We start from the raw sequence: 72,089 nt of genomic DNA, 5'->3' as shown, positions 1-72,089 counted from the left end.
TTGACTTGTTATAAAGCTCACATTTCAGTGGAGCACAATAGGGATCCATGCAACCATTAACGGGAGTGTTTTCAGACACACAGTATTTCTACATATACTAGTAATAGTTTCTAATATCCGTTATAAATGTATGAAATCCAAACTACGAAAAGCATGTATGAATTTTGTAGGGAAAAGTAACAATAAATGTAACAAACTAAGTTGTTATTTTCATCATATTGAAATGTAATTCATTAGATTTAGAATTTCCTTACCTCTGTAATGTATTGAGTGAAATGACTTTTTTTGCTAACGAAACCAGAATACTATTCATAGGACATTATTGCTGTAAAACCATGCTGCTGTCATCAAGCTGGTGTGTGTGTTTCTTTTTTTTAATAATCCTGTGTAAACAAAAATGAAAAATCCAGAGATCAGTGGGAAAGTTTCTTTTTCCCATGGCATGACTGGTCGTGACGAACCCCTGATCATTGTCGTGGGTTTCCATGACCAGGTTACACTACTCTTTCTTAGCTCCCCAATTTCCTCACGATGGCTGGGGGCCATGGGTTCCATACACAGGCTGAAATCTTGGGAAAATTTGTTATGCTTCCCCCAGGAGACCCAAACCTATGCATATCCCATAGTCGGAGCCAAATGCATGACACAATTCAGATTAAACTTTTTTCCATTTATGTGTACGATATATATTTTTATAATCACAGTTTGTTACGAATGGGACAGCCCTAACGGTTAAGCATTAGTAGCAGCCAACGTGAGCATATCACATTGGTCCACCCCAACCATATATATTTTTTTTTTCATTTTTCTCTTTGTGATACATGTACTATTTATACTCTTTTATTTTTTAGGATTTGAATATACTGCATGGCAGACAGACATGACCCTGGAACATATTGACACTGTGATGTCAGATTACAGGAACTTGCAAAGTATTTCAAGTGTCAAAAAGCAAATTTTACTGAAGACTTTCAATGAGTGTGCAGTTTTATAGTGGTCCCAGCAAGTTAACCATTTTAATGGCGGTTTCCCTGTGTTGAGTGCACATGGGAGTTGTTCAGCATCCTGAATAGTAGACAAGTGGTCAAATGTCGTGTATATATGACTTTCTATCTGCAATACACTAGGAAACTGGCAAATTTCAGAAAACAAGTCGAGCAGGTGATTGGATATGTTTGTTTGATTACAGAAAATATAGTATCCTGATATCAACAATACCTGCCCAATTTGTTAGTGCTAAACCAGGTGATGTAACACAAACAAAATTTTTCAAGTGTGTTGTGCTTTAACAATTTTTTGTTTGTCAATGAATAGCTACGAATGTTGTTTTGACAACAGTGGAATTGCTAAACCCATGCAATGAATTCAAACTAATCTATTCTCTAAATATACTATTGTGTATGGTGCAGTTTGGTTATTCACAGATCAACCCATATGCATAAATATTTCTAATAATTGTAATTTTTTTTCTCTGGAAAGTGTGTATGTCTCTCCATATGAAATATTTTTGGATACAAATAAAGTACTATTATAGAAAAGTAGGATTTATTAATTTATATAAAAATAACAATCCTGTGCGTAACAGCCCACGAAGGGCCTTGGCTTACGTATCGGCCTCCCTCCTATGCTTTCCTTCATCACCACTAAGTGTGGAGATCTTCAACCAGGATTGGAATAGTCGGGGGGGTCAGCGTGACGTATCCCCAACCGTTGTAGTAGGTCTTCGTGACCGGATTACGCTTACTCATTCGGAGCTCCCCAATTTCCTCATGATGGTGGATTGCCACCGGCCGAAAATTCCTGGAGACTGAACTTGGGATCGAACCCATACCGTCCCGCAGAAGGCACGGGCACAGAGGAGGACTTAATTTATATAGGTTCACAAAATTAATATAATTGCAGTAAATTACAGACTGTTTAGAGAAATATTGGATTGGTAAAAATATCTAATTTTACTTGAGAGTATAACTGCTCTAATGAAAGTTGAGGTTGGCAGTGTGATTGGTATCTCTGCACACTAATGTAAGTTATTTTTTTCTGTAAAATATATTTAAATATGCCCCCAGCATGGCAGTCAATGTCAAGGTTTAGTTGTGTGTGACCAAGAGCGGCTCTGCTGTAGTGCTTGTTAAAATATTGACCAAAGTGCTGCCTACAATGAAAAAAAAGGTACAGCAGGTTTAGCTTAATTGCTTGTCAGTTTTGATTTGGTGAATCCTGCAATAACTGAACCGGTTACACGAATGCTCCCTTCATCAGACATTTATTTTTGAATAAATGTAAATAAAACTAAAAATAACAGTCTGATTAAGGGAGCATATGATCTGCTGAAACGTCACAATGTAATGACTGTAGACTACAAGAGAAATAATTCTACAATGCAAGCAATGCGTACATACAAGAAAAATTATTTTCCAGAATATAGTAGTGGCACATTTTATGAAGAGATGGAAAAGTTTTCGGAGCCATGGAACTTCCTGTTTGAGGTAAAATGTATAACATAAAACAACATGGGTGATAATTGGTTTTCTTGGGATATCAACATGGGTGATTGTTGTGCTGTTTCTGTGGCATTGGGTTTTTGCTGAATACAGCATTCATTGTGTGACCAATTCACCTCATGCAATTAAATTTCAAGTACATATACTAAAGAACCTTCATTTCCTCTCAGTAGACCAAATGAATATGTTACGTTTAGTTGTTCACAACCAAATAAGAGCCCTTCAGCTTCTATGGTGCTTTCCACAACCATTAAGACTGAAGGGTGGCTGTGTAAACAACGCTAACTGATAAAGTATCAGGGGGAGGGAAATGGTGACAGAATTAACTTTTGCTAAACTGATAAAGTATCAGGGGGTGGGAAATGGTGACAGAATTAACTTTTGCTAGCCAAGTTAGGATGAAATTTCATTTCACATAGACGATGGTTCACCAAGTAAAATTTTAAGCAAAAAATACAGGCACGACCAGGACTCTATCAGAGCTACCAAAAGAAAGGTTCACCATGTATGTCAACCTCATCTATGATAAATGTCAGCACCTTAATTGTAAAGTACATTTCCTTCCTTTTGATGCACACAACAATCACCACCAGAGATCTTTCAGAAAAGCCATTCACGAATGTCTCGCTTCTCATGCCAGCAGCACAAAGACATCCAAGCAGATTTTCATCCGCACCCATAGGATGTCAGCCAAAGGGTTGCAGGAAGCTTTGAAATATATTTTGCTTGTGAATTATTGTATGTTTGAAAAGAAATTGAGAACACTTTCAAGCACAAATAGAAACATTTCGTATAATTGAAAGGAACAGTCCACATAATTTGTCCTTTCAAGTTCCAACAAATGAATGAAGGTAGCTTTGTTACAGAAACCATTGTCACCAGAAAATAAGAAGAAATGTACTTTTAAACCATTGTACCACTTCGAGAATTAATGTTTTCCTTTTTAATCAACCAATTTTGATGCTTTACGAAATATATAATTGATTATTGCATGCAGAAAACACAAATAACAGATATTTGAACCCAAATTATGGCCAGCACAAGTAGAAACCTGCCATCTCCGAATACTTTTGCTGCTTTTTATTAGTAAAAAATGCTTGTATGCACACTAAAATAATGAAAAACATGGAACTTTCTATAAGCTCCAAACCTAAGGCCCCCAACATAGTTGTGGAATGTCTTATTGGGTGCTATATTCACTGCCGGGAAGTCTTTGGGCTGTGCTCCTTCACAGTAAAGTAACACGTTAAGGTATCAAATGTACTTTACTTCACAAAAACATGTTTCCGAGAGCTAAAAACAACTGAAAATGTTCACAGCAAAACATTTCACAGGTACAGAGGGTTAAGGGTACCAAACATACTTCAAATGAAGGATGAAAATACCCAAACAAAATTTCTACTTTAGCAAACACTTTTATTGTACGTAATAAACTAAGTAGAAAAGATTTTTTTTTGAAAAATTTACTGTTTTAGTTATGCACGTTTCTGCACTTTAGTTTATTTTTGTGGGTAGACAGGTATCAATTGTATTTATTTTATTTTGTTTCAATGAATGTGATGGTCACATAAAAAACCTTATGTATCAATAGCACTGTTGAAAATTTGATTGAATGGTTGCAGCAACAAACTTAATTTTAAAACCAGTTTTCATTTTTAAAACATCATCAGCTAAAGTGAACATGTTAACAGCTCAAGAACATTTTTGTGATAAACAAAGCAACTGAATAAATTCACATCATTCCACTTGAAATCCCAGAACAAAACTGGAGCACATGCTGCATTAAGTAGATGCTCTAATTTTCTACATTACCGAAAACTATGTAAACTCACATTTATAACAGCCAGTCTCAGTGGCGGAGTGGTTAGCACAGCAAGCTACAATGCTAGGGTTGTCGGATTTGAATCCCAGTCAAGGCATTGGTGCTCTTTTTTGAAAATCCCTTCATCAATTTAATCTCATTACCATTCATCCTCACCTTTGCAATTAGCCAAAATTGACAGAAAAGCGAAGTAATATAAACCAAACCAATCAATCACATATATAACGAAAACGAGCACTATACTTTTTAATGGTAGTGTCACAGCACCCTTGCTGACCAGACAATATCTATGCATGTTTGATTTGGAATGCCTGGTCTTTTAGTACAGTACACATTTCAACATCCCCCAGAATCCTACATATGAACATTTTCTTCTCTGTAAATTTGTCTTTGTACCTGAAAGTAATAGGGATAATCTAGTTTCAACTTGATGAGACCATTGTCTTTAGTTCAGCAAGATGATTTCACAGAGCAAATCTCATTCACAGTAAAGTTTCTCAAACTATGGGCACTTTATTCCATATACTCCCTTCCCACAGCATCAGCAAATACTATTAACCATTCCATCTAGTATTGCGCCCATGCAAGGACATTTTTTGTTTAGGAATAACAGACATGTAGACATTAGTAGTAAGACCTTTGACTGTGTTCATACTCTCTCATGGGTTATACCTTAGTTACAAACTTCAGGAGAAAGGAAGAACTTGGTCTCAGTAGCTTAAAAAAATAGCGAAACAGATGGTGAAACTACCAGTTGTTTGATACAGTGTTCATCCCTGATTTGTACTGAAATCACTTTGAACTTCCTGCTTGACCACAAAATATAACTACATTTATTTTCCAAGTCTGAGCACAAATACAGGTAGTTTGAGTGCAACCTGGCATATTAAAGCACTTTTGATCACTAAATTTTGGCCAGGTGCCTAAATTGAATAACATAATTTTGAAGAAATACATCTCACTAGTCTTTTGTAGGTTTCGGAATGTTTACAAGAGACTGATATTCATCGGTGATTTCGGTATCACATGTCATGTCCAACCTTCTTTTCTTCTGCACGGAAGCAACGAAGTCCATGATACTTATTGAAATGGTTAGTAGTGTTTACATATGAGGAAGCAGCCATGCATTTTCTTTTTCAATGCATGATAAATTATCCCTTTATTGTACATCAGGATCAAGCATGAAGATGATTGCAGCAAGATGAGACCTCTCCAATACCAGCCATACACAAACACAAGCCATATGTTACTTCCCCATCCTCTTTCAATTGGAGTTCTGGGAATGCTTAATCTGAAACGCTGAAAGAAAAATGAAACGAATTAGAATGAAAAATATATACATAACTATCTGAAGTAATACACTAGACAACATGGTAATGATTCAGATTGTGTAATGAAATTTGCAAGTTGTACAGAAAGATAAGAAATACATTTAGAATACTGAAAGTAAATTTAGAGAAACTGGTAACAGTTTAGTATATCGGAGACACATTTCTTCAATTTTACAGAAGAAACTACTTACGGAAATGAGTTTTTCCAAGGTTTACAATGTTCGTCAAGGTATTTTCTTTCATCGTGGAATATATTTGAGCAAGAAATCGTGTATTTTTTAAGATAAATATCTCACCAACGCACAATTGCCATTGCTTTCATTTGCTTGCCCTACGACAACCGGATGCTGCGTACGTTTGATAACGTAAGCCCCTGTCAGTGTTTCCAATCCCTCTTTTTTTAAATATGCTTGCCTAACCTAACCAAACCTAACCTTATAGGAAATGGTTCGTGGGGCTATCCGTCAGCTACCCGTGCATAATGTACAATTTGCACAAGTGACAAACATGACAGTAGGTATTTTTGGTGAAGATGGTTGGAAACACTGTATACCCACTACGGTAGTCAACCTCAGCCCGCCATATTGTGTGTTACGAAAGCGAAGTAATGAATCAAAAGAAGTACTCTGTATGTGATTTTTTTCTTCTTCTTTTCGTGTAAAAAGCATAATGGCACCTTGAACTATGTTCCGCAATACACAATTGGTAAGTACGAACCATTCAAAACAAAATATTTGATTTAAATGTGTCTCCAATATACTAAACTCTTACCGAGAAACTAATTTGTACATTTTAAATATGAAGAATGCATTAATTCATGAGGAATTGTTGTGAAAAGTAGCTTGTGCAGGCTATTCTGCCACAAATCACTGATGTATGAAAAATGTTCTATATTTGTGTAGCACATCAAGGAACATGTGGAAATGTTAAAGTATCCAAACCCACTTAAAATGTAAAATTAGTAATACTGTATGTGTATGCACATAGGAGTATAATTATAACGCTAAGGGCACCAACCCTAACCTACTGATGTAAGCCTACAGAAACATGTTGAAAAATCGATCTGCACATAAAAACGAGTTAAATAATAATGAAACATGTTCAACATGTGCTTATAGTGATGTACGGAATTCGATTCAAGTAGAAAATAATGTGTATCATTATAACAATGGAATTGGAAAATTGGAAAAACACAGTAACAATATTGAAAATCATTCTTAAATACAGGTGGAGATTCAAAGTACGTAATACAAGCTTTCACAGTAGAATAACAAAATTAGGCTAAAAATGAAGAAAAGTGGCTTAAAATAGAAAAGAAGCAAAATACAGACACACATAAGCACAAGTTGTATTTTTTTGTGGTTACTTTCTGCTTGGAGTATTTTTGTGTCGAGCAATAATAGAAATGAGGTCTGTGAGTAACACAACATCCAGACCTGAATAACTTTTGTGTACCAAACTAAACTTTTTCACCACTAGGCACCGTTTTATTAGATTGTGCGTCTTCGCACAATTTCGCATGTTCGCAACAATTTAAATTAGTTTAGATCGAAGACATCCTTGCTTATGAATGGTGCATACGGTTTTAATAAACTCATAACTGTATTTCCATTCAACAAATACAGTAATTATTTTTATATTAAAAATAGAATGGATACTTGCCTTTACGCAGCAACAGAACTTCACTTATTCTTCATATCTTTGTCAACCGTGGAAGAGTTTTACTGCTATTTCCAGATGGCACAGCACGGTCATTAATTGTATGCGATGTCACCCACATTTTACACTTAACACATCCGTGCATTAAGATCATATGTGAAAAAGAGTATCGATACATCTCATTCTGTATTTCATTGCAGACGAAACAAAATTGTCCGCGATCAGCTGTGCATGACCGAGATGGAAAAAGTCGCAACGCCATTGGCTGATGGTACAGTAGCCTCTCTTGCCAGCCAACATTTCACTCGCATGCAACTCGAGACCCCGAATCCGTTAGCTGCTCAACTCGTTTAGTTTCAATAATTCGCTTTTCGGCTGGCGACCGACTTGGCTACCGAACGAGAAAACTCACTCGTGAGCTAGGTGTTGACTTTCAATAATAAGCTCCCTGGAGAGGAGAGGGAGGGGGGGGGTCCTCTCTGTTCCTTTTCCCTACCCCTAGTTGAGTAAAGCTGGCTGAAACGTGCCGTGTACGATGAGAGGGGAAGGAGCATGCTCGCGAGTCGACTCTTTCCTTCGTTCAAAGAGTCGTGGCACACTTTAGCGACTCTTTGAACGAAGGAAAGAGTCGACTCGCGAGCTCGCGAGTGTTGTTTGCAGAGAGAGAGAGCGCGCAACCTCAGCCCATGACGGGCAGCGAAGAACAGCCAACAAATTTGTCCTGTAGTTTCAAGTTCGGCCAAACCATTAGCGCTAAAATTACAAGAAATTAAATGTTAGTAAAAAATATTAGGGGAGTCTTGTAAAGATTTTGGGAAGGTGTTAGGCACAGACCTCTTGATTACAATATTCCGATTAGCCTATTTTGAGTTGTTATTGTTTAAGTCCACTTTATGTGCAGATAGGATAGTCGGGACTGGACCTACAGTTTAAAGTGGGATCCGAACCTCCACTTTGTATTGAACACGGTACCCCTTGATTACCGGCGACGTTATAACTACGCCATCGGGGAGACCCGATTAGCCTATTGGAGCAGAAAAGTGGACTTTTATGACGCTTCGTGCACATGTAAACCTTTTAATTTACACGTTCAATTTTATTTATCCAAGAAAACAAATCTGTTAACATGAGAATGAACAGAAGAAATAAGCTACTAGTTATTTTCCCATTAAGGAACAAACAAATTTTAAAATACTATAATTTCTTATAAATTAGCATGCAGTAATTATATTTTACAATTTATTAATTCAGTTTTAATATTTTAACTGCATAACACGCTTTGTTGTATTTTATGCATCTTTTATACCTAATTACTTAGTATTGACAGCGAGGATGAATGAATTTTACGTACAGATAAGCTAATCGGGACTGGATCTACAGTTTAAAGTGGGATCCACCAGGTATCGTTACAAGGCAACGACGGAGGATGGATGGTGATTAGAGTAATTGACAAGAGGTTAAATACAGATTACCACTCATCTCTGGGCTGGGGTTCGAACCCGGAACTTTCGGTGTCAATAGGCTTACTTTGAGGAGGGCGACACCACTTATCTGTCACTCCAAGATTATTTCAAGCTGGCCAACATAGAAACCAAGAAACAAAGAACATGCACCATGGAGTATGTTTTATTTATGTTATTCAGCCATTCTTTCATTCCTTGTTAAATCCTGGTAAGGAAATCGCTTCCTGTCTCGGATTCGATCCTCTGTGGAGGCACCTTGCCCAGTGATTTAGACCCCCAGTTTAAAATGTAGCTTCAATCCCGATTAGACTATCTGAGCATAAAGTGAACTTTAAACATTGTCTGACAAAATCGTTTTCATATGACGTGAAATATTTCATTAACATTAACGTGTAAATATTTTACTAATGAAAACAGCAGTAAAGAATAAATATAGAAGTTTAATCATAAATCTCATCGTACATGATACTGCAAAAAAGCTTTTATTGAATGACTGCAGAATTAGGCACAACTACGTAAGATGGACATGGGTCATGTTCACGAGTGATATAAACAGCTGTTGGCCATCAGCGGTGAGCCTACGTGTTAAGGTGTTTTACTAGTAGAAAGCAACATTAAAAAAAAATACATACGTATAATTTGGCCCGCTTTATAGAAATTCGATCATACATTATGATATTGGCAGAAACTTATATTGAATGACTGTAGAACAACAAAAACATGGATATGGGATGGACATGGATAATGTTCAAGAGCGATATATATTTCTTAAACACAGCTGTTAGCCATCCGCGGAGAGCGAGCGGGTGGATCCTACTTTAAACTATAGATCCAGTCTGCTGGCGAGACTGCCGCCGCCGCGCCTTGTGTAAGAGAGCTCGCGACTCGCGAGCGAACGATGAGTGAGGAGAAGAGTCGCTAAGGCGAGCGAGTCGTTAAGGTGCTTAATGACTCTTCGTGCCGACTCGCGAGTCGTGAACGATGAGGGAGGAGAAGAGTCGCTAAGGTGCTTAATGACTCTTCGTGCCGACTCGCGAGTCGTGAACGAATGATGGGGAAAGAGTCGTGGGACTGTGCTGTGACTCTTCGTGCTGTTTCAAGAGTCGTGAACGAGCGATGCTCGTGGAAATGCAAGCATGTGTCGCAGCGCAGATCTGGAGTGCATTTTGTTGCGATATTAAAACCAGTGATCGAATGCAAAAAAGGAAGAATATGTAAATGCACGTTATTACTAATAAAAGGTTGATATAATTATATAGCATTTCTGTGTATGATATCGTACTGCATAATTTGCATTATCCGCAGCATGAAATGTAAACTGAAACAAGATACAAATATAGAAAATCTCACTCATGAGGCAGAGTAATGAAAACAAGTATGTGTATAAAAAAAAGTATAAATTTTGTTTGTGTGTGTGTGTGTTTACTGTTTACACATATATGTATATCCACACACATACAAAATCGTATTTGTATTTTTCTTATTTTATGCCGCTTTTCTTCAAATTTTAAGTAATCGCGACGATGAGGATGATGCGTGATGATATAGATGAAGGGACACTCGTAAAGAATATCCTTGCCCAGACCGGGACTAGATCCCGGGAACTTCTGTGGCAAGATCAAATGTCGAATACTTCAGAATCTTGGCCATCTAGTCGGCTACACGCACACACACATACACAAAAATGCAATACAATTTATTAATCTTGAAGGACGTACATTGTGTTCGTTTACTTAAATACAATCATCTGCTTCAACACCACCTACCCCCTCTTCAGGCATGTGTTTCGAGAAAAAGAAGCTTGGCGACTCTTTTGAACGACTCATTTGAACGACTCTTCTCAGTGAGCGAGCGCTCATGAGTCGACTCGCACAAATGAACGGCTTGAACCCATCACTACTTTCGAACACACATCGATTATATGTATTTCGACATAACTCGTTATGTGAAATTATTATTTTAAAACATTTATTTCCCCGGAGGATGAACAAATCAAAGAGCACGCCATCGTTTTTACGTTTATATTTAACTAAATGGACATTTCCACTCATTTTTTTTTACAACAATTTTAAAAACTACACCCTGGAAAAATGACCCCTGCAAGTTCTCGCGTTTCTCTGCGTCCAGTTTAAGGCAGAAAAGAGACTTCAAAAGTTGCGAGGCTAGCGTTGCGCTGAAAACACGCCGCCGCCATGTTACTACGTCACTCCTTAGGGAGAGCTCGTTTGTCGTCTGCTTCGAGCGTCCAGTTCCGGATGGGTAGCCCACGGTGAGCGAACACGTGCAGCAGTTTTACAAATCTGTACCGATTTAAATAATGGAAGAAGGAGCGATAGGAGAAAGGAAAGCTATGCTTTGTAATGATCATTCTTCTATGAAATATCCGTGCTGCTCACGTGCAAGATAAATGAAAGGGTTCAGCTGCGTGTGTGTTCTCAGGCCATGCGAAAAACATTGCTTATAAAATTGGTTGCTGAGCAGACACTCAAAAATATTTTTTAAACTTATATTTATCGATATTTACCGTAACCTATGTAGTGCAAAATAGGAATTTTCACATTCTTCACTTTATTTATAAACCTTATTTAACTTTCTTTTCCATAAAGCAATTTCAGTTTGTGTTCCATTTCTGTTGCGCAAATTATGATCAAATATTTTTTTGTGCAGATAAGAGAAAATACACTGAGAAGATTACATCAGTTGCACAGTACATATCTATACTTAGTTTATGTATAATTATTACAAGGAAATAATGTGTAAAACCATGGGCGTATTTAAGGGGGATTCAACGGGTCCAACCCCCCTCTTTTTTTGGTTCACTAAAATTACCAGTTTCCTTGTTCTATCCGCTTGTTCATAAAAAATTCCTTCGGACTTATTTCATTCTCTTAAATTAGAGACGTATAGGACGGGATACGGATGGGAAGGAAATTTCGTAATTCCACACACCAGATGGGACTGCAGACCAATATCTGCAATTTCCTGATAGTTTCGGAATTTCTGCGATAAGAAACTGCATTGAGACTATCAAATCAGTTATTTTTTCTCCCTCGAATCATACTAAAAAAATTTGGTTCTTCAAAACGTAGTGACATAAGATGAACAGAAAAGTATCAATACTTAGTGACTACAAACACACAACTTTGTCGGGTCCAACATCCCCTCCCCCCATGCTCCCAACAAGCTTCCGGCCAGCAGTGTCCTGGATTTTCACTTACTAAATAAATCAACCCTAATCATACCAAAAGTTGATCCATCCCTCCCCCCCCCGTGAAATATATATACGCCCATGTGTATAACAATATCCCATACTGAAATGGTACGATATAATTATTTTGAATTTTGTACTGCGAAAAAAGCCGCCTCATCTCGTTACCCCGAACCCATTAATTGGTTGGTTCACAACTTCACCACTAAGGATCCTATCGAGACGAGACATGGCAGCCTTGGTCTCGTTCTCGTTGAGAGTTGTAAATGTCTGTCTCGTGTTTAATTGTAAATGTCTCATTGACAGTCTCGTCTCAATTTATAAACATCCGTCTCGGTTTGGGAGGGCAATTCTCGTTCTCGTCTCAAGTCTAGAAAAATATAGAATTAACAACGTATGCAGAGGCTTATCATTATAAATACAAAAAAACTTTCTTAATATTTTTTTATTATTATTATTATTTTTGACTCCTCGTTTCGACGGTACAGCCCTCGAAAACTAAATATTATCCTGCTTATATATGCAAACCAAACTGCAGATTCAGAATTACCACGAATGAACTGGTGTTGTAATTATTATACACAAAATTCATGATTTATCTGCGGAAGTTGCATGTTCCAGGTTTGACTCTCGACCTGGGCATGTTTCCTTGTGAGTGACATTTCATTGAACTGGAAATTGTTACATGGAAGGATGTTTGCTCGAGACTTTGGGGACAGCTAGGGGGATGCTTATATTGTGAATGTTAGTGTTGCTCACGAGATGAGGCATAAAATGAGATGGGACAAGTGAATGTTTTCGAAATGAGATGGGACAGAAGAAAAAGTTCGTCTCTTATCATGGCAGGTTGGGTGATACTTAGATTGTGCAGTTGGTGGTAGTGTGTGTGTGTGTGTGGGGGGGGTGTACTCCTGCACCCCGACTTCGAATACGGCTTGTAGTTATTCATCTTCATTGTAACGATTAGCCAAAAGTGGGAAGAAATGTGATGTTAGAGATGATACATAATAAATTAACAATGCGTTCTCATCGTTGCGGTTAAACAAAGTGAACGGAAAAGCGACGTAAAAGTAGGCTAAATACAAAAATTTGCAATATATATATATTAACTGAAGAAAACTGTCATTTACTGCAGGAAATTTAAAAACTCACCGTACCTTTTTATACCGTATCACCTCTTATATTGCAGAAATTGGCGTGTAAACCCGTGTGTTCTAAAAGTATTATCTTAAAATTTGTGAAGAAAATATTATGACGAAAATAACTGTAATTCCAGAAAAGGCATTCCTATAACATTAAGTTCTTGCCAGTCAGAACTAACCTATGTATTCGCAATGAACAAGGCTGTTCACGTGTTCAGCCATTGACTGTTACAAGGTTTGCTTTGTCACCCTAATGGGAAAACCCTCTACCGAGTGGCTGAATTACAGTAAATACTACTATACTGCTAGGGCATAATTCATCTCCAAGAAATGGAGCACAGATTTTTGCACTGGAAGTTGTAAGATACTTGTTTTACACAGTAACAAGTGAATTTTCTGTCGCTTCCGCGGCTCATGCTACAATAAGTTGACGGAACGAGCAGAAGCCCCGCCTGCACGCATTTCTAAGTGATGACGTCAGAGGACCTCCTGTCTGTGGAGAGGACGTTTTCAAATCCGTGACGTAGTAGGTGAATTTCAGCGGTGTTTGAAGGCGTGTTTCTCGAGAACCGAAACAAATATCGCCGAGATAATTTGCACATCTCATGTTTGTGCCATTATCTGTAAAATGAATGGATTTAAAACGTTTTTCATGTCAAAGTGGAAATGTCCATTCATTCAGAATGTTCTTTGCTATAATTTTCCGGCAGCAGCCCGAGGCTCGTTTTGTCCTTAAAGAATTTCGTTCTTCATTTGGTTGCCCTAAGCTTTACATTGTAGCGCAATAGAAATTGAATTCGCATTAATCGTTCACATTAGGTAAGTGCGGGACAGAAAATTTCTGATCGGGACGGGGAAAATTCACCATTTCCCTAGTAAATCGGAAAAATTTCGGGACGAGAAATATTTTATTTTTCCCGACACTTCATAAAACTCGAATTTTACACGCTATTTCTAAGTCGAGTGATTGTTTTTAGAGGTGTGTGCGGGACAGCATTTTTTGGGTCAGGACGGGAATTCCGACATTCGGGACCGGAAGTCGGGAAATTTTCGGAACGGAAAATGTTCAGGCTCTGGAAATATCTAATTCTACAAGTCATTTTCACTTTAAGTGATTGCTTTTGCACATTTTTTTACGTTAAACAGAATTCAATTTTTCTTAGCTCACTGTAGGGTCTTATTGATCGAAAGGGGGAATTTTACTCCCTCTTTCTCGTTTGGCATAACGTCACTGGACACTGTACCAAACCTTGACTGCAATGTTGGGCCAACCTACAATATGGGCGTAATTGACAACCATGTCTGCCAACAATGTGAATCATTGGCCCAACGTAAGATATTCGTTGGCAAGAACTACCAACCACTTCCCAACCATGCCGACAATCACCCAACGTTGGCCCAACAATGTGTGCTACATGGGCTAAGAGTTTGTAAGATGCCTATTTCGTGCACATTAAATCTTTACATTGTGAACTAAGCTATTTCTCAAGTTTATTGATAAGTATAAAATCTGTGTTACTTACTCTGGAGTTGATCGTAGGGACAAAATTACGTGGAATTGCCCTAATCCATTTCTCTTTTTAGTAACATCTTGAGGAAATCTAAATACATTACTTTTGCTGTTCTCATCATAATTTCCTCTACACTGTGGTACTCAACACTTATAGACCATATTTCTTGTACGTTCACACTTCACTTAAACTACGTTGCATTTCTTAAAATTGCATTGCAATTACACATTCACTAAAAAGGTCCAACATTACTTCCACCAAATAAATCTAACATGGCGGCTGTCTCGCCTACAGATGATGACGTCGCTCACGTGACTAGAAGAAGCCCTTCGGCTTTCTCCAGTTTGAGAAGGTGGTGGCTGTACACTGTACTTTCGCTAAAATCAACATAAGGTTGATAGGGCCAGGAGAACGAGAAGAAGAAGAATGATAAGAAACAAGTGACAAACGTAAGCGAAACACATAGGTTATACTTGTTTGTTACTGCAAAGTTTATTGACGACTTTTGTGTGTTATTGCATTGTAATTAATGCCAAGACAGGTTTGTGCCAGCGGTAATTATCAGTACTTTACCGATGCTTGGAAAAAGTGATAGAGTTTTGTCATTTAGTATATTTATACGGAGTGACTATTTTCACCAGGTGGTGAATCTAGCTTTTGAGCTATTTTCACCAGATTTTAAACTGCATGTGCGTAATTTACACCTGGCCTGGCGTGCTACATGAATCAGTGTATTCTTTAGTAGTTGATGCGATCGTAACTAGGGGGAGGGTTAAGGCCCAAGACTTTAAAATTAGTTCTGATGTTTTTAATTTCACATATTAGTCAGGGAATGCCTGGGTAGATTTTCCAACAAGACCTATTGTTTTGAATTTTACATGTTAGACAAGGCGAATTGATGTTTGAAATCAACTTTAGGTAATATAAAAGAAAAAGTGGAGCGATTTTACAATACCGGGAATTTCTCCATTTTGTTTGAAATTCGGCATACTCGCTAATTTTGGCCCCCTAATCACGAATCTGCAGTTATAATTTGACGCTCACATGTGGAAATAGCAAAATAATCTAAATTGAGTTCTTATTTCTACACCCTCGATTTCCAAATTTCCCACCAATTCCGGGCTCCGCCCCTGGTGTGATTGACCTACCACCCCAACCGCTAACGCGGCACCGCCTCCACCCCGCTCTGGCTCCCTGGCTTTCTCTATAGAGTCCATGTTAAAGGCATGTTAGAAATTGGCCGGATTCACCTGCCCCCAAATAAGTGTAGTTTACTATCCTTCGGACACATTTATTTATTTTTACAGAAAAACTACTTACTGTAATAAGTTCCTGTAGCATTGTCGAACATCGTAAAGGTGTTTTGTGTGATGTGGGAATGTTTCATAGCTGAAATTCATGTTCTTCGTTGAAAATTAATTCTCCGACGGAGAATAGCGTTTGGCGCGTACACCATCACGCATCATCTTTTTTTTTTTCTTCATGTATCACTCGTCGTGATTGTGTTTTGTTCATGTTCATTGGGTATCCAGTGTTTCGAACTGTCTGCGTTTGCAACAAGAGTTAGAAGGATGGTGTGTCGCTAGCCCCACGAACCATTGGCGCGTGGTTAGGTTAGTTCGGTTAGGTTAGGCAAACAGTTAAAATTTGGTGTCATGTTAGTACAGTGGCGTGGCGTGGATTTTTAAAAGTGTTACCGGTTATCAGTAGGACATTTAAGGGAGACTTGGGCGCCTCCCCACCTCATGCCCCCCCCCCCCCCCAATGTCTTCCAAGTAGTTCATATAATATTAATCTGGTACGTATGCAATTCAATACTAGATTTTGGTAAAGTTATTAATCAGGAAAAAAAATGTTGACATAAGGACTAAAGTGAAATCGCAAACATTGGTTGTTGACAGAATAATACGTAATTTGATACTTACAGAAACATCGAAGGCTACTTATAGAGCAGATCAATCCGACTTTGAAAATAGTTATATGATGCTGGGATCCCGGGTTCGAAACCTAGTTTGGGCATGGCGTTTGTGATGTCTATTCATCAATTTAATAATATCATCACTCATTCCCATCTTCGCAAATTAGCCAAAAGTGGCACAAGCGAAGCAAAATCAATCAAATCAAAAAACTTCTATGATGTTGTCATAAAGAGAAGTTTTTCATTTGAATTTGAATTTTTGGGTGCGTCATGGTCATGGTCCACGTTATCCACATCTGAATTCGACACTTTTTTTTTTCACCCGAAAATAGAGTACATGGCTAACAAAAGAGTTTCGACAACTGCGCACATCCACATAACCACGGATAGTCGTTATACCACGAAACATTGAAATGTTGGTCATATCCAGCAGACGACTTGGTTTTTAAATCGTTCAAAATAGGCTTTGGCTTCCCTTTCGCCACAATTTCGATTTTTTTTTGCAAAATAACGAACCGAAAGATTGCTTCAAAATATATTCTATCACACGATTACACACACTGTTCAGATAGGATGAACCCGCCACCTCGGAACTCGGAGCAAGCTTCATTAATTAATTGACAATGCCCGAAAACAACATAAAGACGAAAGACACCAGTCACAAAACTCCCACTGCACAGTCCCTCCCACAAACCGTTGTTTACTTTTGTAACACATGAAGCACCCTCCTTGCCCCCTCCTCTCTCAGCATCGGCCCTTTCCCAGTATTTCCTTCCGAAACTGCAAGAAGTCCAGTTCTACTAATGTTGCCATCTTAGTTCTTTAGAAACCAGATTTGCCCAAATCGTGAAACTTTTCATTTCAAATAAGACGTATGTAGAGTAGATGTAGTCTTCATCTGTTTCCTAACTACTCCCACTCCCATGTTTCGCTAAATCCACTGAAATCTAATTTCTGACACCACTACTATTTCGTATATTTTACGTCCTTTGCTACCTTTAAGGCTTTCGCTTTATAGGATAATCGTGACGATGAGGATGCATGGTGAATTATTGAAATAAAATTATTATTTCTTTGTGTATGTAATTATTAATTTTTATAATTATGTAAGTAAAATAATAACAACGAACATTGAAATAACCATATATTGCTGAGGATTCGAACCTGCGACACCTGACACTTCAGAGCGTGCTAAGATAACAATCGGGAAATTATGCTTGTAAGTATTGTTTTCACCCAAAAACAGTTCTACCACCTCATAAACATTGCTTCAATCCGAAATTATTGCATTCCTGCGACAACGTATGTCAATCTCAATCAGTATTATCAACAATTATCACAAATTCCTGTAACCGAAATAATATTATATGTGTGAAATATAGAATTTTAGGTTGACATTTTTAGAAGGACAGCGGACCCCTTGACCATACCCATCCCTCTCCTCTCCTTCTCGCCCATGATGTCGAAGAAGGACAAAGAGGACTTTCATAATCGCTGATATTTAGTGTAAATACAAAATATCACTTGGTAGTTTGCTTTTGCCCCAGTGTGATTTGATTTTTTAAAATTTTGATTTGGCGATTTAAGTCCACTTCATGAACAGTAATGCTAATCGGGACAGTTTAAAGTTGGATCCGAACCACTTGTGCCTCCACCGGGTATCGAACCCGGAATCCCTTGATTATAAGGCGGCGACGCTACCACTGCGCCATCGTTCCCCAATGTGACTGGACACCTTCAGAGTAAGATAGACCCGATTAGGCGACTTAGCTCTTTTCTGTCAATTGAATATGCCAACACTGGTATGTTTCCGGTTAGGATCACCGGCAACTGCGCCAGCTAAACATGCATACCATAAACCCACCTCCTCCTCCTGCGGTCAGTCTTTGCCACAACGCGAAGTCTTCCTTGAATGGGCTCAGGGCCCTTTCCTCATGTTGCCTGTGGAGGGTACCGGATCAGTCCTCCTCTTTGCTTTTGCCGGTGTCAGAAAAAATGTCAGTCTGCAATGTTTACTTTACGACAATATTACCAGTTTATGTACGTAATAATATTTTAAGACGGGTTCTTCAATTCTTTATATTTTGGTGTTACCTGCGGTAACAGCGGCTACATGCACGCTACGCCTCTGTGTTAGTATCAGGATCTAGAAATTGGAAATAATTGCGAACCATTGGCGCTAGCCCCACGAACCATTGGCACGTGGTTAGGTTAGTTCAGTTAAATTAGGAAACAGTTAAAATTTGGTGTCGTGTTAGTATCAGGATCTAGAAATTGGAAATAATTGTGAACCAGTGGCGCTAGCTCCACGAACCATTGATGCTAGCCTCACAAACCATTGATGCTAGCCCCACGAACCATTGGCTCGTGGTTAGGTTAGTTCAGTTAGGTTAGGAAACATAGTTAAAATTTGGTGTTGTGGTAGTATCAGGAATATATATATATAAACACAGTCAAAAAAGTTTTTGCATCAGGATGGAAAATGACATATATATGAAGCACAAAGTTTATTGACAATCACAGTGAGAATACAAAAGATGAAGCACAAGACATGTTGAATGAAAAGGGAACAAGAAACGTACAATTTTCTCAGCAATGTTTTTGAAACTAAAATGGCACAATTGATGATGGAGGCGAAAAAACAAAGAACTCTCACAAGAAGACTGTTCGTCATAGCGGATCCATCAGAAACATTGCCTACCACCTGGTGTGTTCTCCCCTGGCTGCAAGAAGGTCTTGAACACGCTGTGGCATACTGAGGATGAGACGATCAAGGTGATCTTGCGGTAAGCGATCCCATTCATCCTGTGCCGCAAGAAGAACTTCACGAAGATTGGAGGGAGCCACAGGATGGTTTGCAATGGCATTTTTTAGCATTGCCCATGCATATACGATGCAATTCATGTCGAGACTTTGCGCTGGCCAGAGCATGTGACGGATATTCGCCGTCTGCAGATAATCGTGCACCATCTGTGTGCGGTGTGAATGGGCATTGTCATCCACCAAGACAAATTCGTCACCAATTTCCTGATGAAATGGTTCCACAGTCGTCTGGAGAATGTCCCTGACATAACGAACAGCTGTTTGTGTCCCTCTAATTGGAATTAGGGGCGTCCGACGTCTGAGCATGATCCCTTCCCATATTGTGATTCCTCCTCCTTGGTATGGATGGGCCCCCTGGACACCACGAAGCCCCTCTTGCAGTCCAGGGCCTTGCCACACCCGTCCTCTTCGTGAATCTGGCCTTAGATAGAGCCTACATTCATCGGCGAAGAGCGCATGAGCCCAATGATAGGGTACCCAATTTCGATGTGCACGGACCCAATGCACACATTCGTGCTGGTGTCGTGGCAATAGGTACTGGTGCCGGAGAGGTCTTCTGGAACGTAAACCACTTCCTCGGAATCTGTTACAGACAGTTTGGTTTGACACACGCACAGCAGAGGCTGCCTGGAGGGCATGAGTGACGTTCCTTGCCATCATGGTATTCTGTCGCCGAGCTGAGAGTCGTACATAGCGGTCTTGTGCTGGTGGTGTGACCCATGGAAAACCTGTCCGTTGACGATCTGCATCTGTTCCTTTGTCTGTATACCACCTCCAGGTCCTACAGACATCGCTTTGCGCCACTCCAACAGCCCGTTGTGACATGCCAGTCTGCAGTAGCGTGATGATCCTGGCCGGATCAAACTGCTCTATTGTACGCCTAGGCATGCCTTGCGCACGGCTGCGTTACTTCGCACAATGAGCTCTGCTTCATCGGTTCTTGTCCGCTTCGGCATGTTGCGGACGCTATTTTCATCACTTCTCAGGTGATGCAAAACTTTTATGACTGTGTTTATTTGGTTGTTAAACAAAAAAATTCGCGAAAATCGACAGTTTCCATTCCGAAAACTAATGCCTTATTTTAGCTTATTTTGCAATGTCTAGATGTTTCCTACTTATTCCAGGATGGGTAGCCCCAAAAACGATTCACGGATAGCGCCACGAAAGGTTACAATTTTCTTTGAACGCGAAAAAGAAATAGATCTGATGAACTTTGTTCATGGCCATTTCTTGGGTTCCAAAGGTTGAAACACTGCATAACAATTGAAAATCGAGGAAAGACAAGACCAACACGTCATTATGTAGGAAGGTGTATGCGCCATATTGTGTGTGAGGCAAGCGGAAAGGCTAGGAGAAAGAAGTACTGGTAATGTGAAAAATTGCTCTTACTTTCATCAAAACAACGTCAATACACCTTCAGGAATGTTCCGCAAAGGAGATACATCAGTACGAATGTCAAAAATTTGACAAAAGACAAGCACGACGCACGATTATGTGGGAAGGTGTACTTGCCATATTGTGTCTCAGGTAAGCGAAAAGGCCTACCAGAAAGACGTACTGGTAATGTGAAAAATTGCTCTTACTTTCATCAAAACAACGTTGATACACCTTCAGGAATGTTCCGTGAAGCAGATACGTAAGTACGAATGTCAAAAATTGACGAAACGAAAAAATTACAGAGGTGTCCGAAGGATAGTAAATTTTTACCATCATGGTCTGTATTTGATTTTCTCCAGACCCTATTTATCCCATCTGACCCGTATATATTAATCTTGGACTCGTCTGACCATATGACACTATCACAAAATTCCTGGTCCTTGTGGATGTGCTCTTTTGCGAATGAAAATCTATTCCTGCAATTCACCTTATTTACATACAGCCTCTTTCGTGGTATTCTTCCATGCTTCCACAAGGCACGTCGGACGGTGTGATCGGACATGATCTTGCCAGCAACATTTTCTACTAACGGTGGTTGTAACTGAGGAACACTTAGTCGGGGGTTTTCTCACACTGTTTTTAAAATAAAGCGTTCATCACGTTTATTCAACCGTCTTTCTTTTGGTTTACTTGGCACATTCTGTGTTGAACCTTCCTCTCTAACTTTGTTTACTATGTATTGAACTGTGGAGTGAAATTTATTGACTGTTTGTCCAATTTTTCTTAACAAATAACCTCTAAGAGCCAAATTTATAATAACATCCTGCAGATCGGAACTAAGTTCCTTCACCTTCCCCATTTCGAACACGCTGATAGATAGAGGATAGGCCTACAACAATACCTACGCCAGCATTCCGCTTGAGGGAATGTTCAAACTTGTTATGAAGTTGCAAACTGAACGAATTTGCCCGAATAGCGGTGGTGCTGTATGCGAGGAAGATTGAAACTCTTGCCTGTATGAATAACAATGTTGCATGAAACAGTGTGTTTTTCTCTTTTCACACAGATTATATGTTCTGTTTATACACTTTGAACATAACATTTTTATTGACATTTGTTGGTGAAACCTTCATTAACATTAATTTCCAGGTACATATGAAAATGATTATATTTACTAGTAGATATGACATTTTTTTCCTCCGAAATTCTATAGTGTACAAATAACAATGTTACATACTGAAATGGGATCCGAACCAATATGTGCCTCCACCAGGTATCAAACCCAGGACCCCTTGATTACAAGATGACGACGCTACCACTGAGCCATCTGGGAGGCCCAGTTAGGTTAGGTTGTAATTGAATAACTACACTGAAAATGTATTATCCATTTTAAGAAAACTAAGCATTCCAATGATTTATAACATGTATTCTTGTAGGAAGGTCTTGTTGGAAAGTTTTACCGAATGCCTATTTGTTTTTTTCATTTTAAGAAAACTAAGCTTTCCAATGGTTTATAACCTGTATTCCTTGTAGGAAGTGCCTGTTGGAAAGTCTTAACCTAATTGGTAATTACTAGAAATTAATTATAGTTCAACCCACAACCTCACTTTTTCGCCTTCAGTTAGATGCCTGTTTTCGTTGTTGACAAGGGCTGAGCCCCTCCTGAAATAAAATCCTGCCCATGCCCCTATAGGGGTGCATATACAGAGTGGCGACAGACCTGGAAAACCGGGAAAAGTCAGGGAATTTGAGGTGTCAAAAAAAATCAGGGAATTTTGTCTTCATTGACTTTTTTTTCTTAAGATATCGTTATAGAACTCTGCACGGGAACAAGAAATCTTGTTGCTAAGTTTCGGCCTCAACTTTTAGGCCCCTTTTATGCACAACACAACCATGGTGCCAGAAACCAGTGATTGCAGGAGTAAAGAGACAGAGAGAGAGAGAAATGTGTTAAACCTCTAAATATTACGTGGAAAATGCATTGAATTATAATTTTTTCTTGTCCCTATGGGAGCAGTAAGGGGACAGAACTGTCAACAGATAGAGGGGATGGGAGCGGGTGGCACCGTCCGATAGTTGTCGGACGTCGTAGTAAGGCATTTTGTTGGACAAACTGAAGGAGCATGGAAACAAATAGACTTCATTGATAAATGCAATTTTTGTCGAATATCGCCACTCGACAAATATCTCACTACAACATGCGGTAGAAATTGCTTGCATGGCACTCATATGGAATTAATTTTTGTTGGATGTCTTCAGTCTGCAACATCCAACAAGAATCACATGCATAAACAAGAGCTTTAGACTGCAAATATGCTGCCGGAATTTTATTACTCTTCTGGCTCACTTCACCTTAATTAATGTAGGAGTGCTTACGAAGGTTTTCTTTCATCATCCTGACGTATTACTGGTTTCGTACAAGTTAACATACATTTACAATGACATTGCACTATTTTTAAATATCAAGAAGAATCCAACAAAATGGGATATACGAGCACAAAAAAGTGAAACAAATGTACAGTGGTGGACATTATAAAAATTTGGCAAGTGCATGCTCCCAACCTGAAATTTACTGCAACACTAGTATTGCAATGAAATGAACGCCACTCTCTGTCCTGTCTGTTTAAACTCGTGAGAGATGATCATTAATCTCTCACGGAGTGAAGTTAATGTCCAATATTATGAAATTAAATACGTAAATATTTTAATCATATTTACTGGAATCCTTCAATCATAAAAGCATATCACTTTCTTCAAGAATTGACTCTTCTCTGCCAGCCCTGCTAAATTTTCACTTTTCATCTACTGATTTATACGAGGGGTGCCCAAAAATTAGTAGGTACCTTGAATTTTCGCAAACGCGAAAACCGTGAAAAATGTTAATTGCTGCGAAGTTGTGTTTATGAATGTGCAATGATGTCTGGACAAATTTTTTGCTGTTCAAAATATCGAATTAATGCACATTTGGCATAAAATGAGAATTGTTCCGTGAAGTCAAACATTCTTGTCTTTTATAGGATTAAGGAAACAAAATGTGCCATACTGTGTACATAGAACATGCAAGTTTTCCAAACTTTTTTTCAAGAGTAAAGTATAATGTCTGTTATACATGAAATAATTCCGACAGCCACATTAAATTATGTATTTCCCACGATTTTTTAAACTTCTATCAAAATTTGTTTCACACACCAACGTGACAGGGTTCTAACAGGAGATGGAGTGCGTATCTACCGTCACATGGGAGCTGCATCTTCAGTATTTTTCGCTCGAGATGTGTTTCGAATTACTAAGCTAAGTGCATACCATCAGCATTTGTCGAGCGAGAAATAATAAAGCTCAGTCATTAGGGTGTCTGCCTAGCATGCGAGAGACCCATGGTCGATTCCCTGCGGGGGAGAACCGGGATATTTTCCACCTGTTCAAACTACCACCCAGCGTTGTATCAAGTGGCTACCTGGAAGAAACTTTGGGGGGTAAAGGTAGCCAGGACTGTGGTGCTGATAACATCACCCTCACTTTCGGCTGTAAACAAGTAAGTGTAGGGCCCTAACTCCACACCTCGTAGATGCCTTCATGGCTTGGTGCTAAGCACAGGAGAGTACTTTACTTTTACTTGCTCAAAAATCTGTTCCAATATATCAAACTGTCACGAAAATACGTAGACCATGTGACCTACAGTGGAACCACGAGCAAAACAACGTGCGCAGACCCGCGACTCCTGTGCACCGTATCCACGCGAGTAGGGGAGGGGGAGAGTGGACCATGCTTTCTTATGGCCCGAGGTGGAGGGAAGACGGGAGAGCTGCACGGGGACTTTTCGTCCCAAGGTTTTTTTCCGTGTGGTCGATCTATACAATTTAGAAAAATAATAGTTTGAAAACACAATGGAAGTATGAAGTATAACTTTTGGTATATTTGGCAGATAAATGTGCTAAAATAAAAATGCAAATTTTGAGGAACTTAACATTAACAATCCAAAAAAAGATAATGCCAATTTTTGGTGCCATAATATATCAGTATCTGCCACTTGAGATTGCTTGATTTAAAATTTTTGGGTGCATTTCCATTTATGGTCATTATGCACCCTTCAGTATCAATGGGGAAAATTCCCTTGTCTAAAGCCCTTACATTAAAATTAAAAAGGGATTATGAAAAATAAATTTCCGAAAATAACTTCCAAGATATCAAACCCTCATTAAGATGCTTAGGCCATGTGACTTATAATTTGAAACAGTAGTTTAAAAAAACACCATGAAGGTATAATTTCAGGTATTTACCAGAAAATGTGTTAAAATGAAAATGTGAATTTTGCGAAAAATAACTTAGAATAGTAAGAAATAAATAATAATAAAAAATTACATCAATTTTAAAAAATATCAAAAAATCGAGGTCCCTACCGATTAGGCATAAATAAAAGATAAATATCAGTAATAATTTATTGCATTAGTAACAGTGACTCCTAACCTAATTTTTGGCATAATCACCACCGTTGTTCTGGCATTTGTCGTAGCATAGCCTAAATTTTGTATGACCATGTCATATGTGTCTGACAGCAAGGACTGGAACTATCTCTACCGCAGTGAAGCTGTCAAATCCTTGTCCTGCCAGAAACCTCTTCCAGTTGAACAAAGAGATGAAAGTCGGTACATGCAAGGCCAGGGCTGTACAGGGAGTGGTCCAAGATCTCTCACCTGAGGTGATGCAAAGGGCCCATGTGTACTCAGCTGTATGGAGTTGTGCACATTCGATTGACCTTCTGTGAATTGTCTGCACCATCTTCTGAGCATACTATCACTCACAACATCAGGTCTGCACACCTCACACGATTGCTGGTATAACTGCCTGTTGTCAGTTTCACAGTACTTCACTTGAATATACTGTACTGAAGCAGACAGCCCATTGACAATGTAAGGAAATATGCCACTTTCTTTTGTACAATTCAATTGTTTCACTTATATGCAAAAGTTAAGTTGTTTGCTTTACAGAGAAGAGAGAAGTAGCTTTATACATTGAAAAATGAGTCCGCACTCATGGTTCTTGCAAGCAGAGGGTTCCAAACCTCAGTGGAAATATCAACATATAATACCGAGAATGGATAAGGAGACTGATAAATTACAAAATATATTTCTTAATCACTCTTCACTGTAATCTCATTTAGTCGTAACTTTAAAATTAATCAAGTATTTTATTTTAAACTTACTGCGTATGATAACATTTCGTAATGCTTCCCTAGCTTGTGAATTGTAATAATTTTCCGAATTCACTATTTTGCAGTTTGAATTCAAATCATAGAGTATAGAGAAATTAAGTCAATTTCATAGAAGATAATATTGGTACTTAACAAATCCATACCTGGATCTGTATGAGTTTATTATTTCCACTTTCAAAAACATCAATTTCGTTTAGTTTGTAATTGTCAGGGATAATTGTAAATTTTGTCCTGGAAAACCTGGAAAAGTCACAGAATTTCATTTCTGCTTTTTTGTAGCCACCCTGATATATTTTCGTGCAGGAGACAAGTACTTTTTCTCTCACACCTTGAAAAAATATTACATGATGTTCTGATATGGTCTGGTGCTGCTAATAAGCCACACGACATAAGTATGATGGAGTATTATTTTCCTAAATGTTTTTGCTGTTAGGTTGGCCAGGTCAGGTTTATGGCTATTAGCATCAAAATTACTTTGGTAAATAGTTCGGTAAGACTTTCCAACAGACATTACTACAAGGAATACATGTTATAAATCATTGGAAAGCTTAGTTTACTTAAAATGAATAGTAAATTTTCAGTGTATTTATGCTATTGGAACCTAACCTGACATAATCTAACCACATAGGCCTTCCTCGTCTAACGTGTAAAATTTAAAACAGCAGATCTTGTTATAAAGTCTAACTAATAGTTCCAAACACCTGATGATGTAATTTCAGGTCTAGCACTTTTGCTTGTCACTACCTGGTGATGGTAGGAGTCATACTCATTTTTAATTTAAAATAACTTATTAGCAGTACGTTCAGTAACACTGTCAATTAATATAATAATTAAGATAAAATACAATGTTATGGATGATGTAGGTAATTATTTTGCTGGTGAAAATACCCACATATGCTATTCTCACCACCTGGTGAAAATAGTCGCAGCCATTTTTATAAGGTTCAATTGGACGTTTCAATGTACTAACACAGACAAGTGTGTATTTGCACGATAGGCAAGAAAACATAGGTACAATGTGTAGAATAAGCGTATCATTGTACCGTGTGCTGGTTTTTCTTGCTACGTTGCCATTGTCTTCCATTTTTATTATAAGTATTGTTCTCAGAATGAAATGTATCGATGATCACACAAACAACGTCCAATGTTCTTTTCATCTTCAGAGTAGTTGCCAGACTGAATAGGAAGTTGATGCCAACATACCTTAGCAACACGTTGAACACAAGTGTTAAGAGTAAAGTTCCACACTACATGTTTTATAGCTTGCTTAGACTGCACAGCTGATATTACGCTGTTTATTTTTACAAGCATTACTCTTGCATACCAACAATACAAAGTTACTACCTCAGAACTAATGGAAATATTGATATAATGAACTGTTATTTTCTTATGTTAATTAAGTTTGGAGTTCAAAATCTTGAGCGGTTCTCTTAGCATAAATGCACTGTAAATGTATTATTATACTTATACTAAGAGAACTAAACCTAACAATCCTAACTTAAGAACTTAGGCCATAACAATGAAAGTATTCCCTGTGATGTCAGAATGCAAGGATGTCTTCACGTTCTGCGATAAGGGAGACATGCGTGCGAAACGAGGAGTTTTGCGCAAGATACCTCAAATGTCTTATTTTTGCCAATAAATTGGACTGTTTCAAAATGAAAATTGTGCTGATTAGTTTTAGGTAGGTTCCAATGTACTTTTATATTCATTCTCACTAGTCTATGATACATACTGTCGCTTCTATCAACGGAGAATGTGTTTTCCATGGAAAGCATGCATGCTTGCGAAATACAATTTTTAGGTTTCTTTTTTCAACATAAATAACTTTTTTCAAAATCCGAACGGTGCTCATTACTTTAAGGAAGGTTCAAATTTCGTGTGACAATGATTGCCAAAATTCTACGATAATACAGGCCTGCGAAATTGAAGTTATTGAAAAATACAAGAGACGTGTACGCTGAGTATTATGTTATTGGGTGTGCTGATTTCGAAAATGACCTCCATTTTTTTCCATCACGTCAGGATTTTTTGTACAATCGATATCGATATTTTTGCTAAAATCCTATGTAAAAAGGAATTTTCACGAACAATTTTGCATGCACTATCTGGCAACAGTGTTTTTGATCCATTTAAATCTATGTAAAAGCGATGCTTGGTGATGCAAATTGATTTATTAGCAATTGATTTTATTTTGTATAGGTTTAAATGGAAGGAAACCACTGTTGCCAGATCGCACAAGACACCTCTGGTCGAGAGAAAAACACAAAGTTCCCTTGCGTTTATACTTTTAACATCCCATTATGGTGAAGTTTCTAGAAAAAAAGCACCAACGTATTATGTTCATTTGTGTTTATTAAGGTAACGTACATAAAATAGATGATTGACGACGAGGAGTAATGTATGTGTACATGAACGTTTGACACAAATTGTAAACTGAACAAACAACAAAACCAAACACAAACAAAGTTTATATTTACGTACATACCCTTTTGCCTTTGAAACTTCTTTTTGACGTTCTTCTTTTATGTGCAATCTCAGGCCTCTCTCGTGTTAACATCCAACAGTAGTCGGCGAGCATGTTCTTGTCCCGTTGTCCTTGATATTTGTGCTCCATATCTTTAATATCTTGGTGGAACCTTTCACCCTGTTCTTCGCTGACTGCTCCTAAATTTTCGGGGAAATAGTCCACATGTGAGTGAAGGAAATGTAGTTTGACACTCATGGAGCAACCCAACGCTTGAAATTTGTCCAGCATATTCATAACAATTGCTTTATAGTCAGGATCCTTGTAATTTCCCAGAAATTTACTGACCACATCTTTGAAGGCAACCCAAGCTTCTTTCTCCGTTGTTGTCATGCTAGTCTCAAAGTCTTTATCCTTCATGAGCTTGCGGATATCTGGACCAACAAAGATTCCCTCTGTCAACTTGGTTGCAGATAAACCTGGAAACATTTTGCCCAGGTATTTGAAACAATCTCCTTCATTTGGAATAGCCTTGACAAATTGCTTCATTACACCTAATTTGATATGCAACGGGGGTAACAATACTTTTTTGGGTCAACTAAGCTGTTCCGAATCACATTCTTGGTGCCTGGTTCAAGATTTTGCCCATTCTTACTTGACCCTATGTTGAGTCTTTGCACGACTGTCTCACTCACAAATGAAACATGGGAACTTTGTATATCCGTCTTGTTGACCAAGAAGCATGGAGATAACTTTCAAATCACCGCAAATGGTCCAACCGTGGTCGGCATATTTTATTTTGTTGAGGACGAGAGCCAGGTTTTCATAGCATTCTTGTAAATGTACCGAGTGTGCAACTGGTACAGATGCATACTGGCTTCCGTGATAAAGAAGGACAGCTTTCAGGCTCCTTGTCGATGAATCTTTAAACAGCCTCCATTCATCTTTATCGTAGGTGATATTAAATTTGCTCATCAATCCGGGAACATCAGAACAATAGACCAGGTTCTCCGTTTTCTCAAAGTACTGAACAAAGTCCTTTTCTCAATTCCTGTACCAATAAAAAGTGGTTCCTTTGGCCAATAAATGTTTTTCTTTCAATCTGGAGCCCAACAATTCAGCTGCCTCTTTCGAAAGGCCCAGATCTCTAATCAGATCATTAAGTTCAACCTGAGAGAAGGGCTGAGGTGAATCGTCTCCAGAGGGCTTATATTCGGTATCGGAGCCTTGACCGTCTGGATGTTCCGAGTCTGAAGACACTGAAGAGATGACTGGTAATTCAGTTGGAGGCAAAGGGACTAGCACATAAGGTCCATGAGGAACGGGGCGTATGGCCGATAGAATGTTCTCAGGATAAGAGATTAGCTTGTGATTTTTCGGTTATACCCACAGACATGGCAGGCACAAAAGTAACAATCATCACAGTGGTTTCTCGGCTCCCTCCATGTCATAGGAATTCCAAAGCGTAAAGCAGTCTTCTTTCCGTTGAGCCATAAGCGTAGATCATTGAGACACTGCACAACCACTTTATGAGGAGCCCACGATTTGTCCTGGTCTCCGAGTTTCATGCCAAAATACGCAAGATAAAGTTTTCTTACATAGTTTGTAATGGTCAGGCAGGGAGGAAAGCTATTCCATGCTGAAACAACATATTTATGGTAAATGTTCATACAAATCCACTTACAATTAAATTTTTCAAAGAAAACGTGACGCGATAGACATTTTTCTTTATTTTGTTCGAACTCGGCACGACAAAATACATAAAGTTCACCTATCACATTTCCTTTTGTATTTTTTTCATCGCAGGCCTGTGTAATTAGTCTTTCTGCTAGGATAATTTGAAAATATTATAAAACAATTGGAACCGTTACCTTTTGCTGGGTCATTGTGTGTTAGATGCAGATTGAGGAACCACGAACAGATGATTTTTTTTATATTTAAAAAAAACAAAAACATGCTTAACCTTCCGTTGGTATATGTGTTTCAGTGTAAGGCTGTTGGTATACAGTGAGCGTGGCTCTCACATATGAATTTCATTGTTTTTTGTCATTTTTTCGAGTAGCATTTTACATTTATCACATAACACTTGTGTTAAAATTTATCTTATTTATTATATAATAACAAAATGATATTCTTATATTGAATATTACTGATTACCTAGTATGAGAGACAATTTATCACGAAAAACATCAAAAAATTTATATAATTTTATTTGGAATTTACTTTTGATAACTAATTTGCATTAGTATTAAATTAAATAATATATGATTTATTGACGTGAGAGATGTATGAGGGTCACTATTTATATTTTGAGCCTAACAATGAAAAAACAGGAATTTGGCATTGAAAACTGCTTTATTGTTTTTCGAAGTATTCTCCTTTATGGTCAATACACTTTTGCATTCGTTCCAACCATTTGTCAAAGCAGTTTTTCCAATCTTCTTGAGACACCTCCATAATATGGTTTTTGAACGCATCAACGGCATCTTTCGCCGACGAAAATCGTTGTCCACGCAATTTATTCTTCACATTCGGGAACAAGAAGAAGTCTTTGGGTGCCAAATCAGGACTGTACGGCGGATGAACCATCAATTCGATTTTTTGATTGTTCATAAAGTGGGTTGTTAGACGAAATGTGTGACAGCTGGCATTGTCTTGATGAAGAATGATCCGACGGCGTTTCTTTGTTTTCCGTATTTGGCCGAAGACCTCTGGCAAACAAATTGTTGTGTATCATTCAGAGTTGACCGTTCTACGTTCCTCTAAAGGCACAGTTGCCACATGACCAGTTTTCCCGAAAAAACCAGGCGAACATTTGTTTCGATGTGCTTCGAGCGTGAACAACTTTTGTTGGATTAGGTTCATCTTGAAACACCCATACAGTCGACTGCTGTTTACGTTCCGGCTCATATGCATATATCCATGATTCGTCACCTGTTACAATCTTATATACGTCTTTTGAAGCACCACAATTGTATTTATTGAGCATTGTTTGCACCAATTGACGCGAGCGTCTTTTTGAGTTTTTGTCAAATTGTGTAGGATCCAACGAGAACATACCTTTCTCACAGCTAAATGATCATGTAATATTTTATATATGCTGCTGGAACTAATGCCTATGGTTGCCTCAGTCTCACAGTATGTCACATGACGATCTTGCAGTATTAGGTTTTGCACAGCATCAATGTTTTTTTGAACAACAACTGATTTTGGACGACCTTCGCGAATCTCGTCGGTGAGCGAATGGCGGCCACGATTAAATTCGTTATACCAGCGTTTCACAGTGGCAAAGGATGGGGCTTCATCGCCAAATGTGGAAGTAAGTTGATTGATGCACTCTTGTCTTGATAATCCACATCTAAAATCGTAAAAAATCATCGCACGAGAATGTTCACGAGTGAATTCCATTTTATTGTTGTCGTGCAATCTCCAAGGCAACATAAACAACACAAATGAAGCTATTGACAAAACATTTGAAGTACGTTATGGTCAATAATGCCAGACGATTCCGTGCAATCGTCAAATCGCGCCTAACTTCAATCAGTGTTGCCAAGGCTCAAAATATAAGTAGTGACCCTCGTATATTCTATATCGTAGTTTCATTTACACAAGATACTGGCAATATTATTATCCCTTGCAAAGCATAGCAATTTCTTGATATAGCGTTGTGAGTGATTTTGTTAGGTCGTTGACTGCTGAATTTTCTACAGGTCATGAAAGAGACCAAACAACACACCATTTCTCGTGATTCATTAAATAAATCACTGGGGTATTTCAAATTTGTACTAAACCTTATTTTTATAAATTTTCATAAATATAATTCTGCTATAATCTCATTATCAGTGAAAAGTGTGTCATAACTAGGGGCGGATTTTTGTATATTTGAATGTTTTTTTTTCCTTGGGTAAATTTCATATGCTTTCAACAGATGCATTCATTTCACTTGATTGGGATCACTCTGGCAAAGTTTTATAGTGCATAAATACATATTTCAGCTTAATGTGCATCTTTTTTGCATATATTGGAAGTAATTTAGTGCAATCATTTATTTAAAGTGTGCCTGTTCCAATTTCTTCTCCTTTGTGTTAAGAGACCTATATCGCCCTAGTTGGATCAAGGACATCCAGTGACAGCAAACTACAGTTGTTGTAAAGATAAGAGGACCACCCTTCCACCATTCACGAACATCAAATAGAAATGAGTCATAGTTCCAGGCGTCAGTGACAGCAGGGTAGGGTGACATTATTTGTTGGCTAGCTCTTGATACGTTACCTTCGTAAATCTGTGTCTGAGAGGCACTTGTTTCGGGAGGGAATAAAGGGTTCATTCCCTTCTTGTTGCAACTGTTCATCACATGGGGGAATACTACACATACATTCTTTAGCTTTAAAATAATTTATTGGAACCTTCCCTCCCATCCTGAAAATAATTAAAATACTAACGTGTGTGATATTCTCCATCCAGTGTTAGAACAAATTAAATGTAAGCAAAAGAATGTGGCTTGTACTTGATTCCATAATTCTGACGTCGGGTCATTTTTAGTTACAGTACGTGAAATAGCCCCTCCCCCCCTTCAGTGTAGAAGCTTAGAGAAATGGCATTGCTTTGGTGAACGGTCTATATTCTTATGCTTTGGAACAGCTTCCATCGGAAATAATCAATTGAATTTCTCTTGGGCCATGTGCATCTGATTACATCCACTCCATGCTTGCTGTGGACAGATGGCAGTTAAAAATTTGTAAGACTTAAGAATTGAAGAGAAAATTGATTCAACAATGAACAAGATACACACAATGATGTGGTTACTACTGATGCCACAGTTATTTAATGTCAAGTGTACACTGAGCATATAAGCATTAAATTTAATATCTTAGATATCTAGAATAATTTCTTGTGATTTACATGGAAATTTACATGCACTATTATTGTCACACACACCAACTTCTCACCATCTGTGATGGCTGCGATTCCACTGTGAACAACAGCATGAAAGTAAGTACATGCAGTAAGGACATCGTTTTCAAAATTCAGTAATTTCCTGTCTGAGGGAGATACCAGTTCATTCTTCAAAATTCTTGCGATTTTTTGGTAATCAGAATACAACCATTTATCCACAATGGTGTCCAAAATCAATGCTGAAAAAATAGGCATATTTTTGATCTGAATTATTTGATTATTACCACTTTTTGTCCATGTATTCCTTATATATAAGAATGCTATAGTAGGAAATTGGTCCTTTGGATTTGGACCAAGATTTCATGGCTTTGTAAACCCTGTGCTACAGTCTATTCAACAATAATTGTTTGAATGTGTAAGACTATACCCGGGCCATGCTAAGAACCGGCACCTCTTCACAGTGCACAACGGCTATTTTGACATTTCCTTGCTCTTCCATTGACTATTTCCCTGCTGGCTGCTTTTGGGAGGAGGGATTCAAAGGTTGCTGCTTATTGCCCAAACAAGGGGGCAGCTGCTGACCTAATTAGCTGTATGTTCGCAAGTTTCATTGTACGTAAACGTGGCAACAGAGGGTCACTGCCTCAAAGGTGCTTCCTGTGCCTGCTGTTATTGTGGCCTCACTTTAGTTGCTGTGGATATCTGTGCAGTTTATCAATTTATTTTACAAATTTTTCATGCAATGGAGGGTATTTTTACTCTTGTTTAGCTTTCAATATCTAGTGCATGATGATCATGTTATTTGAGGCAAAAGCCTAAAATAAGCTCCAGCAGCTAGTCATCATTTCTTGCTTTGTAAACAGTCTATATCCGTAAAAATAAAAATGACAGAAATGCAATATTTTTCATTATCCATGTTGAGCAATTATATTAGTGAACTACGCTGGAAATATGGGTCTATAGGCAGGGATTGCTTCAAATCTTTGAATTGTGTGGCCAGTGACATGCTCCCAGAAAGCGGCAGGGTATTGGTGCAGTCGTAAAGGATGTATAGATTATATAACACAAATTTTAGGACACCTTTTTAAAATTTTAAGTGCCTATTTTGCCTCTTTTTAATGCATATTTGCATGCGTATTTTGCTCTCTTTTTAGTGCATATAAATCCGACCCCTAGTCATAATTTGAATAGCCAATACAATTAGCAGAAACAGGTGGGGGTAACAACTCTTCTGGACCCAAGGCTGAGTTGCACACTCATAGACCCAGACCACCAGTCGCCACTGGACTATACTACATACTGCTATGAGATGTTAGTTATTTTAAGTTACAGTGTATTGTGTAGTTTGACTTGTTTCATTTCCAGGTTTAATTTATCCCGTTAGTCCAAAGATAGGTGGCAAATAGTACCTTTGATGATACCAGCATACATTTTCATATGTTGTCTTTACATGAATATTGATACACAGTGATGTGCACTGAGAAAGTAGCGAGTCTAGCAGTGATAGATCAATGATAATCACAATATTTATTGTCTTCGCGAAGTCAGAGTTCATATGCAGCATTTTTTTTTCATGCACTTCTCACTCCTTGGTGGAATCGCCAGGGAAGCTGGAAAAAGCTGCTGCAGCGGGTCTTTTGACCTCTGGGCCAGTTTCAGGTAGAGGCTGCTGCGGAAAAGGAAGGGAAGATTTCTGTGTTTACTCCCCCAACTCCCCCACCTCCTTGCCTTGAATCCTCCAGCCAGTGCAATGGTTGATAGGTTTAAGGTACCCCAGTCTATCGTATATGTAGAGTGATAGAGGATTGGTTTCCCCCGATTTCCTGTCATTTCACCTGAGAACCTTGGCGGAGTAATTCCTATATTTACACCACAAACTTTACACATTATATTTATGTATAATAGCATATGGGCTTCAAGCCTTATTATTTATAAAATGAGAAAGTTAACTATTTTGTGTGTGGACGAATTCCTGGAAACAGTTCCTTTTCTCCAGTAAGGAATGTAATTATAATAACATTAAAAAAAAACTATTTGGTTTTGTAATATTATATTTTAATATAATCTCTTGCCTGCAAGTACGAGAGCTGAACAATACATTTTGATAAGTCCAACAATCTGTAATATGTATATTTGTGGTGGTGGTGGTGGGAGGGGGGTTGGTGTATTTTACACAGTAAGAAAAGTGATAAAGGGGTAAGTGACACAAAACCTCTTATTAGTTTTCTTGCTGTGCTAATTTACCTTTTTGTCCTTTCACATCACTTTTTTGGTTTCTGAAATTTAATTGCGGTGCTACAATAAAAATGTCTTAACGAAACAAATTCATGGTATTGATGAGGAAAGTTGTGAACATATATACTGACTGCATTCGGAATTTGAACTCTAAAACCTTTCTTCCACATGCTTGTTGTTTTCAAAGAGTGCTTTCTTAAATGTTCCTCCCTCCCTCCCTTTCTCTGTGTGCATGTGCCCATGCCTGCGCTTGTGTACATAGGCCCAACCAGAAACTTTTAACGGAGGTCAGGTTGCTGAAAAGTATTTCAAATGTAAACATTGGTAGGAAAATGAATGGTGAAAATAATTACAATTACTTATTTTCTAAGAAAATTAAGTCCATAAAGAGATTTACGACTACTATAACACCTCTTTCCAGTTTGTATTTGTTCATTTAGCATCTCTGTTGTATCTATTTAATTGAAATGGTGAGGACTAATCTACTACAATGTTAGATGCAAATCATGTTTAATTTTTTAAGTTAAACTTGTTAGAGGATTCAGGTTTCTGCACACATGGATACAGACACACAAAACTGACTATTCATGCTAAATTATCAATTCATGAAATAGCTAAATTATTTTGACTGCATAGAAACAAAACAAAACATATGCAATCTATGCATTTGGGTGTTGGGGAGAGGGGATGCAAGATGCTTTAAAGCTACCCCAAGTGCCTGTGTCACTGCACATCACTGTTGGTACAAGAATTGTGAATTGTAAACTGTAACAAATACATGGGTTTATCCAGAATGGTCTATCCTGTGGGGGAGGCAAGTTTGTTTTTATGGGGAATAATTTTGAATTTATCAGCAAAATGGCCAGAAATCCAACCTTTGTGAAAAAAATTGATGGGTGTTGGGGTGTGTGGATAAATCATTGAAAATATATATTGTCATAAGTAAGAAAATAAACACTTGTACATGGTTCATAATGGTGACTGATTTCTGGTTGTCTTTCAGAGTGAGGCTCTTATGCTGTATGATGCTCACATCAGTGATCAGTGGAATCAAGTGTGATTGACAACATGGATTACCACCAAGGATCTTTCTCGGATGTATGTATCACTCATAGGCTTTAACCTTTTAACATAAAAGCCCGAGTATATTCGGGTTTTTAATTCCCATGAAAATATAATATCCCGAGTATATTCGGGGTAACTTCTTTTTATCCGTACACATTTTAAAAGGACGATTATACTCGTCTTTCTATGTTTCTGCATGTTTCCGCTAGATAGTGCTGTTGAAGTTGTTGTTTACTTGTTTTTCCAGTAGATGTCACTAATAGTGCTGTTGAAGTTTTATTTTCTTTGCCTTTCCAGTAGATTTCAGTAATCTCCTTCTTTTGACGTTTATTTTCGTCTACGGCGTACATGTGAAAAAGTCAGTTAGGATGCCTTTGTTTTCTTCACTGTTTCTTGGCGGTATTCTTCTTTTGTGAAAATGGAGAGTGGAGAAGAGCTTGATATTGAGTTTAGTGGTTCAGATAGCTCCGAAGGAAGTTCAGAAGAAAGTGATGTGTCAGATTCATCGGAAACTGACTTTGCAAGTGCCAGACAGTGGTTAGTGGTTAGTGTTTCAGTGCTATTTTGTGTTTATTTTGATTATTAAAATAACTTATCTTGATTTTTTAACAAGTTCTATTTGTAATATTTTACTCATTGATAGCACGAGTATACTCGGGATTTTATTTTAGGGGCTTTTCAGACGCAATGTATCTCATTGTTGAGTTGTCAACAATCAACATTATTATAACCATTTATCATGTTCTTAACTGATTATTTCAACCGAGTAATAAAAAAATTACATTAAAATCGAAACAATTTTTCTTTAAAAATCTAATGTCAAATTTGTTTGTTTCCACTGAAGATGGGGAAATTAATGGTAAAAAATAAAGGGTCAGTCCCTCAGACTCCTTGTAAAAGTTATGGTTTTATTAATCTGTTTGTACTCTTTACATGTTGTTTACAGACAAAAGAAAGAACTCAACGTGTGCAAGTAATCAAGGCAGATGGATAATAAGTTGTATAAATCTTTTCTACTTATGTAATAATTATGGTACAGATAAACTGTTGTAGCATTCACCACACACATTCATGGGCATCGCCAGAATTTTTTTTTTGGGGGGGGGGGGATTAGGCCCTTGATAAAACTCAATACACCACATGAGCACAACTGTTTCCTATATATTTTTTTTTAACATATCGTACAGTTAGTATACTGAAATGCATAACCTGTGCCACAACAGCTCATTGAGGGCCCAGGCCTACCTACTGACTGCCGGCATCACTCCCACCTTATCACCCGAGGTGGGAGTTCATCCAACCAGTTATGGGGTGACATGTGGTCAGTACGCTTCCCCCAGGAGACTGGAATCTGCATGCATCCCATAGCCGGAGCTTTCAAACTTGGGGGCACACTTTAGTTATAAAGTTTATGTTGTGTAACATCTCACATAAAACTTGAACCAAGAAAGCCTTTCATGGCAAAACCACACACATGTCACGCACTCAGCAGTGGGACAACAAGCTACCACAGGATTGAGGCCCATGCAAAATGAAGAGTCCTAAATATGAATTCTGTGTATGTTATGGTCATTTATTTGTGTTTCTTCTTCATGCATTTTGTCAGTATAACATTGACCCTTATTGTTATGAATAATAACCTAGATGAAAAATTCCAGCTTACATAGAGAATTAAAATTAAAAATACAAATAAAGTTATTTTGTTACCATTTTCATGTAAATTCCTTGATTATGTAAGGTTTACTTGAATGTAAGTGAATATGAAATTGTCAGAATAATATATTTTTGGATGCTTCTTTCAGGAATGTAAGAAGTAATTATTTTTTGCAACATTATTTCCTGTAGGACACAAACGTCTTAATAATTAACGATGCCTCAGCCAGATCAGGTGGAAGTGTTGAATCATTATTTCAGCCACTTCTTTCAGCAGAGGATAAAAGAAAAGTTCATTCTCTTCAAACAATTACAGCAGCGACTCTTGAAGTTATAATAGCAGTAAGTTGAAAGTTATAATAGTAAGAAAGAAATATATTTTTCTTTGTAAACAAACTAGAGTATTTGTAATTCCCCCTCAGTATCAAGCCTGCGTTAAGGTTGTATTTTCACTCGTTAGCATTATAAATTATACCTTGTTGTATTCCCCATATTTGCTGCATATGTAACTAACTAACTAACTCTCTAGCCTTCTTAAACCCGAAGGTTCATGGCTGCAGCAACACAGGCCTTCCATCTGTCCCTATCTTGAGCAAGATATATATACTCTTTTCCATCCCTACCGATTTCCTTTAGGTCTATCTCAACGTTGTCCCTCCATCTTCGTCTTGGCCTTCCTACAGGTCTCTTACCATCAGGTTTCCCAACAAGAATCCTGTAAACTCCTCTTTCCTCTCCCATTCGTGCCACATGGCCTGCCCACCTAAGTCTTTTTGATTTAATTATTCTAGTAATATCTGCGCATGAATACAAATTATTACTTCTAAATTATGCAACCTTCTCCACTCACCTGTCTCCTCATCCCTTTTAGGTCCAAATATTTTCCTAAGAATCTTATTTTCAAATACTTTCAATTTATGTTTCTCTTTCAATGTAAGGGACCAAGTTTCACACCCATATAATACTACAGGCAAAATTACTGTTTTGTATATTTTAACTTTTAGTTTCTTAGATATTAAACGAGAAGACAAAAGTTTATGAAGAGAGAAGTAACATGCATTTCCTGAATTAAGCCTACTTTTTATTTCCTCTTTAATGTAATTTTCAATTGTTAATATTACTCCTAAGTATTTGAATTTGGGAACTGGTTCAAACGTGTTGTTATCAATAAGTAGATTTTGATTATTACCTAACACTTGGTTTTGGCCTGTAAGCATGTATTTAGTTTTCTCTTTGTTAACTTCCAAACCTATCTCTTTAGCAGTTTTGAAAAATATTTTAGCATTATTTTTAATTGTATTTATATCGTCCCCTAATAAGTCTACATCATCTGCATATGCTAACAACTGAGTCACACCATTTAATTTTAGTCCTTCTTTAGTTTCTTTTACCTTCCTAACAGCATATTCTAAGGCAAAATTAAATAGCAGTGGAGATAATGCATCTCCTTGTTTTAACCCATCATGAATTTTAAATTTGTGAGACATATTAATACCCACACGAATTTTACTTTCTGTTTCACTGGTGCATACTTTTATCATGTTAACAAGCTTCTTAGGTATTCTAAACTCGACTAATATATTATATAATTTTTCTCTTTTGACCAAATCATATGCTTTTTTAAAATCAATGAATAGCTGATGGACATTTTGATTATATTCCCACTTTTTCTCAAGTGTCTGTCTGATGTGAAAAATTTGATCTGTAGTTGATCTGTTACGTTTAAATCCACATTGATAATCACCTATAATTTCATTAGCATATGGGGTTAGTCTTGTTAAAATAATGTTAGATAATATTTTGTATGTTGTTGAGAGTAGAGAAATTCCATATGTGGGTTAGCTTAATCTGTTTAAAGGTGCTTGTCTTTAGTTTGGATACATGTTTCGATTAATGAGTTTTTAATTCATTTGGGCAAGTTAGTATGTTATAGTTTCAGGGGCATACATGAACAGAAAAGGTGTCTTTACAATTCTTGGGTCAGGTTGTTAATTGAAGGGCTCGGGTGTAAAACATGGTAAGTGACATTTTGATCATTTCTGAGTTCATTAAGAAAAAAAAATATTAGAAGCTTTACTGTAGATAAATTGTTTTTGTGGTGTGTTTACCAATTCCAGAAGGCTTCACTGAGTCCAATGCAAATTGTATGACATGGCAATTTCCCTCAAAAATTGAAGGATTTTACTTGCATGATTTCACTTTGCAACTGAAAAATGACCAAAATGCCCCCGAGCCCTTCAATTAATACAAATGTAACAAGTAGTTAATTCTCAAGCTCCTAACAGTTGTAATGGGTAATGAGTTCCAATTGTTTGATGTAATTTCTTATTCATGGAAAATTATTAAGTTCCATCTGTTGGCATGTTATGTAATTAAAATTCAGTGATTTTTGTGGATCTATGTAAAATGTAACGAACTGTAATACAGTGCCATCTATCAAACACTTATGAAACCTTGAAGTCAATATAAGTTAAACCATGTAATTCGATGAGGTCAAGAAAATTGTCTGATTAATGTAAAACTTAATTGTTCAAACACATAATACCATCTGTTGAGATTATTTGGCAATGTTATTTATTTACCCTGTCCAGTGCACAACATTGCAAAAGTTATTTGGTGCCCAACTAGGGTGACCATAATATTTTAACCAAAGAACGAGACATCTCAAGGAAGTCAGTGTACCCCCCTCATAAAAAATCGGTTAGGGCTAATTATAAAATTAATGTTATTTTGATTACTTTATTAAAGTATGGATCACATGAATGATACATTATACACATAAGTGAAATATGATCCTCCATTCTCGAAAGGTAATCATTATTATAATCTCAGTATGACTTTCATATACTCTGTCCCTGGAATCTCTGGAGGGAGTGAACGAAAGCAAGTCTCTGCGCAAGTAGTGACTCAAGAAGGCTCGACCAATGAACACGTGAGATGGAATAGTATTGCGTGGAGGCAGAAAGCAACTGCAACTCCCAGCTGTTTGTATCAGCATGTACTGCTTCGCTCTGCCCCCCTCCTTCCTATCTGTCTGAGCGATCTTGCTCCAGAAATTTCCTGGGAAGAGTATAGAGTTTCTGTTCTCTTTTGATTAACCTTTGATATTAGTCCTCAGAAGTATTTTTCAGAAGAACCTTTATTGTTGATAACAATACTATTTTTGACCAACAGTTTAGAAAACTCCCCCAAAAAACTTACCCCACATATCTGAATCGACATACAACGTGAGATTTATCTTTTGAGTTTGCGACAAGACTCAGGAATTTGAACTCTTGTTGCATACGAGCTCCTTAACAGTAAACTACTGTTGGCTAGCAAGTTTTCAACGACATTGAAACATTTTGATTCTTATAGAGTGTTTGAAATGCAGTCTATCTCTTTACCATAGCACTAGTTTAAAAATTACATCAGTATATTTTCTTAGAATGAAATGCCTCAAATTCATTCAACTTCTAGACTTTTATAAAACTGGACAAATAATGCTTTTTTTAATAACATCAATGGGATGACCGAGACATTCCTCTTAAACGTGACTGTCCTGGTCAAAACAGGACGTATGGTCATCCTATGCCCAACATAAGGTCTCCAGCAAAGAACTAGGTGCCTGACCTCCAGCCAGTAAAAACATTGCATATTAAAACAACTCATGAAAATTATTGTTGATGATGTGTGTTTCTCGATGCAGAAGTTTATACCGAATTAGGCAAATTTTTGCATATACATGCTTCCTCTTTCCATGATGAAATTTTATATACTTGAAATACATAAATTCATTCAATGATTTGAATTAGTTTGACTAAATGTGTAGTGCATGTATTTGGGGATATTTTTTATGCCAGCATTAGATTTAAGTTTGTCTCTCTGGATTTTCCTGGTGGAAGCACATAGTGGTTCAGATCCCACTTTAAACTGTAGGTCCAGTCCCAATTAGGGAGAATTCACACCGAAGAAACACAAAACACGCGACACACAACATGCAACACGCGGCACGAGTGAGAAGAGACAAGATGCACGTGGCAAGCGACACTTGATTTCTTTGCTCAGTTTGCATGATGGTACTGATATAATTGCATTAATCAGTTTATTAGTCACCCGAAAATAACATAACAAGGGACATTGTTACATGTAAACTGCGTTGTAAAATTTGTGCAAGTTATTGAAACTTGGGAGAGGCATGTTGTGCACGAGAAAACTGAGAAATAATATGCACTGAAATCAAACTGTATACGCTAGACTTTTCAGCCTGAATAAAACGAATACCTAAACACTAGAGAAATGGTTCTCAACCTTCGTGAAACCATATCACGGTATTCTTTTTAAGTCATTGCCCTTAGCCGAAGAATTTTCCTCGTAAATCTTTACAGTATTAAAGATTTTATGCATGAATTAACATGTACCTATGAAATTAAATATTGACAAATAAATTCTAGCGTAATCATAAGAGTAACGTCGTCTCCTTGTAATTAAGTGATCCCGGGTTCGATAACCGGGGGGGCACCGGGCAGATCCAGTTCTGATTAGTCTATTTGTGCATAAAATGGTCTTAAAAAACGAAAACTCACAACTCAAGTATGATATTGGGATTATGATAGTTGTCAACCAGTTTCAGCAGAACATTTCACAGCTCAGTATAGTTGATACGAGGGCACGGTATCGGGTCGCGGCCCGGCGGTTGAAAAACAATGCACTAGAGTACTTTACCATGTTGACTAATATAGTTTGGACTAAAGTGCCTCCATAAGCTGACTTTTTCAAATAAAAGCAGTCAGGTAAATGGCCAAAACATGACCTCTTGTCATGATGTTGAAGGCAAATTACAGCCGATAGATAGCTGCATCAAAAAACTTGATAAAGCGAAATGAACGTTGTGTTTAAATCTTAAAACATTGTACATATCGATACTTTATTATATCAACAAATTAAAGGATCAAACATAATGCAGGTTGGGCTCTCTTCTAGAGTCTAAATACAGTTCATTAGAATTAAGCATTCGCTGCGCATGCGCAAACAACAAACTGAAGCAACACGATGCACGGTATTGAGAAAACGGCACAGTCTGAGAGGCACGTAGGCAACACCGCAGCATGTGCATTTTGCCGTGTCTCTTCGGTTCGAAAGGTTGCATTGATTACTGAGTGTTGGCTTCTAAGCGACACGTGTTTCATGTTGCATGTCGCGTGTTGCGTGTCGCATGTTTCGTCGGTGTGAATTCTCCCTTAGTCTTTCTGTGCATAAAGTGGACTTAAAAACAACTCAAGAGGGGATTTTGCTGTCTTCATGTTTCATCCACTTGTGAGGATGGTAACTCTTCTGCAGGAGGTAAACCTAGCAATTGGTTATCTTGGAGCCGGTGTCCTGATTTGACTGTCTTCAATTAGTGATAACTGTGCACCCCTTCCCTGTTTCAAGAGACCCTACTTTACCAGGTTATGCAGCAACTACTTGTTAAGTTAAATTCAGATCCCCTACAATTGGTTGTATTACACTACCATACATAGAAAAACTACAATCAAATGTTTAAAGGGGCAAGAGCAAAGTAATCTTAACATAAATATGTTATTATCTTCTTACTTTATATTATTTCACTAATTTTTCTCATTTTGTTTTGATGCATATACATGTTGAGGTATGTTAGAACATCTTAAATCATATCTATGCCTGTTTTGCTATTTTTAACATGTGTGAATTCAACTTCATGATAATATTTAGCAATCAGAATTTATGACACATTCTCTTATGGCATTTAATTTAATCACTTCCTTTTCTTCTTTTTTCAGTGTGGATTACAAATTGGAGTTGTAATGTTGATTTTCATGCACCCAGCTCATGTGAAAAAATGTGAGAGATATTTTGTTCTTTGTTACGCACATGTAGTTTTCTGGGCAGTTTCGCTGGTGAGTCTGAATTACTAGATATAATTTCAATTACACTATTGAATTACTAGACATAATTTCAATTCCATTATAGTGTAATTCTAAAATATTTCAGAGAAACCTATTTGACAGTATTTTCTAAAACACTATACTGAAGTTACAGATACATGTAGATTTTTTATATACAGGTTGTCATTAAAATGGTGTCCATGGACCACGGGAACTTGTAGAGAGCTTCCAAACAAAACAACTTGCCTCTGTACCGTTTCTGTTGTTGGTGTGTCATTTTGCCACTACGAACGTTCAAAAAAATGCCTGAATGTATGTATTTCCACAACCTTCCTTCATGTCTCCATCATCCACATTTTCCATGTCATCCAACCCCTCATTTTCCCAAGTGTATCTGCATTCAGTATGCTCAAATGCAGATACACGGGCAGGGGAGGAGGGTGGTCCCCCATAAGAAAAGAAAGTTTAATCTGTGTAATATGTATGTCTTTCAGAATGAAAGCAGAAACCTCAATAAGAGTAAAAGTTTAATTTCAAAATAAAATATATATGTAGGTTCAGAGACAGAATCAAACATAACAAATGTTACATACACAAGCAGCAATGCTAACAAAAAAATATGGCTGACCTTGGACACATTTGAAGCCAGGTTTATTTTTATTTTTTTCCTTCTGTCACAGTTTCCACCACTTCACTTTGGATAATTAATTTATTTTCCACCATTTTTCAAATCATTGGCACTGACCTCCATTGCAGAGTGGTTAGCACAGCTACGATGCCAGAATTATATTTTGCATAATATGTGTTTCTTGAAACACTGCACATGCCATTTCACAACAGGAAGAAACATCACAGATGCGATCAGATGTTATGTTGAGTTGCAAGAATGTAGGTGGGAAAACTGGCTTTCTTGAACATTTGTAGCACCAGAATAATGCAGCAGGAACAAAAATTGTACTGAGGTGAGTTGTTTGTTTTAGTGTCCTGTGTATGTAGGAAGTGAATTTGAATCAGTATTCCAAAGGCTAAAAATAGAACAAAGAAAGGGTGCAATTTTGAAAGTCGAACAGATGCTTTTGAAACATTTTATTGCCTTTAATTACAATTCAACAATTTCAAGTGTACAGCCCCTGGCCATATTATTAGACGCACCGCAATTTTTTTTTGAAAATAAGAGTTTTGAAGGGGAAACTTGTACAAAATTGACCATTTGTTATCTGAAAAGTTTGCTCTATGTTATTTGAACCCTGGCAGATACAAGTAATACGTACAAATGCACTTTTTTGCACAACATTGTTAACAATAATAATAATAGTAATAATAGTACAAAGTAATGTAATTCGACGCAGTGGACACTTTTAACAGTTCTCTTACTTTTCACATTAAAAATGTTGCAATTGGGTTCTTTGTGGCTGAACTTTGATTAATGTAATGATCAATATGAAAAGAGGAGATACTGTTGTTGTAGTTATAAACAATACAATACCGTCAACACCAAACGTCATTATTGTTGATCGAACATGCCACAGTTCAATTCAAGCTAAGTTGAGAGGAGGACGTCTTGCAAATAGTGAATCTTATTTGTGCTAAATTTTGCAGTGATATCGTGTTTGTACGCTATCAGTATATTTTTTAAATTTAATTATTAACATTAGGGAGTCATGGTAAAAAAAGTGACTTGATACCAAGAAAGATTGCTGAAATTAAGACAGTAATGGAATGTTCTCTAATCGAGAGATTTCTTGAAGATCTGATGTGTCTGAAGCATCTGTGAGGCGAATAGAGAAGAAAATTGAATATGGTGGAGAGTGTGAGCCACAAAGGAAAGACAGATGTGGGCGTAAAACAATTTTTACTCCAAGATCCTTAAGCTGTTTGAAGAACTTTTGCCTCACGAATAGATTTGCGAGTACAAAGGAACTTAAAGATAAACTTGAAAAGGGTGGTGTTCTTGCATCTGAAAGAGCAGTAAGGCTTAGGTTTTCTGATATGAAAATGAAGGCACTCAGACCTGCTAAGAATCCAAAATTAACCCCTGCTATGATTCGTAAACGTTTTCATTGGGCAAAAGCTCACAAAGAAAAAGATTTGAACTTTTGTAGATGTATTTGCTTTAGTGACGAGTGCACGTTTGAAATCTTGGGGAATAAATCTCTGTTTGTGAGAAGACGTCCAGGTGAAAAATGCAGTCCTGGTTGTGTTGTGCATACTGTCAAACATCCAATACAAGTTACGATTTTGTCACTCATTAGTGGCAAAGGTACAGGACGTCTGTATTTGGTTCAAGGAACAAGGAGGCAAGAACAGTATAGGGAAGTGCTTAGAAGAAAATTGCTACCTCAAGTAAGAGAGTGGTTACCAAATGGAGAACCGCTTGCATTCATGCAGGATGGAGCCTCATGCCATACCGCAAAATCAATAAAACAGTTTCTACAGAGTGAAAATGTTCCTCTCTTGCCCTGGCCAGGGAACTCTCCAGATATGAACCCAATTGAAAATGTTTGGTACCTAGTGAAAAAAGAAGTGGCAAAGCAAACAATTATGACAAGAATTGGCCTAATTGAAAAAATAATTTAAGTGTGGAGTCACCGTCCTCATATGAAGGAGACAGTACAAGCATGCATTGATAGTATGCCAAGACGAATCCAAGTACTGATAAAGGCCAAAGGTAGCTCAACCAAATGTTAAAATTGACTTCCAGTCATATGTATTGTATTGTATAGCTAATATTCAAGAAACACAGTAAGAAATTATATTTGTAATTATTAATGTGTGAAGTATTTTTTTTTTGTTGAGGTTCACGTGTAATCAATGTAATATTTCATGTAATAAAATAAAGAATAAAAAATGGAGAATAACAAAAAATTTAGATGAGATAATAACATATCCTTAAAATTTTGCATAAAATTTGGAGGTGCGTCTAATAATTTGGCCAGGGCTGTACATAATGCTAAAACAAGGCCACAAATAACGAACTGTATTCATACAGTGTGTTCTTAATGCTCACATAATGGTCATTCCATATTATTTCAACCAACCATTGTTGCATCACCATTTTAAAGCATATAATTTATAGTGGAGAAGGCCTTAGAAAGAGCGTTTCGCGGGCTAACAGCAGACGTCGCTCGCACACTATTGCCGATACTCTCGTGTCGTCTGCTCCTCAGCCGAACAAACAGGCCGAGGTAGCAAGAGGCAGAGGTCATTCACCCTTCCAGAAGGGTGCAGCGAGCTAGCTGTGGCAACCGGGCTCGCTCAATCGCGGACCTGATTGGTTCTCGCAGACACACCCCCATATTGTTGTGTGCTGTAAACCCGCGAAGCGATCTTTCTAAGGCCTTCTGCACTATAACCACTTATTCCCACATCTTTCAAGTGTTCCAAATTGACGTTGAATTTTTTTTTCAGCCTTACGTTTAGATCTCGCACCCATTTTAATTAGTCGTGTGTAGTGAATTTAGCGTTTTCAGACATTTATGAAAATCGTTGTAACTTATATTTTATGATTCCAAATGTAATGATTTATAAACCATTTTGCTCAGAAATAAATGTTCTTGCATTTTGTTTATTACCATCTTTGCTCCTGGATTGGTAGTTCCCATGCTATACTATAAAATCCAAGAGTTTTTTTGTTTCATTTCTCATCTTTAAGCACAAAATAACTATGAAGGGGGTGAAACACCTTAACCATATTTCTTATGTTTACTATGCAGTGCCAGGCAAGTTCAATAATTGTTAAACATACGAGATACCAGGCCCCATTTTTTTCTTTTAGCTCCCAAAAATTTATAATTTTGAAAAAAATCAAAAGTTTCGTGCTCTTCAACCCTTAATGGGGGACAGAAAAAAATCTGAAATTGAAGTATTAACTGAAGGCATTTAATATGAAATTTGTAACAAATGCCCACTTTTTGGATACATGAGTATACCCAAATTTTATTTACCTACCATATTCCCAGGATATCCTGCACCGTGGCCATGCAGTCTAAGGCATTGAGACATGCATTGGTTCGAGTCTCTTAGAGGGGGTGGAGGAGGGGATAGTGTAACAACTTTTCTCCTGAGATTTCGGCCAGTGTACAGGACTGGTGGCCACCCACAATCATAATGAAACTGGGGAGCTACAAATGAATACAGTAGTGTAATAGGTCATGGAAACCTACAAGAACAACAGGGGGTTTGTTGTGCTGACTACACGTCACCCCGTAACTGGTTGGATGATAGCCCACCTCTGCTGAGGCATGTGGGAATGAGGCTGGCAGTTGATACGTAGGCCCTGTTTCTTAAGGTCTGTTGCACCACAGGTTAATTACCAAGATAATTGGACTCTGCAAAGGAGTTATTTAAAATTTTGCACATGTTACAGGATACTGGGACCAAAAGAAAATTTGCTATTATGTTTCATTACATTTGAACAGATAATTTCTGATCAGTATTGCCTTGTCCATTGTTTCAGTAAGTGGCAACTTTTATGGCATTTAGTAGGTACAGTGGAATTTATAATTTTGCATTTGATTTATTGTCCTTGCTTTTTTCTTTACAGATAATTGATCAATACTTCAAAGTAAAACACCACAATCTGAGGCTTGCAGGTTATTTAGAATTTTATAGACAAATTCATATACATTTTAGAGTTCCATTTTATATTACTTCATCATGTAAGTAACTACAGGTCCTTATTTATGTAATTGTATTAATTGTTTAATCGTTATTTTAAAAAAAATTAACAATAAGACAGCTCAGCTGTGTCTGAACCCAAAGGTTCCAGGTTCACTTTGGCAGGGTATTTTTTGTGCTCCTTTGTTAATATCATTATTATAATGCCATTCATTCTTAATGTTGCAATTAGTGTAAAGAGATAGAATGATAGTATAAAATAATAAAAAAATTAAAGAATAAAATAAATTTAAAATTATATTTTAGTAAGTTGAGATAGTTGTATTTGCAATAATTGGTTGAGAAAATGTACATATTTACAAGCATTTTGTTTAAATTGTACAGCTTGTTTTCCAGAATTTAGCGTAGCACATAATGTTTTTCAAGTCAAGAGATTTCAGCAAGTTAGTGATATGTAAATTGTCCTTAATATCCTTGCATGAATAATTTTTCAACTATGTTTGTGTTTTCATTTCAGGGAATGCCTTATTGTTAGTAACTACAACAGTTTTTTATCATAAATACGAAAGTTTATTCAAAGAATGCAGTTCAGAAAAGCTCTTCACTCCATCTGTATATTTATCCATGCTCATCACGTTAGAGAACATCATTCTCATCCCAGTTTTGATAGCATATATTGGTAAGTAGAACCATTTCTCCCAACAATGTTGAACACAAATAAGGGAAAGTATGCATTTTGCATAATTTCCAGTATAGTTAGACTCCACAAAAGTTCATGTAACATTAGGCAGACTTTGGTAGAGACATGTATATCGGCTGGTGTTGGTGATTAGATTCCAAGCTATGATTTCCAATGCGAATATCACTATCAGCTTGGTCTTAGTTTTTAGATACTTTGCTAATGTTAGGTGACTTGTGTGTGAAACAGGTTAGAGGAACTTGCTTTGCAAGCTGCTTTTGCAGAGCTGAAAATGCATTTTTAAAAAAAGGGAAAATATACATGTGAAAAACAAGGAAAGAATAAGCACCTATGAAATTATTTAAATTATTGTAACCCTGACAACCCCATCTCCCATTTGTGTTCTTAGGAATTTTATGTCATTTTTCTATATGTCTAGTTCCTGTGGTCATATATATTCTTCCATGACTACATCAACCATGTGTATTTTCCACAAATTTGTAAGTTTAGAGTGTGCTATCTTTATATTGGTTGACCAATTTCTCCAAAATGTAACGCCACAACAGTCGTTTAAGGTATCCAGCTGCTCATGCAGTCTTGGCTCAAAATGTCTAATTTTATAGCAGTTTTCATTGTAAAAAATGATTGACGCGCCCCACCATTTGGCTCTACCCCTATACCTGCATTATATTTCAAAGTTTTATTACCAGATTGTAGCGTGATACCCAGGGTGATACTCTAACATTGTGAGGGGCAAGTCACCGCTGCCCCCTGAGCCAGATATGGAAATTTTAAAGTTTTAGTTGTTTGTAAGGAATCTAAGTTTTTAGAAATTGGGTGAGAAAATTTTTGAACAGATATTTTATTGTTAGGACCCTGTCCTCAGTTTTTTTTAGTTAAGGGGTTGCCCCAGTATTCTGTGATGGGCAGATATAGCCTATGAGTTGAAGTGCCTGTAACTTAAAAAGTCAATCAAGCAAGCAACATAACTACATGGCATATTCATGATGAATGCAGTAAACACTGTTTGAAATTAGATACGTGAAATTTAGAAATTTCGTATATTTCTGCGTTGCACAATTTAATAGTCAAATCCTATTAATTTCGAAGATCCTCTGTCTTCATTCACTAAGGGTACGATGTCTGGAGCGGAGATGGTACCGTGTCACTGCTTTGTTTGTTCCCGGGCGGTGGTAGTTGAAATTTCTCCCGTTCGGAGGCACTTGTGTGTGTATCCTGGTTTGCGTCGTCTGCTTCCTGTCATCAGGTGCCAACCATCTCCGCTCCAGACGTCGTACCCTTAGTGAATGAAGACAGGATCTTCGAAATTAATAGGATTTGACTATTAAATTGTGCAACAAGAATACTTTGATGTTCAACTCATCATCTTCCCACGGAAGTGTCCAGCTTAAGTCCCAACTAGGATATGTGGGTTCCATTGTGCTGGTTCTTTAACTCTCTCTGTGTGGGAGGTTTGAAGTCATGCACATTTCAAACAAGCAGACAATTACCAAATTGTAGGAGAGAAACTATTTATCAGAGATAGTTTATATAGGTCTTTCTTTAATACAGTATTGACACAGAATGCCAGGATCCCATATGCAATCCCTGATCAAGTCATGATTTCCACACTTTTTTTTATTTATTTAATCAGAAATGAAATTTAGCACTTACAATGTAAACTACTGTTCTTATTTTTCTTTCTTCTAAATGTTCCTTATTGTATCATTCGTGGTAATTTCAGTGCTTCTCTCTTTTTAGTTAAAGTGTGGAAATTTAATCAGAGGAAGTCTCCACCTGATATTAAGAAAGAAGAGTGGATGGCAAGATATGTTCAGAGCGACTATGCAGATGAAATTGGGTCTAAGTAAGTTGTTGTTTTTTTTAAACAATCTTTATCAGCAATTCATATAGCTATTATTTAATGAATAACATTTGTGAACTTTCTGAATGTTCATATTTTCTATGTTATAAAGATGATTCTTTGGAAAAAAAATGCTACAGTTCACTTTTAAAATAATATATTCAGAGTAGTGTAGCTGGTGGACTAGGTGTACTTGCGATATTAATGTATTATACTTAAGAAGTTCAATATTTTGGGGCCATCTCCTGTCATCTAGCTGTTAATCTATCATGAGGTGTAACCAGTGTTAGGTTTTAACCCTTTAAAACTGGAGCTGATTTTACCCAATGAGCCATAGTGCTTGCTGTTTTTTCAGCAGAATGTTTAAAATTACACAATGTTTTAAATAAAAATTTATGTCTCGGTAACTGCACTTGTTAGAGTTACAAGTTTTAGTTCGTTTTCTTCAGTACAGATTATGCTACAAACCAATGGTTGAAAAACTCAATTTTCTTTTATCAAGTAGAAGAACAAATGAGGAAAGTTAAAAGTACTTATTTTTTCACAAAATTTGAATTTCATCACTCCCACACACCCCACACCACACCCATGTAGTGTGGGGAGATAAAAAAGAGGCTTCTTAAAAGGTTGACCATTAATGAACCTTTGTTCCATAGTGTAAAGAGTCCCTCCCTAATCAAAGAAATCATTGAATAATGAAGGGATTGCTATTTGTCGAGTGTCAAACATTTTTGACCAGTGATAAATTGAATACAATTCTAACTACACACAATATTTTGAGTAACTGTCAGATGCCTACACTCCTGCTAACAGTCTCCCTTCCATAGCAGGTAGGTTTAGTAGAATCTGAGATCAATGTTTAGCTTAAGTATAGACAATTTTTATATTACGAATTCTATAGTATTCATCATAGTGTAGTAACAATATTGTGATTATTATTACTATTGTATTTTTTTTCAATACCTCTGTCATATTATGTGTGTAATTAAGTTGTCATTAGATTTTTTACATGTAAAAATCTAATGTTCTGATGGGGGCCTCCCTGATGGCATAGTGGTAACATCATCATCTAGTAATCAATAGGTTCCAGGTTCAATACCCAGTGGAGCACAATGCACAGTGGCTCGGATCCCACTTTATACTGTAGGTCCATTCGCAATTAGCCTATCTGTACATAAAGTGTACATAAAACAACAAATTCTGGAAATTATAGGGTAAAGTTAGGAAAAACTAGTGTCCCCCTTATTTCAGTTCTGCAGGGATCGGGAGGGAAGGGTGCAAAAATTAGCATCACTAACAAAATCAAGAGTCAACTAATCGTTCACAAGTGAGTAGAAAGATCTAATGCAGGAAGAACAACTGTAATTGTTGAAGTTCGATGTGGTCGCCCATTAATGTTATGTCCACATCGACAAGGCAGATGGCTTGCTCAGAAAAGATGAATGTATGACGGTGTTCAAATTGTCTGTACCTTTAGGTATCAGCCATGGAATCGCATTTGCATGATTACTCACAATACTGTGATGTTTGCACACAGTAGGTTCACAACAGTTTACTGATCTGCGCAAAGAACCAAAGGTTGCCACCCAGTTCTGGACAGATTACAGATACAATAATAGTGTTTTGCAGTGAATTGCAACTGGTGATGAGACATGGGTTCTTCATTACAAACCAAAGACCTCAAGAAAAAGCATGGAGTGGAGAGATCCATCTTACTTTTTGATTCACTTAGTATCTACCTACATAAATATAATTATGTAATAAATCCAATTAGTGAACCTAATTTGACCTAATGAAGAATTATAAAGTTGGTGTTAAAGTTACTAAATTTTACTTCACATTCCTGCCACTTTTGACTAATTGCGAAGATGAGTGATAATATGATGAAATTGATGAATACACACTCACAAGAACACCCACGCCCAGGCTGGGATTCGAACCCAGGACCCCTGGTGTCATAGCACACTGTGCCAACCACTGCTACGGAGGCTGGCCAAGAGAAAAAGAAAAATGAAGATCCAGTCAATACAGGGTGTCCGGGCTTCAGGTAAACAAAAAGGACATGCTATAACTTTCAAATGAATTGATAAAAATGTGCAAGCAAATACTCATACGATAGGAAATATCTTCAAGATTTTATAGCCAATATGGCAACATTGCAACTGCCACGCTGCATGCTGCATGATGGGAAATCACAAAATTGTTAGGTATTGGAACACGCTTTGCTTGCTTTGTTATTCATGATGTGGATTCCTCAGCGGAAAGTGCAGTGCGTGCTTTGGCACGTGTTCAGCGGCATGTCAGAATGGAATGGAATGTGGATCCTCCCACTCGCAAAACCATTTACAAGTGGGACAAGACTCTAAAGGAAACCGGCAGTTTGCTGTCTCAGCCAGGGAAGTATCCAAAGAAGCACGTAAATGAAGAGACTGTTGAACGTGTGCGGGACTCGTTCTGCAGGAGTCCACGGAAGTCTGTAAAACAGGCAAGTAGAGAACTAGGGATTCCTCGTTCAACAGTACACAATATTGTCCACAAACATCTGCGTTTGCGTGCGTGCAAAGTGCAACTGCTTCAACACCTTAAGCCAGACGATCCACAGAAGAGAATAGACTTCGCTGTGACAATGCTGACCCGGATTGAAGAAGATGAAAAATTTTCTTGATAAGGTATTTTTAGTGATGAGTCCACCTTCCATGTTTGTGGTAAGGTAAATCGGTATAATTGTCGTGTGTGGGGTAGTGAGAATCCTCACCAGCTGATGGAATATGAAAGGGATCCACCGAAAATTAATGTCTGATTAGGACTGCATAGGAATGGCATGGTAAGACCTTTTTTTCATAGAGCCTACAGTGACTGGAGAGGTCTACCTAGACATGTTGGAGAACTTTGTACTTCCTCAGATACCTCCTGATTTTCTTTACCAGCAGGATGGGGCCCCTCCTCACTATCACAGAGACGTCACAGCGTTGCTCAATCAGACATTTCCGAACAATGGATTGGATGAGGTGGGTCGATACCTTGGCCCCCAAGATCCCCAGATTTGACGCCATTAGACTTTTTTGCTTGGGGATTCTGTGTACCAAACAAATATTGGAAATGTGGCAGATTTGAGAGAACATATCAATAATGCTGTTCAGCTTATAATGCCCCAAATGCTTTTCAATGTGTGGCAAGAGGTAGATTATCGTTTTGATATCTGTAGAGCTACAAATGGTGCTCATATTGAGATTTATTGACAGATGAACACTTTCAGCTTTTCTTCTACGATTATGAACAGTTCATGTGAATTAGTTCATTATTTGTAACTTGTAACGTGAAAATAATTTCATTCATAACATGCTTGCTTAAGAAATTCTGCTCTCTTCATTTGTATACATAACGATTTTGCGATTTCCCATCATGCAGCGTGGCAGTTGCAGTGTTGCCATGTTGGCTATAAAACTTGAAGATATTTCCTATCAAATGAGTATTTGCTTGCACGTTTCTATCAATACGTTCGAAAGTTATAGCATGTGCTTTTTGTTTACCTGAAGCCTGGACACCCTGTATATTGGGTATCCCTTCCCAGGTGAGAGCTATAACTGTGAGTGAATTAAACCTAGGTTAATTAATGTAACTCATTATGTTTCAGATGAGAAGTAATTTGTATTTTTATCATCTGAAAAATTATCTTTCTCATTTAGGAATGACCATCACATATTTGAAGTCCTGGAGAAACAGGCTGATCTGATAGAAAACCTTTTTGAACATAACAGGAAACTTGGGGAGAAAGTGTTGCTTTTAAGTGCTCAGAAAAGAAGGCAGGATGCATTTAGTTGCAACTAATTATGGCACGAAGGAGTCTACGGTTAACTAAGTACAACATAGTACTATGAATGGCTCATGTTGGTTAGTCAATACTTTGTATTATTCTGTTATTTTAAAAGGTTCTGACTGCAAAATTTTTCCATGAATTGTATACCTAATTGGATTTTTTAAAACTTCTTACATCAATAGTCTGGAAATATCAAACTTACCTTGAAGCAAGTATGTTAAAAGAAAACACAGCCCAAGACTTTTGACCCCATCTCAAGATCATCTGACTTCAAAAAATTGGAGTTAAAATTTTTATTTTTATTGCTCTGTTTTTAACACCCTCAAGGTAAGTCAGATCTGTGTATCTCTACTGTCAGGAACAAAACATTTTTCCAGGCAAAATATTAGCATGAGCTGTTTTTGTAATGGAGTGAACTCTAGTGATCATAATCAAAATTATATCAAGAAGTTGTACCTGAAAGTTTTTTTTATTGTAGTAGCAGTGTTGCTTGTTTTGTGCAGAAGAATCTTTAGAAACAAGTTATTTAATTTTCTTATCTATTCAGAACTTCAGGTGTTTTGTAAATATTTTGTCCAAGTGTTCAAATTGGTGCATTTTATAATATTTTCGTAAGTTTCTTTTTAATTGTGCCTAACATACTTTTAACAATCCCTAAATAACAACGGAACTTCTGTTAATGTATATGACAACAGTATTTAGCACATTAGCTACAGAAAAACAACAGGGCTGTTGGTAATATCTTGAGAACATTGTTGTTGAAAGAATAGCCGTGTATTTGTAGGACTATTTGTAAAGGAAATCATGTTATGTCTGAAACATTTCTCATCATATGTAAGGTCATGAAATTTATGGATAGTATGACTTCTGCTTGAGATTGGAAAATTAGAGTTCATTCTTCATTGTTTAACACAAGATTCATTGTGTACGAGGGTGGTTCAGCATGCTCCGCCCCTGACATAGAAGGAACCCTCGTGGGAAAACCAAATCACTGTCACTTTTCAACATAGTCCCCTGCAACATTAACACACTTTTCCAATCGGCCTTCCAGTGCTTCAATCCCAGCAGAAAAAAAATATTTTGGTTGGTCCTGCAACCAAGCATTCACAACATCCATAACCTCGGAATCACTTTCAAAATGTTTTCCACGAAGGTGTTTCTTCATGTTCGGGAACATGTGGAAGTCACTGGGGGCCAGATCTGAAGAATAACGGGCATGAGGGACAATTTCGAACCCTGCTGCATGAATTGCAGCCACCGCAACTTGGGAGGTGTGGGCGGGAGCATTGTCACAATGGAACAACAAACCACGGGCGAACATTCCATGGCGTTTCTCCTTGATGGCAGTACGTAATTCTTCAATTAGGGTTGCAGAATAAACACCTGTGATTGTCTTTCCCTGTTGGAGATAATCTAACAAAAGGATTCCTTCTGCATCCCAGAACACAGATGCCATCACTTTGCCCTTTGATGGTTGAACCTTGAATTTCTTTGGGGGTGGAGAATGGGGGTGTTTCCATTGCATGCTTTGGCGTTTACTTTCGGGATCGAAGTGGTGAACCCACGTTTCATCCATTGTAACAAATCTCTTCAGAAACTTTGGCTTGTCAGCCTTTATTGTCCGCAACAGGTTCTGACTTGTGACACGACGTGTTCTCTTTTGGTTGACTGTCAGCATTCTCGGGCCCCAATGTGCAGAGATTTTTTTCATTAACAAATGATGATGAATAATTGAATGCACACTGCCAGTTGAGATGCCACATGTGTCTGCTATATGGTGGACAGTCACTTGCAGGTCTGCCAAAATCATGTCATGCACTTTTGTAATCATTTCTGCTGTGGTCACCATTGCAGATGAGCCACCACCATGCTCATCTTCACTGGTCTGCCGACCACATTTAAATTCACGGCACCATCTCTTCACTAGATCATATGAAAGGCTAGAGTCTCCAAGAGTTCCCACCATATCTGCATGGATGTCTTTCGGTGTTAGATTTTTCTTGAGTAAATATTTTATCACTGCTCGGACCTCAGATTTTTCCATTGATTCACATGTGGCTACACTTCTTACTGATCATCAACGTGTAACGAAAAGAGAAATTGTTGTAAATTCTTGAAACTTTGTGGATATTAGTCTAAAGAATGAACAATGTTACATATAAAATTACAGGTCTCTACTATCACTGGAAATGGGTCAGGGGCGGAGCATGCTGAACCACCCTCGTATCTTGATAAATATCAAACTGAAAGACAAAACATTTTTCTGTTGAAAATTAAATATTCTTTCATGTGTATCGAACAAGTTTCTTTTTTATGATCATGTTTATTTATATCTTGTCAAATCTTTGTGAGCCTCTGATCAACCACAAAATTCCTCCAGTTAAGAGAGGAATATAGTCAACTTGCACTTCAAGTATTGTCATCATCCTCCTTGCACCGTTCCTCAATCTTGTTCTTTTCTCTCATTTCCCAGTTGTTTTTTCTTTTTTTTTTTCCTCCATGGTCTTCCTCTATATATTGGTCCCTTTCATCTTCATTTTATACTTCCTCCTTACTATACCCTCCTTTTCCATTCTCCTATGTCTGTACAACGTACAGAGCTAGGAATTTTAGGTGCTGCACCTTAAATTTTTTTGTGTGAAAATGGGTAAAAAAAGTTACTCATCCCCAAAATAAGCACCTATTGAACTCTACTCATGGTGTTTTGGTTGCACCTTTTTGCACCTTTTTCACAATCTCAGAACCTTTTGCACCTTTTCGCCCTTTTTGCATCTTTATCATTTTTTTTAAATACAACTCGCATGCTGTTTAACCCCACCCACATTCAAGGCACTGCTTCTTGGCACGCGATTCTTGTTTACCGCACAACAATGAATCGGCTTTCTTTAGTTCTTGGACGTTAATGTAGTAAGCGCGCGGACTTTAAACAGTGCCAACAATGACGCGTTACAATTGCTAGAAGTTGTGCTCTTTTTGTCCTATGCTGTATTGTTTAGAATTGTTGTAGGAAAGCTGCTTCGTTTTCGTATCCTTCTCCCGTCTCAGCGAGCAAGGTAAATGCAGTCTGTGATCGACTGATCGATGCATCAGATTTGCTTGTTCACCATTCCAAAACATAAAGTAAATATTGGGAAACTGCAGGACATTGTTAAACAGTTTAGCGGTGACGGCATTCAGAGAGTGATGGATCTGTTCTGAGGTGTGATGGGTGTGATATTTCTATTGCTGTTGATGACAAACACGAACACACTCGGGTTGTGCAGCATCTATAGATCGACCACAAGGAAAAAAACCTTGGGACGAAAAGTCCCCGCGCAGTATTTGCTTCTTCCATCCACCTCGGGCCATGAGGAAGCATGGTCAACTCTCCCCCTCCCCTACTCGCGGGGGTACGGTGCACAGGAGTCGCGGGTCTGCACAAGTTGTTTTGCTCATGGTTCCACTATACAAAGTGGGAAGCACGTCAGGAATAAAGAACTACGATATGGTAAAAGTGGGAAGCGACAGCAATTCATTGGTGAGGCGATTGCATCTTCGAGTTCCAGAAATACAAATGAATTTTTCAGTGAGACAGCAAGGACATTTATAGCGTGTGGAATACCTCTTTCGAAACTTAACAATCCTGTCATGAAATCATATTTGCAAAAATATACTGGGAAGTCAGTTCCAGATGAGACCACCTTAAGGAAATCTTACCTTCAACCTCTTTATGAAGCTAAAATCTCGCAGATCAGGCAAGTAGTAGCTGACCATCCAGTCTATTTCATACTAGATGAAACCACAGATAGGCAAAACAGGTACGTTTTGAACATTTTAGTAGCACCTCTCAATGGACATCAAGTGAAACCCATACTTTTGAAAACTTATTTTCTCGGCAAAACAGATAATGCAAGTGTAATGCAAAGTTTCAATGATGCATGTTTTGTATTGTGGCCGGAGGGCGTAAAATATGATAGTGTGTGGTTAGTTCTTACAGACCAAGCATCTTACATGTTAGCTGCATTTTCTAATCTCAAGAATATGTATCCTAACTTAAAACATGTGACCTGCATTGTTCATGCTTTGCATCGAGTTTGTGAAGCTCTTAAAGATAAATATACATATGTGAACGAATTTGTTTCTAGCATTAAGAAAAAGGCTCCTAGAATACAGAAGTATGTAGAAATTACAAAACTTCCACTACCACCCTCTCCCATCCTCACTAGATGGGGTACATGGTTAAAAGCTGCAGTGTTTATTTGCAATCATTTCCATACAATATCGAAATTTTTAGATGCTTTGCCTAGTAATTCCTCAGCTGTAGAAAATGCCAAAAAACTTGCACTTAAACAGGAATTGCAAGATGAACTCTATATTGTATATGGCTTCTCTTTCCTTGCAATCACAAAACTGAAGGAGCAGTGTCCTAAAAAGGAAGCACAGTGGCCTGTTTTGATGGATGCGCAACGAGAGCTGCAAGGGGTCGGGAAAGAGAAGTTAGAACAAAGTTTAGCCAAAAACCATGATGTTCAAGAAGTCTCAACCAACAAGGATGTGGATTGCTGGTTGAAAACAAAATATGCACCACTTGTGTCTGTTAACGTTGAACGTTCTGTTTCAACTTACAAGTATCTGCTTAGTGACCGCAGATGTAGCCTCACTCAGAAGAACATAGAAATTTTGAATACAATCTATTTTAACAGTTTTCTAGATGACTAATTCTAAGCAAGTAAGAAGAAGCATGTTTTCCTTTATGTCGCTTTCTAATGTATCACAGAATTTTCTTTGCTTAGTTATATTAAACGGTTTAAAACCAGAGAATACTCTGTGTGTTTATCCAGACAAGTTGAATCATATATGTATGCACTGCTCACAATATATTTTACATCTGAAAATTAGCACCTTTTTTGTACAAAAATTGGCACCTTTTTTGCACCTTTATTGGCAAAATTTTGCACCTTAAATTCCTAACTCTATATATTACAGTCTTGATTCTGTCATGTAGTTTTCCAAATTCCATTATATTCCTTATGTCCAGTACTGTTTTCAAATTGAGTGAGTTTGACACGAAAGTGCCTAAAGTAACACTGATCTCAATTAGGAGGAGAAAAGATTGAAAATTTCATTCTACTATATTAGATCAAACTGTCTCATTGTCTTATCTCTTGGTCCAAATGAGGTGGGAAAGAGGGAATTAGAAAAAGAACAAATCATACCCATCAGTACTCTGATGCTGCAGAGTCAATTATAATTTTCTATCCACATGTTTCACAATCTCTGTGCTCAATATTTATCCTCCACCTGTGCCTCAGAGTTATGATATTAGAATTTTGGCAAGATTGTTCTCCATATGATACAATATATGTGATAAGGGGAGCACAATGAACATCTTTTAACAATATTCTAATAGTTTTTAATAGTATCAAGGTTTCAAGCATTGCAAAGCTCAGTTACCAGGTGGTGTCTTTTTGATGATGAAAACATGGTTAGTTTCATCAATGGAAATGAAAAAGTTCTGAATGTACGTGTAAATGGCTCAAAATTTCAGTGTTACATATAATAAATAGTGCAACAGTGTGTTGAATGTTGGGATCTCAGATTGCTTTTAAAATGGCTTCCAAGTATTATAGGTTGTAAAACGAGAGATTAGTATTCCAACACTGCAATCACTACATGTACAGTCGGAGAAAGAATTACCTGGGCCACGGTACCTAGAATTTCGTAACGTCTTAAAGCCTGTTGTTTATGCAACCCAAATAACAAATTATTCGCTTAAGTTTGTCTGGTGGATCTGAGTTCTCGGGAAGGATTGAGCATTGATAGCATGAGTCACATGACTCATGCCCCAGCAACAACAAACAACAGCTGGGTGCTACGTGGCCTCAAGAAGAACATTTCAGCAACTGGTTTCTTAACAAGATCTACTCGTAAGAAAATATTTTTCGAGTGATACTAGTCATTGTCAAGAAGGTTCACTGAAATGATGGTTCTCATCACAGGCCACATGCCACACGCTAATGGTTTAAGTCCAGTTTATGCACTGGACCTACAGATTAAAGTGGGATCCGAACCAAATGTTCCTCTATCTGGTATTGAATTCGGAAGCCTTTGATTACATGTCGAAGACGTTACCACTACGCCATCGGAGAGGCAATGGAACGCCTTGAGAAAGAGACGAGTGAAACCATATTTGACGTAAATTTTAAAAATAAGACAATATTTTGTGGCTACAGTTTCGAACCGTGGGAGAGGCATATATATTATTTTGTCCCATCGTCCATTTCACGAGTTTATAATTCTTCCTCACTGACACGATTAACGTCAGTGGGAGAAGAAAAGCGAAGTAAAATAACTGAAACAGAAATAAAAGGAAAAAGCGAAACAAATTTTATCCATAATATTCTGCAGTCACTTCAGTCGTGTTCAAGGAATCCTACCTTTAAAGAGAGCCGTGGTCTCTAACTTGTCTTTTCCCCTTCCTTTGTGCTCTCGATTCCCTCTGTCACGATTGGTCTAAAACTAATTAATGCGACGTTAATTAAACAATCCAAACAACGAAACAATGCACAATCAACTGCACAAAACAACATTCCATTTGTTTTCGAACCGGAAAACAATTGAGATGCTGTAAAATGAAGCAAGAAGCAGTAATAAACTGGGAATTTGGTACGGTATAGAATTAAATCGGTGAAGATGTTCCATTTGATTAGATTTTTGTTATTTAGTGTCGCTATTCTTTCACTTTTGGCAAATAGCGACGATGAAGATGAGTAATGAGTGATGATATGATAACATTGATTAACGGACACTCACCAAGAACACCCATGGCCAAGCCGAGATTCGAACCAGGGGCCCATGCTGTCGTAGCGCGCTGTGCTAACCACTCCGCCACGGAGGTTGGTTAGAAGTGGACATTATACCATATTTTGTGTGCGCAATTGGGATCAATCAATCGAATGACTAGGCATATTATATTATTAATATATTCATATCATAATATCACGTCATATTATTCGGCACGAAGTAACATCATAGACATTCAATCTTGCATTATTGCCTTTCAACTATTTCTTCGACTTGGGGTTAATAACATCAATAAGATAAATTATGAAACAAATGATAATGAATGTGGGATATTGACAGTTATTTCGAATTACCTGACACAAGCAACATTAAGCAGACTCGGTGGGCAAGCTCATTAAGTGGTCAACCTTCGATCTCGTCACCAAAGTTCCCGGATTTGAGTACCGTCCTTGTCACAGGTGTTTGAGTATTTCGTCATTAATTTCATGTAATGGTCAGTCCTCCACGGCTGGGAAGAAAAGTGATGTTACGTAACAAAACTAATAAAAATAAACATGATCGAAGAGTACTTATTTCATATCTCACGAAATCTCCTATAAAACCGGGATATATGAAATATATGTATACTTTTTCGATTTCTATATGTAACTAGCCGAGACCGAGAACGGGAGAGCAATTTTCAATTCGAGAAACCGAGAGACTGAGACATTGTAAAGTCTTGTTTCTTTCTTGACATCTCCCTAATTGAGTTGTTGTTCTGTTCGTTATTGGCTTTGTATTGGCAATTATTGTCATTATTCCTCCCCTGGAGGTAAACCATAACGACGATTTATGATTAAATACATTAAAGCAGATAAAAGGGCAAGAACAAGAGAGTCATGCGTGCCCGGGACTTCAACCCAGAACCTTAAGTAACGAGATTTGAAATTCTGGAGAAGGCATCAGTGTTTTGCTTGGCTTTCTCTTTCCTCAACTTCTGTTATTTTATCATGCACGTATAATTAAAATGGATCTGAGAAAATACGTTGCGATCCATAATTGTGTTGGTTAGATGCTATAAATGTGAACTCCAACATGGAATAAATTATTCCTTTTGTATGTGGTTGAACATGAAATTTTCTTACACTGTGACAATTTCTTTTTTTTTACTTTTTCTGCACAGATAAGCTAATCTGGACTGGACCTTCAGTTTAAAATGACATACGAACTACTACGTGCATCCACCGTGTATCGAACCTGGGATCCCTTGATTATAAGGTGACGACGTTATCATTACGCCATCGAGGAGGCCCCGTGAGAAAATCTTATTTACTCGATCTATACAATAATTTATATAAACATTTACATTTTCGTTTTCTTCTTTCTTTTTTGTTAACTACTCTTCTACGACTCTTTTTTTGTCTTGGATTTTTTTCTTGTTTCAGGAAAAAAAATAATACATGCAGGCTGTATACCCCCCCCCCCCCCCCATACAAATAGATAGAAAGCTCACTCTCGAGAACTAATTTATAAATAACTTAACCATTAGGAAACAATTCGAACGTTAACTGATATAACTGCAGATGAAACAATACTTCCAAACGCTAACGAAATATCTATTCTTGCATAAGCTTACAGACAACAGGTATCTGGTGAGTCATTCACTCTTGCTACGAGCGAAGGTCACGGAACCAAACGGTGGCAAACAAGCGTCTGCTCTACGAAACTAGGGGTAGCAGACGAGGCGTGTTCCTGTTATCAATGACGTACGAAATAAGGAGGAACACAGCTTTCATATCAAACTAGACCCTTGTTTTGGTCCCGTCATTGCATGTAAACACTTTTTCGTCGTGGCCTTGAATCCCTACCTAAAGGCTTCTCTGCAAGAAAGAGATCTTACCATTGAGGGGAGGAAAAGTGTGTGTGTGTATCGAGGTCCTTCAAGTTTCGTATTCTTCTTCATTTCAGAACGCGTGCTGTATCGTCGATTTAATCCAATCTAGCCGTTGTAGGTTCTGTTTCTGTTGGGTAATTTCACATTGTCTTCCTGCTTATGTTATTCGCGACGGAGCTTCTGGTTTCAATAATCTGGACGATAACGGGATTGTGTTGGTTGGTTGATTTGGTGTCTTAAGTCCACTTTATGCACAGTAAGACTAATCGGGAATGCACCTACAGTTTAAAGTGGTATCCGAACCACTATGTGCCTACACATTACTTTGTTGCTAGATATTTGCATGCTAAGATCTAGGAAATGCTACATTTTCAGTGTGTGGAATTGAGAGTTATTTCGGATACGAAGAATTGGAGAATGGAGTAGTGAGAAAAGTATCACCTCACATGTTTGAATTATAACCCCCCCCCCCCCCCCCCACACACACACACAGGACATCGGCCGTGGTTTTTATAACGAAATATAACATGAATGAATTGTGTCAAGAAAAACTGGAGCCTATTCACATCCCTACGGAACTTGGAAGAAGTCCACATAGAAATTAGAAAGTTCTGTTCCGACAAAATCGGGACGTTTAGTAAATGAAAGAGCAAAGTGCTACCTTGTGCTTTGCACCAAGCCATGAAGGCGTGTAGGGGGTGCAGAGTTAGGGTCCCACACTTTCTTGTTACGGCCGAAGGTGGGGATAATGTGATCAGCACCACACCCCTGGCCGCCTTTACCCCTTCCCCCCACAAGTTTCCTAGAGGTACCCACTTTATACGATGCTGGGTGAGCGCCGGAGCCACTTGAACAGGTGGACAAAATTCCAATTCTCCCCAGTCGGAGATCGAACTCAGATCTCTCGCATGGTAATCAAACTCCCAAACGACCGAGCTACCGTGGCACTTATAGTATAGTAGCCTTTGTAATTAAGGCAAGAATTATTTTAGCGTTTCGTTCAACGGTTTTAGGGGAATCATTTTCGGACATAGGCTATAACTCTTGTCGGTTCTGCGACCTGGCTTGAGAAAAGGCGATTTTATGACGAACAACCTTCCACCTGATGTCACGTGACTTTCCTACATTTCCTGTGTCTGTTGGCTATTGCATAAAAGACGAGTTGGTCCTTGAGACAGACAGAATCACCCGATCACCTAAAGGTGCAATGTGTGTTGCCTACCTTTCCGGCATTATTTACTGCCATTAAAGTCTTATGGGGAAGAACTTTTTTCCACCACTGTACCTTTCTTTTCTTGACCATGGATCCAACTTTACGTACTCATTTCATGACATTTTCCATTAAGTTTGAAAATAGAATCTCAGTAGGGTCTGTAATCAAATGTGGCATATAATGAATTTACAGTGTAATATTTTAAAGAGCAATGGTCACAAATCCTGGCGTTCAGGACATTCATGCTCTGGCCATCTTTTCTTTCGTTTTCGGACTGGTGTCTTTTGTTTCTCGTGGGGTTCATCATTACAATAATGCTTGTAACACAGAATTTTTATCAAGATGTTCTGAAAATCATTTAAATATTGAAATATTTATAATGATAAGTATTATTGTAACTGTAAAGAAGGAAAGACTTTTAATGGTGCTAATGAAAGAAATAATAAATCATATTTTGTAATTTCCCAGTCATTTTGTAACTGTAGAATAATATACTCATGTTTAAAGAATGTCTATAATGAAATGTGAGATTGTGTGAAGTGTCATATGTGTTGTTTCATCAATAAAACAATTTTAAATAATTGTATTAATATTATTACCCATTTTGATTAATTTTATTTTTTAAATATGATTTTTCTTAAATGTTCATGTTCTCATTTTTAAAAAAATAAAGTGTTCCCATATCAAAGGTGTAGAAAAGCACACTTCTGTTCACAGAAAGTGGCACACTCATTTGATAAGTCCAGCTTCAGGTCTGGTAGTACAGCCGAAGTAAGTGTTCAAAAACCAGCAGTGATGCTTACTATCAAACATTTTAACCACATGCAGGGAATTTTGTCTCTCAGACTCAAAGAAAAGGGCTAACGGAAAGATTGCAACGTAAATATTAACTGGACTGTGCACATCTACATTGAAAGTAATGAATGTATATTCTACAACTCTATTTTAAGTCCCATATGAGTGATGTTTAGGCAAATATCTGTAGTTTCTGATTAATTCTGTTTGTTTATAATAATAACATCTACAATCTGTGCACGTCTTGTCTTTACAGTTTGGACCAGGCTTTTTTCTTTCCCATCTGAAAATTACTCTTAAGGTGCGAGCATTCATTGAGTGAGGAGTCACTTGTAAATATCTATCATTTCATTTCAATTGTTTTCTTCTTGAGAATATTGACGGTGTATTTTATCGCACAGCAATTTTCAATTTTAGCACTTGTTGTAAATATTGAGGCTTAGCAGCAACTAAAAAATCTCAATTTCAAGTAGTCTCGAGTAACAGTCACATTCTCTGAACGAGTAATATTTCCAATACATATTTTCTTATTGGCACGCAAACAATAACAAAGTTTCAGGCTGCAATTGGTGTGACGAGAATAATACATTATGTAGCACCCATTTGGTAAGAAAAAATATTTTGGAGACACAGGGATTCGAACCTAGGATTTCAGCTTACAAAGCTGGCCTTTAACCGACATGGCCACGGTGAAGACACCAAACTTTTCGAGTAATTTATCCATAAGATTACACCTCTTCCTGTCCAGCTCGAAACTTTTGATGTCGCTTCTTGCTAATTACATTAATTTGAAAGCAATATGTTTCATCAGATAGTGTTTGTGTGCTATGCACATTGCTGACATAATACAATTAATTCAAGCTTCTGCATGAAAATGAAGGAAAACGTTGCGAAGTCGTGCTTTTGTGGAAGGTGAGTGTTTCCAACCCTAAATGATAGTTGTGTTCTAGCTTGTGACTAGGAATCTTATTAACAACGGCACATATATTATATTATTTTTAAACTATTTATTTCAAAAAGAAGAGTCATTATTCTGGAATCTACGGAGACATTCATTCAGCCGGTAGTGATTTTACGAGTCTCAATTCTAATTTTTTGCTCCATTATAAAACCAACATGCACGTGTAAAAAAGAGCCATACAATTTTCATTTTACAAAAATTCTATTTACTGTTAAAGTTAAATGAGAGGAGAACCATTGACTTATTGGTAATAGCCTGGATGACTGATGTGTGTGTGTTTGGGGGGGGGGGATACTTCCTCTCATATGCCTTCCTGGCTGTGACATAAACTATTCTTTCTTCGGATTTCTATTATTTTTCCCATCGCAGTGCCAACTTTGCGATTATGTTTGCCAAAGTGGATGGGAAAGGAGTTTATATATTCTTCAAGCCTTCTCCGAGGCTAGGATAACACTTTTTCCGAAATAAAAAATGTTTCTTTATTTTTTTGCATCATTTTTAGGAATTCTGTGACAGAACTATTTCCGCCTCGCTTATTCAAATTGAGTTTTTTTTTTGTTCTTTAGTGTTGCCATTTTCGGCTACTCTCAACGATGAAGAGACTCAAAAAGAACACCCATGCTCAGGCCAAATTCGAACCTGGGGTTCTCGCATTCTAACGCATTGTGATAACCACTTCTTCACGAACGTCAAAAATGTGTTTATTTAAATATATTTTTCACATTTACATTACTTTCAATGTAGATGTGGACAGTCCTGTTAGTTAATATTTACGTTGCAATCTTTCCGTTAGCCCTTTTCTTTGAGTCTGAGAGAGACAAAATTCCCTGCATGTGGTTAAAATGTTTGATAGTAAGCAATACTGCTGGTTTTTGAACACTTACTTCGGCTGTACTGCCAGACCCGAAGCTGGACTTCAACTCAAACGAGTGTGCCACTTACAAAGAAAAAACTTAATACATGTATGCTTTCAGACTTAAAATATTTGTTATTTATTTATTAATTTTTAATTTTTGATAACAAATAGGGCTGAGCCAATACTACTTGAAAACTATAATGATACCAATAATTGAGGGCCTCCCAGATGCCGCAGTGGTATCATCCTCGCCTTGCAATCAAGGGAACCCGGTGGAGGTACATAGTGGTTCGGATCCCACTTTAAACTATGTAGGTTCAGTCCCGATTAGCCATTCTGTGCATAAAGTCGACTTAAAAGAATGAACCAACAACAAAATCAACCAATAATTGAAAATTCTAACAACTGAAAGTGGTTCAGAATATTTATAATATTACACTTTTGAAAATATTCAGAATTCAGTTGTAGCATTGGCCCTATGGATACTAATCACTTGAAATTTGTAGGTAATCATCATGAAAGACCACTCTGTTTTGACTGCTCCCATCTACACATTTTGAAATAAGCTCTTTAGAAAGCATTATTTCAAAACAAAATGCAAAAATTTAAGAAATCTTTCATCTCCCGCTGCACCCCTAATTATCATTAATAATAAAATAACAGTATTATCCCATGAAATTAATACTGTGTGTAATAACAATACCCTAAAGTTTCACCCACCCACTTATCTAGTCATAATTTTTTTCCATTGGTCATTCTAAAATTCCCAAAAACTCAAAATATTACATTACTAACTAATCTATGAGCTTGTAGCTGTTTAACATGACACAAAATCCTAATACTCTTATTTTACTTACACAGGAGTAAGACTATGGAAATGTGAATGGTAAGTGTCGAGAACTTTTGAATCGCCTAAGTTTTGCACATAGATTAAGTTTTAATTTAGAAAAAGAAACAGCCTATTTATACATTTAGTTTACGTAACCAGATTATATTAAATCTACTGGGTGGTTAGAATTCAAGTTCCCCTACTTGGAGCCATCTGGAGCCCGTTTGAAACAACGGATTACTGTGAAACTTAGTATAGAGGCTATGCATTCCATGGGGAAGGGAATACTGACAAAAGAAAATGGTTCAAATTCTCACCACTCGGAGAAACACTGACGCAAATGAGGTAGGTGATTTAGAATCACAGGAGAGACTTATTCTCTCCTTGTGTTATTCTCCTCCATGACAGTGCCAAGCCCCACATTGCCAGCAAAACAAAATTACTTGAACATTTTAAGTGGGAAGTCTTAGACCATCCACCATACAGTCCAGACATGCCCTCTAGTAACTTACCACATTTTAAAGGAAATTTTGGGAGGAAAACATCTTGTGATGATGAGTTAAAGGAAGTAGTCATTGTATTTCTGAATGTACTTGTGGCAGAGTTTTATGCAAAGGGAATCCAAAAGCTTGTTGCATGTGGCAAGTTCTAAATATACAGAGTGACTATGTGAAAAAAATAGGCTAATGTATGTAGAATAAAAATAAAAAGTTAGATAAAATGTTTATTGTTTCCTTTTTAATTCTAAAATGTGTACTATGTTGATTTCCTGTTTATGCCTTAATAGTCACAAATGGTACTCTATTCCCTGAAAGTATAGTCCTCACTGTACTCTGGAATAGATGACCTGCAAATATACCTGCATTAGTATCTTGTAAACACATTCGTTGGTGTTTTATGTACAAAGAGAAGTGTTGATTGTGGTCATCTCGTTTGATGCTACACAGTCGTAGTAGCCAGAATCAACTGGATGTATGTTTTCTATAGTGACGTTGCCACCACTCATCTTTACTCTGTTTCCCTGTAGGGGTGTACCATCTCTCTACAACAGAAAAGGAAACAACATTACAATAATACGATGAATGAAGTTTCAAATCAATCTTTTATGTTCTATAATTTAGACAATAATAGTTTGTTACTTGAACATTTTTTGCTTGTTGGGATATAACAATGTCATCACTTTTCATAAATTAAGGCATTTCTTTTGATAGGGGCATATGCCCCTACTTAACCCAATTCCTAGACAATTTCTTGGTAGTTCAGTCACTTGTACTGGGACCAATTTTCTGTATCCCTCCATCCTAGGGTCCGAACAATCAATCATAACACTCTCTCTTCATTTGTATTGAATCATTGACCAATGAGGAGCACTTTTGGTAGATTTTATGGAACCAGAAACCAAATTAACAGCAACCATATCAACAAGTGCCACCACTCAGCTGCAAGTGTCAATACTACAGTTATTTTTTGAAAGGTGGTTGACCACCTACCTCATCCCCAGTGACTTTCATGTTATCTCCCATAAGAAATTCTGACTGGGAAGTCAACACCCAGCACAAATGAAGTTCTAATTGCTTAGGCCATTGCTCTCTCCGATGGAGAAATGTAGTAGCTCCTTCATCATATAATTGATTGATGGATGGAATTAAGTTATTTTACATCACTTTTCTGCCACTTTAGGCTAATCGTGATAATGAGGATAAGTTACGATGATATGAAATTGATCAAGGGACACCCATAATCAGGTTGAGATTCAAACCCTTCATGATATAACAAATGTCAAAACTTTCAAGGAGATTACATTGGGAAGTAGACCATATATATATATATATATATATATATATATATATATATAAAAATTGGATAAAAGGAAGGAGGGACATAAGGGCTAAATAAAAAGTGAAAGAGGAGAGAGGAAACAAACACTGGACGCTGAAAAACTTAGACACACATTGTAGACATCCGGTGAGTGTTTCCTCTCTCCTCTTTCATTCCATATATATATATATATATATATATATATATATATATATATATATAAACTTTTGCCGTACTATTCAAGAGTTTCCATTTGTTCATGTGTACTTTCACAGTCCATTGCATGTTTATTTTCAAATAATCATTGCATGTTAGAATTATTTTAAAATTTACTGGGAATGATATTATATTAATATGCCATTATTGGCTGACATTCACTATCAACATATTTATTAATACATTTCATCTGTGCATACAGAATCTGATTTAAATTAAGTTCACTACATCAATACATATGCATAACAACAACAATAAATATATTTCAAATGTGAAAAATGCCTTATTTCAAAGTATATTACCTGACCCAGTGCTCAAAATAGAAATGTTAACGAAATGAAATGCTTTACTTTCATTAACTTGGTTTTACCTTTTTTGTCCATGGTTTCTAGAGCGACAAGATAATGACACTGTATATGTGTCCAATGGAGACTAGGGGGCTACAAGGAGTCAGAGGCACAACCACAAATTTTTGTCTGGGGGCTAAGTTTTGGATCCATTGAGTTTCCAGAATTTTTTATTGGAGATCAGCCCACTGATATATCTTTAATAATGATAATAATAAGCAGGGGTGTGCAGGACAGATTTTTTTGGTCTGGATGGGATTTTTTTTGCGTTGCAATTGCAATATTTTTTTTCCAACCCATTCTCAACTTCTTAATTCAATTTCTAGATTCCTGCCATACTTGTTTCTTTATTTTTTTTTATTTCATTGGCTTCTCCGGGGACATGACGATCAGAATAGTCTGATGACTGAAGCAGTCGAATTTCTATGATGATTGCAGATTACTGAAAAAGTTCTTGCCGCTTGGTGGATTCGATCCTTGGACCTCTGGAATATAGAGCACGTGCGCTAACCACTGCGACACACTGCCTTTTACTTTGAACTTGCTTTTTATTGTTTCTTGAGGAAGATAGTAGTCAGCATGTACAGTATGTAACATTCTATTCGTACACACGGATTTTCAAAGAAAATGCTTTAATATCTGAAAGGAAATACACACTTTTGAAATTTTCTTTACTATTCAATAACAAATATAATTAGGAACATAAAATCTTACCCAAATTCTGTATAACCAATAACAATAATAAATTAAATGAAACTGAAAGAGAAACATTTTTTGTTTAATTTTTCTATTCATACACTTAATAATATAAAAGAAAAAAGTATATTCAGGGCAAATTGACTGACAGTTCTAATACTTTGATGCGTATCCTTTGGCTTTAATTACCTGTTCTTCATAGAATTAACTAGTTTCAGAGCTTGTTTTATTCCACTCAGCTTGCACAACAGTTTTCAACTCTTGTTTGGACTTGACGCCTGCTTTATGGACTCACCTCTTCAAAATTGCCCATAAATGCTCAATGGAATTTAAGTCTGGACTTTGAGCTGGTGTTTGTAGTAGTTTGGGCACATTCTATATTAGCCAATTCATGTTAACTCGCGCCTTATCCTTACTGTTATTGTCTTGTTGAAATCTGTAGATAGTTGGCATGGCCATTTTTTGAGCACTCTGCCTTAGATTGTTCTTCAATATGTCCAAATAGACATATGCTTCCATTACACCATCTATAAACTGGATGGCACCAACACCTTTGGACG

The 72,089-nt window shown here is 37.4% G+C and overlaps 1 protein-coding gene and 1 long non-coding RNA gene across 6 annotated transcripts in view; both read left to right on the top strand.

The window, feature by feature from the left end:
• The window catches only part of LOC145985786 (uncharacterized), a 4,145-nt gene extending 2,660 nt beyond the window's left edge, over positions 1 to 1,485 (top strand). Inside the window, exon 3 of the long non-coding RNA XR_014441451.1 lies at positions 852 to 1,485. This is a non-coding gene — a long non-coding RNA (uncharacterized LOC145985786). The remainder of the gene's footprint in view (positions 1 to 851) is intronic.
• A 13,513-nt stretch (positions 1,486 to 14,998) lies between these two features.
• Positions 14,999 to 56,064, top strand: LOC145985785 (transmembrane protein 192). Of its 5 annotated transcripts, XM_083119865.1 has the most exons (9): positions 15,102 to 15,178; positions 32,522 to 32,662; positions 36,566 to 36,660; positions 38,473 to 38,622; positions 44,061 to 44,177; positions 48,709 to 48,823; positions 49,300 to 49,461; positions 51,223 to 51,328; positions 55,012 to 56,064. In XM_083119865.1, exons 3-9 carry the CDS (start codon positions 36,631 to 36,633, stop codon positions 55,151 to 55,153), a joined length of 822 nt encoding a protein of 273 aa, XP_082975991.1. In that variant the 5' UTR covers positions 15,102 to 15,178; positions 32,522 to 32,662; positions 36,566 to 36,630; the 3' UTR covers positions 55,154 to 56,064. The 5 variants fall into 5 exon arrangements, with proteins under 5 accessions (XP_082975990.1, XP_082975988.1, XP_082975989.1 ...); XM_083119864.1 differs by lacking the exons at positions 15,102 to 15,178; positions 32,522 to 32,662 and adding an exon at positions 14,999 to 15,086; XM_083119862.1 differs by lacking the exon at positions 32,522 to 32,662 and having other exon boundaries at positions 15,086 to 15,191.
• Positions 56,065 to 72,089: the final 16,025 nt, after the last annotated feature.

Source organism: Lepisma saccharinum, chromosome 3, assembly GCF_977018435.1.
Source record: "Lepisma saccharinum chromosome 3, izLepSacc3.1, whole genome shotgun sequence".
Lineage (NCBI taxonomy): Eukaryota > Metazoa > Arthropoda > Insecta > Zygentoma > Lepismatidae > Lepisma > Lepisma saccharinum.
The sequence above is the reverse complement of the archived record's forward strand: the minus strand, read 5'-3'. Positions and strand labels throughout refer to the sequence as shown.

Excerpts from the sequence above, each read along its gene's own strand:
- LOC145985785 (XM_083119864.1), top strand. The coding sequence starts at position 36,631 with ATGGATTACCACCAAGGATCTTTCTCGGAT. Across the intron at positions 44,178-48,708 it reads TTTTCTGGGCAGTTTCGCTG|ATAATTGATCAATACTTCAA; the intron begins GTGAGTCTGAAT and ends TTTTCTTTACAG. Across the intron at positions 49,462-51,222 it reads AGTTTTGATAGCATATATTG|TTAAAGTGTGGAAATTTAAT; the intron begins GTAAGTAGAACC and ends CTCTCTTTTTAG.